At 45.7% G+C, this 60,948-nt stretch overlaps 3 protein-coding genes across 8 annotated transcripts; 1 reads left to right on the forward strand and 2 right to left on the reverse strand.

Annotated features, from left to right (window-relative positions):
- The first annotated feature begins 14,739 nt into the window (after nt 1-14,739).
- On the forward strand, nt 14,740-16,654 carry gemin6 (gem nuclear organelle associated protein 6). Its single transcript, XM_023953492.1, has 2 exons — nt 14,740-14,984; nt 16,192-16,654. Exons 1-2 carry the CDS (start codon nt 14,857-14,859, stop codon nt 16,568-16,570), a joined length of 507 nt encoding a protein of 168 aa, XP_023809260.1. The 5' UTR covers nt 14,740-14,856; the 3' UTR covers nt 16,571-16,654.
- Nucleotides 16,655-17,046: 392 nt separating this feature from the next.
- Nucleotides 17,047-45,150, reverse strand: sos1 (SOS Ras/Rac guanine nucleotide exchange factor 1). 6 transcript variants are annotated; one of them, XM_023953480.1, is made up of 23 exons: nt 44,609-45,150; nt 43,212-43,337; nt 42,775-42,906; nt 42,401-42,565; nt 40,117-40,302; nt 39,905-40,048; nt 39,723-39,833; nt 39,484-39,582; nt 38,041-38,168; nt 23,190-23,851; nt 22,920-23,001; nt 22,650-22,766; nt 22,001-22,104; nt 21,615-21,837; nt 21,425-21,544; nt 21,189-21,351; nt 19,823-19,940; nt 19,578-19,750; nt 19,382-19,498; nt 19,035-19,308; nt 18,595-18,639; nt 17,824-17,945; nt 17,047-17,747 (listed from the first exon to the last, which is right to left on the reverse strand). In XM_023953480.1, exons 1-23 carry the CDS (start codon nt 44,693-44,695, stop codon nt 17,331-17,333), a joined length of 3,915 nt encoding a protein of 1,304 aa, XP_023809248.1. In that variant the 5' UTR covers nt 44,696-45,150; the 3' UTR covers nt 17,047-17,330. The 6 variants fall into 6 exon arrangements, with proteins under 6 accessions (XP_023809248.1, XP_023809252.1, XP_023809246.1 ...); XM_023953484.1 differs by having other exon boundaries at nt 17,047-17,260; nt 40,117-40,326; XM_023953478.1 differs by having other exon boundaries at nt 40,117-40,326.
- A 336-nt stretch (nt 45,151-45,486) lies between these two features.
- On the reverse strand, nt 45,487-59,477 carry tmem178a (transmembrane protein 178A). Its single transcript, XM_023953490.1, has 4 exons — nt 58,913-59,477; nt 54,119-54,232; nt 50,898-51,035; nt 45,487-46,455 (listed from the first exon to the last, which is right to left on the reverse strand). The coding sequence occupies exons 1-4, from the start codon at nt 59,376-59,378 to the stop codon at nt 46,214-46,216; spliced, it is 960 nt and encodes a 319-aa protein (XP_023809258.1). The 5' UTR covers nt 59,379-59,477; the 3' UTR covers nt 45,487-46,213.
- Between the last annotated feature and the right edge of the window lie 1,471 nt (nt 59,478-60,948).

A 60,948-nucleotide genomic window follows, 5' to 3' on the forward strand; every position in this document is an offset into this window, starting at 1 on the left:
CAAAAAATGTAAGAAAATCATCAGAGCTGAGAGAAACAGGAACATGTGGTTCTACTGAGCTCTGACTGCGAGTTAATCTAGCAATAGTGCTAAAAAGAAATCTTGGGTTGTTTCCATTCTCTGATATTAAGGTTGAATAGTACTGGCTTCTAGCTCTACGCAGAGCTTTTTTATAATTTAATAGGCTATGTTTCCAGATATCCAGAGACTGCTCTGAACCGGAGCGGCGCCATTCTCTTTCCAACTTACGGGTTTCTTGTTTAAGAGAACGAGTTTCAGCGTTAAACCACGGTGCTACTCGGTTTTGTCTGACGAACTTAGGTTTCAAGGGGGCAACAACATGGAGTGTACTCCTGAGGGCTTGTAAGGCATCATCAACAAACTGGTCATTTATATTAGGACTGATACTATGGGAGCTGGACTCAGAGTATTTTCTCAGAATATCACTAAGTACTGGCTGAACTGTGTGTTTAAACTCAGACACAGAACGGTCAGTTAAGGTTCTTCTAAGTTGTTTCTTATTCACTGGGGCAGAAGGATGTTCCAGTGTAAGCTGGAAGGTAATCAGAAAGTGATCAGAAATGATGGGGTTAAGAGGAAGGACACTCAGCTGGCTGATCTCTATACCATGGGTTAGAACAAGATCCAGGGTGTGCTTATGACAGTGAGTGGGTTCATTCACACTTTGGGTGAAACCAACATCATCTAATAAAGCTGCAAAAGCCTTTCCTAGACAGTCACTGGGGTCATCAACATGAATATTAAAATCCCCTAATATTATAATTTGATCAGAATCTAAGACAATAGTCGATAGGAAGTCGGAAAACTCAGTTAAAAATTCTGAATATGGGCCGGGGGGGCGATAAATAATTATGAGTAAAACAGGTTTTTGAGTCTTCCTGTTTGGGTGATTTATAGATAGATAAAAACTTTATTAATCTCCCAAGGGAGAAATTCAGGTGTCCGGCAGCAAAACACACACAAACACACACAATAAATAACAATAAAATTGCAGTTTATATCAGGCAGATTTGTTAAACATCAGTACCAAACTGAAATGTACTGAACCGAGCCCTATGAAACCCTGAACCAAACCAAATTGAGATTTTAGCGTATCATTACACCCCCAGAAACTATATAAAAAATCACGTGAATTCATAGTTCCAATCGTATCCAGACAATATAAAGGCTGATGTTATTGAGGAGGCATGACTGCATGGCCTCTGACTCAAGCTGAGAAAACGGGAACATCCGCAGCTCTATGGTGAGTCCCTCACGAAAAGTCAGGTGAAAGCGGGACAGGAGTCTTCTTCCAGGTCGGATGACGTTGTTTTGGCTGCAATTGAAAGGCTGACTTTGGAAGTCTGCTGCGTGAAAACACTTTACTGGTGGCTTACATTTCCTGGCTGGTTGAGATGAACGATGCTGAGATAAAGATTTGCAAGACAAAGATTCATGGTTTGAAAGAAAAAGATGAGGAGAACATCAGAGAACACGTGGTTGGAATCTTGTCCAAAATCGCACCACAGTGGGCAGACGTGATGGACACGACGGTGGACACGGTTCATCGACTGGGGAGGAGGGAGGAAGGAAGACATCCCCAGGTGATCCTGCAGTTCATCACGAGACGCCATAGAGATGCTTTCTGGAAGATCACCAAGAACTGCAGACCTGCAAAGACCTGAGGATCCACTTCAAGGAGGACTTCAGTAAAGCAGACCAAGATGCTCGAGCGGCCGTCTGATGGAGATTGAGCGGTCCGAGCAGAAGGGAAGAACGTCTACTACAGGGACCATGTGGGATACATCAACGGGACTAGAGTCACTGTAGAGTGAAATATTTACATGGAGGTAAGTTACTTATGTCAATGAGAGTTCATAGGGTTTTATTGAAATAGGTTTTTTATTCTAGTTATTCTAAAGTTTGCTGGTATATTAACATTTGATTTAAGACACTTTGTTTACACATTATAGCAAATCTAAGTAGAGTATTTACCTTTACTTACAAAAAAGATATTTTTTCTAAGATGTGAGAAGTCTTCATTACTATGCTTCTATAATTCATCTCATTACAATTTATATTGTTTTCCAGATAAACATTTCAGTAAAATTTACCATTTAATGTTAGAATTCTCAGTTTTATATTAAGAAAATAGTTAGGAGCCCTGGTTAATCTTTCATTTAAAACACCAACTTCTTTCATCTGAAATTCTCTTTTTTGTTTTATGTCTTCCGGTTCTGTTGAACTTTTGTTTCACTAAAGACTAGAGGTATTAGAGACTGTTAAATGAAAATCACTTTTTTTTGTTTAGCAAAAGCCAAAAAGTTCAATGTTGTTGTTTTGGACTAATTAGTTTTCTTCTTCCGCCTGTTACCCCAAGTTGGGGCATAGGACACATACAACAGGTCTATAGGTAAGGGGGCGGATGCAATGTGGTTTGGATGGAAGTCAAAGTCCAAACCCTGGTCATGGAACTTGGCTTTTGGGACATGGAACGTCACTATAGAATCACTGGATCATTTGTTTTTAATGTATGTATGTTAATAGTTTTTGGAAAGGTTTTTTTATTGGTGCTGCTCAAAGTTCCTTAGTCTCATTAAATTACAGAAACACATTTGTTTCAAGATAATTTAGTTTCTGTTCCATCAGCTACCTTTTATTGGGCTAATTTCACTTCTAACATTGATTGGAAAAAAGTCTGGTCTTTACCACAAAAATACTTCTTAACAAATAAATTCAAAGAAATCTCTTTTAAACTACTACACAGATTTTATCCAGCAAAGCATTATTTAACTAAATTTAGGGCTGACATAAACACCAGTTGTACTTTTTGCCAGAAACAACCTGAAACCTGATCTCATTTATTCTGGTTTTGTGAATTTACATACAGATTTTGGAAAAACATTCACAAATTTATCACCGATTCTATTTTTGCTGACATACAACTTTATTATAAAAACGTACTTTTTGGTTTTCATAGCTTTGATGTCAGAGATCGTGATGCTTTCTTTTGTGTAAACATGGTATTATTTATGGCTAAATTTCATATAGACAAAAGAAAATTTTACAATAAAAAACCTGATTTCTTTGTGTTCAAACTGGAACTGCAGCAATATTTAAACTTAATTTCTGCTTCAAAAAATATAAAAGCTCAAAAAACAATTAGCATCTGTAATTCTTTTGGACTGCTGACATAGATTTACTCTCGCATTTTCTCTTTTCTCTTTTTATTTTTTTTGTTCCATTTTATTTTTTTTCCCTTTTGTGTTTATTATTAATAATTAGTATTTTTTAAAGAATGTAACACATTTGTTCTGTATTCAGAATTCTATTGTACATTAAATGTGCATAAATGTTGCATTTTCTTGTTTTGTATGTTGCAATTGTTCAATAAAAATATATATATATATAAAAATACATCAAAAAAAAAATATATATATATATATATTGCCATCCTAATTTTATTTTTATTTTTTTTCATCTTTATTATCTTTCTATTGTATACATGTGGATATGTATGCAATATTTTCAAATTCTAATTTAAAAAAATGTTTTAAAAAAAACTAAAAAACAACGGAGTTCTTTTTTTTTTTTTTTTTTTTTTTTTTTTTAACTTGTCCTGTCCAACAGCTAGGCAGACAGATGAGAGCTGAGGGCCTCTTGGGTTGGACATATTTTACTTTAACAAGAGGGGTTATTAATCTTCAGACAAACCAAAGGTATGTCTGAATAAACCCCTTTTGTAATTGAGGCCAAACTTTATTAATTTCAAACATGTCTGAAAATCTTTGGTGTTGGACCGGACGGAAAAGGAAAGAGGGGAAGAAGAGAGAGGGACGTTAGAGAGAGGGGGGGTAGGGGGTGATAATAGGAGGGGAAGGGGGATAAGACCATGAAGCAGCATAAAGCAACAAGTTTACTGGTTGTTAATCATTATGGTAAGGTTCAAATGTAAAATAAAAAACAAACAAAAAAAAAAAGGGCGGAGCCTGTCCACACACACACTCAAATGTTATAAACACACCTGTTAGTTGCAAAAATGTCCACCTGTCGACATGTACACAAAACAGATAGTGTTCACACGCATACTTATGCCTTAAAACCAACTAGTGTGAAATATTTCAGTCATTCAGTCTGTTGAGCTAACACCTGTGCTCAGGTGAGTGTTTATGTTCTTCTAAAATGGATGGTGGAACGTGAAAAGAAGGAGGGAGAGTGCCCAGCCATCCCCACCCCAAGACCCCCACCGCACCAGCAGCGGCAGCCGGATTCCCCCCAACGCCACACGGGAACCGGCAGGGAACAACCGCCGCCCGGGCGACCAAGCCCGCCACCCAGGCCAGGGCCAGCAGGGCCGCCGCAAGGCCCCCAGAGCCAGAGAGCAGGGAGGCACGGAGGGAAAGAGGGCGCCGCCCCAGCCCAACCAGGAGAGCAGCCCCCCCGCCGCGCCGGGAGAACCCAACGCAGGGCCCCACCGGAGAAGGACGCCCACAGCCCCAGACGAGCACCCCACCACCACCCAGGAGTTCCGGGCATCCCCCCGCCCCAACCCCAGGTACGGGCCAGGACCCCCCAAGGGAGACCCACTCCGCACTCCAGGCAGCCACCCGCCCGGCCCACGGTTGGTCCAGGGAGGAGCGAGGCAGGGGCCCGCCGCCCCCGCCCAGAAGGGGGGAACCCCGGGGAAAAAAGAGGGCCCACAAGGGGTGTTGTAAATATGGCCCGACCAGGCTCGGCCACAGTTGGAAATTTGGCGGGGCCCAGCACTCAGGAGCAAGGACCAGAACCCACCCCCCAGGGACACGAACACCCCCGGCTCAGATGTAATGTGAACCCCCCCCACCGCGCGGAGAGAGCACCGCCGGGCCCAGGAAGCCAGCACCCCGGGGACACAGCCGCCGTTGCAAAGGGGCCCGTACCCCCCACCAGGGAAGAGGCAGGGGACAGATGGTCCTAGGTCCCACCTTCCTTGCAAAATGTGTGTGCGTGTATGTGTGTTTGAGAGAGTGTGTGTGTGCATGTGTGTGTGTTTATGTTGGGATGTATATATTGAGGGGGGAGGGGTGTGTGTACTAAGGGGGGTGCGGTTAAAATTGGAGGGTAGGGCACTAAGGGGACGTCTCTTGATTACTCACAGTGACGTCCCCTCACCCTCCCCACCAAGGGGCCCTAAATGTCTAAGGTGCGGTTAAAATTGGCGGGTAGGGTGCTAGGAGGACATCCGCTGCTTGCTGGCAGTGATGTCCAAGCACCCCCCCTACCAAGGGCCCTACATGTCTAAGGTGCAAATAAAACCGAAAGAGGGGGGGCCCACTCAATACGGCAACCACAGGAGGGGGGTCACTGCCTAGTAAACCCCCCCCAAGGCTCATCGCAGGCTAAGCCCCCACCCCCTGACCCTATTATGAGGTTATATGAGGAAGGGGGTAAGTTGGGGACAGATGATAGACTGTCCCCCGGTGGTCAAACAGCCGTCCCCCGCCCCCCCCCCCCCCCCCCCCCCCAGCAAGGGGGCCAGGCCCACCCAGCCCCGGGGCCCCACCCCCGGAGGCGCAGACACCCCAGGCCCAGCACCACCACCCCAACACAGAGAGAGGGGAGCCAGAAAGCGCCGGCCCCCCCCGGAGCAAGCCCAGGCCCCCACCCCCAAACGCCGGCCCTAGAAGAGCTCTGGTCAGGCCTCGACGGGACCGAGGCAGCCAACCGGCCGGGGAAACCGCCGATGGCCTCAGCGGAGACCCCGACCCGTCAACCCCCCCTGCCCCGTACCAATAGTGCCCCCCCCCCTCCCCCAGAATGCCCCCCCACAGGACAGGGCCGACAAGACCCCCACCCCACCCCCAGACCCCGCAGCCGAAGCGGATGACACCCAGAGCGATCGGGGGCCCCAAGAGGGTTGTCCCGTCCCGCCCCAGAGCCAGGGAAGGGCCGATCCCAGCCCCAGGTGTAGACGGGAAGCCCATCCAGCGCCGCTGGGCCCCCCCCCCCGAGCCGCGCCCCCCGCCAACCCCCCCCCAGCACAGGCAAAGGGACCACCCCCCCAAGCCAAGCCAGACCACCACCCCACCCCCCCACCACGCACCCCCACACCCAAGCCCAGAGGACCACGCAGCGCCCCAGGCCGCCCCACCCAGGCGCCGGACCCGACCCCCCGACCAACGGAGCCCCCACCACCCCCGGCCAGGCACCGGAGGCCCCGACCCCCACCCCGGCACACGGCAGAAGGGCAAGGAGCAGCGACGACCATGCCCCCCCACCCCCTAAGTCACGGAGTTAGCTATGGGAGACCAGAGAGACCGAATTCTTTCAAAGTTACTTGAACTTTGGGCTGACATTTTTTCCAAGCTGATATGATCAAGCAGCAGATTTCTGTGTTGACTTATATTTATATTTTTTTTGCTTTTCCAATTTATTAAAATAGTTTTTTTAGCAATGCAAAGAGTTATGAAAATGATAGAGCCTAATCCTCCTTCTACATCGATGGCACTCATGTCACCAAGCACACAAAGTGACGGTGAAGCTGTGATTGAAACCTTAAGCCAGACTGATAGATCGGCACATACCTGCTGCCAGAGAGCCTGGACAGGCGTGCAGAACCATAGTGCGTGCATGTAATTGTCGGGTAGATTACTGTCACAGTGCTGACAAATGTCTGAGTTACTGAGACCCATCTTGAACATCCTCTGTCCAGTGTAGTAAATTCTGTGAAGAGTTTTGAAATGGATTAGCTGCAGATTTGGATTTTTTGTCATTTTAAAGATGTTTAGACAAAGTTCTGACCAAAAACTTTCATCTGTGCTGATGCTCAAATCCGCATCCCAATTTGTTGTCGGAAGTGAAATATTGTTATCTAAATTACATAAAAGTTTGTATATTTTGGAGAGAGTTTTATTCATTGAGAAATTGATCAGAGTGGTAACTACATCTGGTAGCTTTAAATCGTTGTCTCTGTATTTAAACTTTTTAGTAATAATTGATTTAAGTTGCTGATATTCCAAGAAGTTATATATTCCATGTTTGTCTTGAAGTTCCTGGGGAGTTATGAATCTTCTATCAATAATTATGTGCTCTAGTTGTTTTATGCCCCCTGCTTGCCAAGCTGGGAAGTGGATAATTTTTTTGTTTATGAGGATGTCTGGGTTGTTCCAGATGGGTGTCATTTTGCACGGTTGAATTGATGATTTTGATATTTTGAGAAATTCCCACCAGGCTGTTAAAGTGGCATTTATATTAATACTTTTGAAACAATCCTGTTTTTTCAACTATTTGACTAATAAATGGAAGATCTGACAGGTTGATCTTTCCACATAACGCCTGTTCCAAGTCTAACCATGAGTTGGTTTCTGGATTATTTTTTAACCATTTTAAGATGTATTGTAATCTATTTGCAAGAAAGTAATTGTGGAAGTTAGGTAATTCTAATCCTCCACAGCTTTTTGCAGATTTTAAAGTTTTTAGACTAATTCTTGCAGGTTTATTGTTCCATAGAAAGCTTGATATGGATGAGTCTAATGTTTTGAACCATTTTAATGGCGGTTGTGTGGGAATCATTGAGAAGAGATAATTAACTTTGGGTAAGATTTTCATTTTTACCGTGGCTACCTTGCCCATAAGGGACAGAGGCAGGTTGGTCCAGCGTGTTAGATCGTCCTGTATGTTTTTCAGTAATGGGGTATAGTTTAGCAGCACCAGTTCTGATATTTTGGGGGAAAAATAAATACCTAGATATTTTATATTGCCTGATTTAACTGGTATTGTGAGTCCTTGCTCCGCATTACTGTTCAGTGGTAATAAAACAGATTTATTCCAATTAATGGAATAGTCTGATATAGAAGAGAATTCATTAATGATTGTTGCCGTTTCATTTACAGAATGTATATTACTTAAAAACAGTAATATGTCATCTGCATAGAGGCTAATTTTATGATGGCTGTGTTTGGTTTTAATTCCTTTAATACTCTCATTCTGTCTTATTGCTGCAGCTAGAGGCTCGATAAATATTGCAAAAAGAGAGGGGGAGAGTGGGCAACCCTGTCTAGTTCCTCTTCCAAGAAAAAACCTGTTGGAAGTCTGTTTATTAGTTCTAACTGATGCATTGGGGTTGTGATATAATATTTTGATCCAATTGATGAATGATTCTCCAAACCCAAACTTATGGAGGGCAGCAATGAGGAACTTCCAATTTACTCTATCAAAGGCTTTTTCAGCATCCAATGATAGTATGGTCATTTCCTGGTTTTTGATGGTGGCATAGTCTATTATGTTAACGAGTCTGCGGACATTGTCATCCGAGTGTCTGCCTTTGATGAATCCAGTTTGATCAAAGTCAATTATGTGAGGAGTGACTTTTTCTATTCTCTGTGCTAGTGCTTTGCAGATAATTTTTACATCTGCATTAATTAAAGAAATGGGGCGATAGCTTGAAGGACTCGTGGGGTCTTTGTCTGGTTTTAGAAGAAGGATAATGTTGGCAGAGTTCATGTTAGGTGGTAGAGATTGGCTTTCATTGATAAATTTTACCGTTTTATAAAACGTTGGTGCCAGTTGTTCCCAGAATTCCTTATAAAACTCTGCAGGAAAGCCGTCAGGCCCTGGTGCTTTACCATTAGGCATAAGTAACAGAGCTTCATGAAGCTCAGACAACGAGAGCGGAGAGTCTAAATTTGTGATTTGATCTTCGTTTAACTTGGGCAGGTTTATATTGTTGAGAAATGAGTTGATGCTTTGTTCTGATGGATTGATCTGTGGAGTGTATAAGTTTTGATAAAAGTCTTTAAACGCATTATTAATTTTTACCGGGTCATGGGTGACATTCCCTGTTTGGTCCATAATCGAAGTGATTGTTGATTTTTCTTTATTAATTTTAAGCTGATTAGCTAGAAGTTTGCCAGATTTATTTGAGTTTTCATATCTTTCCAGTCGAAGCCTTTGTATCTGGAATTGTGTTTATTGATGATGTCATTTAACTGCAGCTTTAAATTTTTCAGGTCCCCCAGTATGTGTTCCTGTGCAGAAGCAGCATAAGCAGTCTCCAGGGTTTTTATTTTATTTTCTAATTCTAATAAATCTTCTTTCTCTTTGCGTTTTTTATGCGTTGAATAAGAGATGATTTTCCCTCTCATGACTGCTTTTGCTGCTTCCCAAAGAATACTTGGTGATATTTCAGAAGTATCGTTGAATTCTAAAAAACAACGGAGTTCTGTTACCAGAATCCATCGCGATCATCACCTGTCACAAAACCACGCCCCCTCATTAAGCAAAAATAAACACAAATAAATTACAAACTTAAAGGAAGACTGAGCTAAGATGGCGGTCCGTGCGGTCAACTTTTTGTGAGCTAAGACGGTCCGGTCCCAAAATATCCCTTTTGACCTCATTTTCAAACTGCTGAACTAGTTTTGCTTTTTTCTGTATTACTCTCAAGTCTTACCACTGTAAAGAGACAAGAACGAAGTGGGAAAAACAACAACAGCAATATTAAGAGCACCTAGAATGCCACGGGAAAAGCCTGCATCGGAGAAGCCAACTGCCACATCCAAAAAGCCAGAGATGACGACACATGACCACGAATACGCCATGGAAGTATCCTCGCTGTCTGCTAAAAGGAAAACCCCGGTTACACCCACCAAACCCTCCATTCCACCTAACAAGGTGGTCGTCTCTAACAAAAGTGATGCCGAGTTGTCAGCATTAACTGCCGCCATCGAAAAACTGACGGCGAGATTTGACGACTTTGACGGCAGACTTCGGGAAAACTCTGTGATTCTGGCTAATCTGACGAAGATCACTGAGGTAAACGCTGCTGATATAAAGGACTGAAATCCAAAGTGGAAAATCTGGAAAAAGAAGTTTCTGTGCTGAAAAAAGAAAATGATGACTTAAAGAGAGGGTGGTGGAGATGGAGCGATATTAACGGCGCTGGAACCTGAAACTACAAGGTTTGAAAGAAAAAAGCGAGGAAAACACAAGAAGTCCTGGAGATCCGGTCAAAGATGGCGCCACAGCACAGCTCGCTGTTGGAAATGGTTGTGGACACAGAACATCGGCTGGAGGAGAGAAACCGGGAGGCACCGGCAAAACCTCATCCAGTTCTCCATGAGGCACTACCGCCACATCTTCTGGACGGTTTCTAAGGATGCAAAGGTTTGTCAAGAGATGGGAATCTTCTTCAAGCAGGATTTCTGCAAATCCGACCGAGAATCAAGAGCTGCTGTCTGGCCCAAAATGGAGAAAGGAGAGCTGCGGGACAGAACGTCTGCTATCGGGGCCACATCGGGAACGCTAATGGAGTCCGTTTGTCTCCAGACTAGCTGGTTTTATTTATTCTTCTTTATACGTTTGGAGTTAATTATCATAAATGCTTTGTTGTTTAAAGCATAAACCTCATTTGCTCCGTTTTTTCCACACCTTAAGTTCACAGAGGAAAGTGAAACTCTGTTGTTGTTAACTTGAAAGTTATAAGTTTTAAAGTATTTTTTTCTAAAAGTTTGAGGTCTAGTTCTGTGTTACAATGTTGTTTGGGATCTGAATTCCAACCGCTCACTTTCACCTTCAGTAACTAGCTAAGTAAATAACTTTTTGTTCATTTTTGTGTTATTGTTTTTTTTTGTGTTTCATGTCTAATTTTAACTTTGTTTCCTTAAATGTTTACGAGACGATGTCAAAAGAAAATCTATGTTCCTATTCTGTAAAAATGTAAAGCCATCTGCATTCTACTGCAGGAAACTCATTCTGTTAAAGCAGACCAACAGTTCCGGTCTAAATAGAATCCTGTTCTGTCACGATACAAACAAATCTTCTGTTGCTTTGCTCTTTAAAACTGTCCATCAAAGTGGTTCCCCGTATCTCTGATGATGACGGCCACTGGCTCATCTGTGTTCTTAAAACTGATGATGGTTTTCTGATCCTTTGCAATGTCTATGGTTATAATATTCCTAGTCAAAACAAATGATTATGAACAAAAATCACAAAACATATCAAACGTCTCAATCATAAGTACTGTACAAATACTGTAGTAATTGGTGGTGATTATAACATGGTTCTAGATGAATGACTGGATAGAGGACCCTCAAAGTTCAATACCCATCATATTAATCCAACTTTACGGGACTTTTGTCTTGATCTTAATGTTTCTGACCCCTGGAGGATCAAAAATCCTCTCAGACAAACATTCTCTTGGTTCAAGCCTAATGGATCTTCAAAATCTCGTATTGACTTCTGGCTAGTCTCAAATAACCTTCTACAAAACAAAATAAACGTTAACATCTCAGCAGCTCCCCTGACTGATCACTGTTTGATTGAACTTAATGTCAGCTCTCAAATCCAAAAATCCTTTGGAAGAGGCTACTGGAAATTTAATTCTTCACTTCTCACTAATGAAACTTTCTGTAATGCTGTTATGGAATTATTAGAAACAATAAATAGGGATTCAACCCTAAAATCTTACACTGATAAGTGGGAATTCTTTAAATTCAAAGTACGTCAAACTGCCATTAAACATAGCAAATTAATTGCAAAACATTATAAGCAAAAAGAAACTGAAATTTTGACTGAGTTAAATCAAATTTGTTCCAAGCCTGTTTTCAGTGAGGATGATAAACAGCGCAGAAGTATTTTACAGTGTTCTCTTGACGATATTTATATTAAAAAAGCAAAAGGAGCTTTCATCAGATCCTGAGCAAAATGGGTGGAGCTTGGTGAAAAGAGTACTTCCTATTTCTGTAATGTAGAAAAGAAGAGGCAAGAGAAGAATGCTATAAAGAAACTTCATATTAATAATCAATTATGCTCTGATCCTCAAATGATCTCTAAAGAAATAAGCTCATTTTATAGTCATTTGTACTCGTCATCTTATTCTGAATCCCACAATAATACTTTTTTCCAGACAATTAAAGGTTTGATTCCTAAGATTGATGACAATTTTAGAAACTCTTGTGATTCAGAAATAACTTTGCAGGAATTAGAGAAGCTGTAAGCTGTCTGTCCAAGGATAAAGCTCCAGGATGTGACGGACTGACCAGTAACTTTTATAAATTCTTCTGGGAGCAAATCAAAGATTTAATTTTTGAAATGTTTAACGAAATAGTTCAAAATGGATCTCTAACATACAATGAAACAGGGTGTAATCACCCTTATTCCCAAGCCGGGTAAAGACCCAACATGTCTAGATCATTTATAACTCTTTTGAATACTGACTGTAAACTTCTAACGCATATATTTGCAAACAGACTCAAGTCAGACATAATCTCTGAAACGCAGTCTGGTTTTATTAAAGGTCGCTCACTTCATAATAACTTAGGCCTTGTTCTGGATATGATTGACTATGAACATCTCATAGAGACAGACGGTTTTATTCTATTCTTAGATTTTTACAAGGCCTTTGATATGATTGAGCATAATTTCATGTTTCAAACTCTGCAATTCTTTGGTTTTGGTAACAAATGTATTAACCCTTGTTCTATCCTAGGCACTTTAACATTGGGAGTTGGGTCATCTAGACCCACTAGACAGTGCTCTGAACCTTTTTTCTTCAATTATTTGTGATCCTCACTGGTGTCCATGGATTACATGAAATCTTTCCACCTTTATCCACCTTTGTCATGGTAGGGAGAACACGTCAATGGAAGGGTGGGGTCATCTAAGATAGCACAAGGGTTAATACAGTTAAAACCTTTCACTATGAAACCAGTAGTTGTGTTTGTTTACCTCAGGGGACGTCTCACAGATTTAACATCAACAAAGGTAGAAAACAAGGTCGTCCCATTTCACCTCTTCTATTCACTGCAGCAGCAGAAATGCTGTCTTTGCTCATCACAAATACTGACTTTGGTAAGCTGTCAGTTGAAAATGCTGAATTTTCAATAAGCCAACTAGCCGACCATACAACAATTTTCCTGAATAATCTTCATGACATCCCAAGATTCCTAAAACTATTGACATCTTTTCAAAAGCTTCAGGCCTCAAATTGAACCTAAACAAATGTGAGATCTGACCCATTAAACCATGTACATTATTGAATGCTTATAATATTCCTATTAAATCCACAGTTAAATACCTCGGAATGCATATAACTAAAAACAAAACAGATTTGGAAAAACTGAATGTTTGGGACAAACTAGAGAAATGTTCGACTCTGCTGAATAACTGGGCACAGAGAGATCTTTCTATTTTTGGTAGAATTCTCCTCACCAAAATTGAAAGCATATCCAGATTCATATATCCCACCTATTCTATAGGTGTCCCTAAACAAGCCATCAAATCTATTAATCAAGTCAATTTTAACTTCATATGGAAAAGGAAAACACACTATGTTAAACAAGGTACGCTGACTAAAAAATATGAAGATGGAGGTCTACAAGCCATAGACTTTAACAGCCTTAATGGCACCTTAAAAATAAACTGGTTAAAATCATTTATTAGGAATCAAAATAGTATTTGGTTCATTGTTCCTAATAAAATATTTTCCAATTTTTACTCAGTTGTGATTTTGACAATAAGAAACTTCCCATTCAACTCTCGTCTTTTCATCAGCAAGTTTTCATGTATTGGAAACTCATTTCTAAACATCATTCCAGTCCAGACAACACTCCCATATGGAACTGCAGATACATCACTATCAGAAACAAATCCATCTTTGTTCCAACATGGTTTGAAAATGGAATTTGGTCTTTAATGCATCTTCTTAATGACAATGCCACTCTCATGTCTGTTGACGATTTCACAGCTAAATATGGTTCACTAACGAATAGAAAAGATTTTGAAAAAATTATTAAGGCCATTCCTCAGAATGTTGTTGATCAGTTTCTGATCTGTTTCATGATGACATCTACAGACATCCTACTGTCCCCAAGCTTCTGATTAATGGACACAATATAGCAACGTCCAAACTCCCAAACCATCAAATCAGAGAATATTTGAATGAAACGTCATTTCCCTACATCTCAAATCCAAATTATATAACCCAATATTTTAATAATTCAAAAAAGAAACAAATACAAACTCAATACTTAAAACTCCCCATTCCTCCTAAAGCCAAGGAAGTCCACTTTAAAACTTTTTCAGGTATTTACCCGTCCAAGGAATTATTAAGAAAACGGTTTGGAATTCCTGAAAATTGTTGTTCTTTTTGTCATGTGGAGATTGAAACAACTGAGCATCTTTTCTTTGAATGTTTTTATTCTGATGTCTTTTGGAATAGTTTACATTATTGGCTTTTCCCCAAGATTCCACTTTTAGCAGACTTTTCTATTAAGGACATTATTTTTGGGTTTATTTTAGAAAACAAAAGCACAGAACTTATTCTGAATGTTGTAATTATTATGGGTAAATTCTATATACATAAATGTCGTTTCCTTAAAATCAAACCTTTTTTTTCTACGTTTCACAAAGAACTCTGCTCTTTTTTTTCATCTGTAAATTTCATGGAAAACAAACTTGCTATGAAACTTCAAAGTATTGTATGTAAATTGCAGCTTTTTGATAGCCCCCTAAACTAAGAATCATTACAGTGTCTATGTAAGCCCCCCCCTTTTTTTTTTTTTTTTTAATTTACTTTTAATTTATTTTTTATTTTATTTTAATGTCTTGTGTTTATTTTATTTTATTTTTCTGTATCATTAAAAAAAATATTGTTTTATTCTGCATTTGTTGTTTGTACATGTCCAGTGCTCACGCTAAACAGCGCCCCCTCTGGCCAAGGGCGGTACTGCTGCGTTTTCCTACTTCCTGGTTCCCGCCCCGCCTCCCTTCCCCCGCCAGAGTCGCCGCTTGGTTTGGTGTCGCTGCAGCTCAGCGTTCGCCTTTGTCTGTGCCGCCTCGTGACCGTCGTTCGGGAGGCGGAAGCGCGTGTTTGCAGCCATGCAGGGCGGGTGGCGCGCGTGTGGGCCGCGGCTGTGGCTCCGTCACGTGGACAAACGGGTGAAGGTGAAGACCAGACGACAGGAGCACCGCGGATGGCTGCTGAGCGTGGACCCCGTGTCCGCCAGGTGACACGCGCACTGTCCGAACTGGACCTCACGGGTCCTTTCTGACCTTTGTTTCCTCTTTCTGACGGCCGCGTGCACAAATGCGCCGACCGAACAGATTTATGGGAAAGTAGAACCAGAGCTGGATGCTTTTCTTCACACTGTCCGTTAGAGCCTTAGGTTCTACCCACGCAGAACCCATTATGTATTAAGTATTATGATGCTCATTCCTCAGGAAAGGAACCCCAAAGCGGTGAACAGCCTACTCCTCTGGTGTGATAGATCTACACCTTGGGTCTTGTCTGGTGTGATAGATCTACACCTTGGGTCTTGTCTGGTGTGATAGATCTACACCTTGGGTCTTGTCTGAGACATTCACTGAGCACACTGTCAGTTGGGGCCTTGAGCTTGATGTAATGGACTAAATGTGAGAACAAGGTTCTATTAGAACATATGTGTGTGTGTGTGTGTGTGTGTGTGTGTGTGTGTGTGTGTGTGTGTGTGTGTGTGTGTGTGTGGTAACTGGAGCACTCGGGGCAGTAACCCCCAAGCTGGAGGAGTGGCTACGATACCTGGAAAGACCTCAGACCTCATACAAAAGGATGTTCTCACAGCATTTTCTCTTTCTCGACTTTCTCTTCTTGAGTTCTTTTTCCTTTTTTTGTCTTCCTGCACTTTTAGAAATCTGGAAACAAATTTCTTTGCCTTTTCTTTTTTACAGCAGCTCCATTACTGCCTTTTTTGAATTTCCTAGTCTCTGCTGCCGACCAGCTGTTGATGGAAGAGTCCATTGCTGCAGAGGGACGGGGGACGATGACCAGTCTGTCATTTCAGGGATGTGGGCTTCTAAATAATGACGGCCATGGAAATTATTAAAGAAATATTTGAGGTCTTCTGCCCCCCCAGTAGTAGACACTCAGAAACCAGGAGAGGCGGAGCCTATATCCTCGTTGTCCCTGCGTTTGGCTGTAGTACTTCACCAATTGGTTTTCTAATTTAGGATCCGGGCCCAGCCCGCCCTCTGCTGTGGGGCCCGATTATTGATCTGATGGAACACCATCCATTACAGCTGGACTTCAATATGGAAGTCAGAGCTGCAGATGTTGGGTTTTGGGCGGCGGCCAGAGTTTCTGCAGGTTCCCTCTGAGGAACACAGCGGGTCTTAAAGACTGTGGGTTTGCAGAAACCGTCATTCGGTCACATCCAGAATCTGATCTTGTCCTTCCAGCCTGGTCCTGGTGAACCTGGTGGAGAGCAGAGCGTCGGTGTGCGTGGTCATGGGCCACGCCGTGGAGGAGGTGGAGCTTCTGCAGGATGGCGGCGGGGAGACGGGGGAGCACATCTGGTCCTTCCTTAACCCCACCCCCCCCTGCAGCCTGGACGCCAAGCAGACGAGGAGGAAGAGGGTGGCGGTGTGCAGCTGGCTGAGAAAGAACCGCATTCCCGTGGAGGAAGTGGAGGAGGAGGTGAGGGTGGCGGGGGTTCTGACCATCAAGGCGCCGTACCGATCAGAGGACTGCAGCAGCTCCAACCAGGTCATTCTGGACCGCGTCCAAAGGCTGCTCCGGGCCCACCAGGAGCATGCGGAGGCTCAGGACTCAGACTGAGCCGCTGTCAAAAGCCCCGCCCCATTGAGTATTGCTAAGTGATCATTTCAGAATAAAAGCCTTCTGCTACAGTGGATTAAAACATTTGATGCTTTTTATTATTTCACATTTATTTGTTCCTAAAACACCAGTTCCTCAAGCGTCTCCTGCTCCAAGCAGACCCCCCCCCCCACCACCACTTCAAGCATCTCCTGCTCCAAGCAGACCCCCCCCCCACCACCACTTCAAGCATCTCCTGCTCCAAGCAGACCCCCCCCCCCCCCTTCAGTTCCGGCTGTCCTCCACCCGGGCTGAGGAGGCGTAAACATGTCACCCCCCCCTTCTTGTATTTGCTGGGGGAGAAATTGGATTGACCCCAACTTAAGAGAAAACAATTGGCTGAAGTCTACAGTTTTGTGATTTGGGGGGGTGTCAGTCACCATGGAAACGGAGCGTACCGAGCTGCTCAGGGCAGATGAACAGAGAGGAGGGGGGGCTCGCTGTTGCAGCTTTTTATTCCCTTGTTTGTCAAAGGCAAACATCAAGTTCGTTCATCAACACCACAAAAACAAAGAGGTCCACTAGAACCATCACAGCACCTCTGCGGTTCTGGTCCGTCTCCACAGAAGTCCAATGGTCACATGGGCCCGGCTCACAAACGGAAATGAAAGCGACCAATCGGGCGATGCTTCTCTGAGGTTCTGAAAGGGCCTTCAGAATAAGGGCACATGAATTAAAATCCACATTGTCCAATTCAAGCTCCTCCCCTTAACAAAAACACTCATAATGCAGGGGGGGTGTCCAGCAGGGGGGTGTGGCCCTGAGACTCCCTCTTGTAAGTCTTTGGAGGCAGTTTGGGAACAGTGTGACGGGGTGGAACTGGGGGGCCATCTACAGACGGAGGGAGGGGAGGGGAGGAAAGTACTTTCCTTGAGATGGGGGTGATAGGTGTGGGGGGTGTAGAGGTGGAAATTGTTGAAGGGGGGGGAGTGGCTGGGAAGAAAGCCTGAGAAACCAAGTCAGAACGGGACCGACCCTGGGGAGGAGGGAGGAGGTGCAGAGGGGAGCTGAGTGGCTCCCGAGGTGGCAGCAAGGGGGGGCTGTCAGGAGGAGACGACGAGGAGTAACGGGGGGGGAGGAGCTTGTAGGTGGGTTGGCGTGGAGGAACAGCAGGGGGGCTCTCCAACTTTGAAACCCCCTGAGGGACAGAAAGGGGCGGAGCATTGACCACAACTCTTAAGGATGACATGGCTGATTGTCATGGGGGGGCCTACCTTGGAAGGGGATGACTCCGAAGGCGCCGACTCGGGTCGTCTGCGAGGAGGAACTGGGGGGGGCACCGGAGCATCCTCAGACCCCCGACTGAAACTGACTATGGAGGACACGGAAGAGGACCCTGAGACGAGCCGGAACACAGAACTGCTGTTAGAACGGGGGGGGCTCTGGGGGGGGTGATGCCACATGCACCTCACAATACTGGAAGCAATGCATTCTGGGAGCCAGCTGGTTGAACACCAAGTTTAACCTGCAGAAAATCTTGTTGGTCTGAAGTCCCAGAACTTTTCTGGAAGGTTCTGACCCGTAGAACCTTTCGTGTCCAGGTCTCATTCCAGTTTCCTTCAGTCACAACATCTATTTTAACCCCTAAGGATTAGTGGACCCTACTGTGGTTCTGGTTCTAATGAAGATCCGTTCAAAGCTGTGAAGAGCTGCTAACATTAAGTGTTTATCTTTTACAACCCCAAAACAACCCAGAATGCATTGCAGGGGGGATAAAATGTCAGCAGTGGAAATATGAATGAACGTCTTCAACCACAGCTGGAGAGGCAAGCTGACAGATCAGCTGTTTGTGGTCCGACACACTGACAGGACGATGGTTTCCATGGAGATGGACAGGTACTACAGATGACGCACACCTGAGACATGCACCTGTCTGCTAACATGAGGTGTGCATCAGCGAGCCTCCTAAAAGCTTGCCCAGCTGCTGAGCACACCTGAGGCGCTCTGACAGGTGGAAGGATGACAGTCAAGTGGGTCATACTAACGTGGGCCACGAGGCAGAGAGATGACAGCGAAGATGCTGTCGCAGGCTGAGAAGTGAAAAGGAAAGACAGGTGAGGAGGAGGAGTCAGACTCAAGGCTCATGTCTGTGCCAGTCAAACTGCAGGTGTTACAGGTAAACTCTGATGTCCTCAAGCGCCCAGTGGGCGGGAGCTAACATTAGCAAAGGCTTTAGAGACTTTGTGGGAGGAGTTAGCACGTCAAATTGCTAATTCTATCAAATAAACTCACCAGTGACCTAACCATAAACCCCCCCACCAATGTTAGAATTTTGATTTAAAATGTGGTCATGTGACCTGACCATGTAAGCAGGGATTATGGGTGGAGTTGGGCGCTGTGACGTGGGAAGGTCAGCCTCGCTGATTGAGTGGTTAGTTTATTTTTGGCGAGAAGTCTCAATAGGATGTTGGTGGGCGTGTCTTACTGGAATGGAAGGGGCTGCTGGGCCCTTGCGGCGAGTCAAAGACGCTGCCCACATCTGTGGAGCTGGAAGCAGCTGATGCTGGAGGCGGAGTCAAGGGGGTCCGGGGGGAGTTTGGCGCAGAGACTGCCCCACCCTCCGCTTCACTATCAGGTATGCGGCTATAGCTAATCTTCCTGGGCTCATTCTGCAAAGGTGTTGGGTGTCTCATGGTGCCGGGCCTTGTTGAGGTTGGGCGGATCCCTGGACTCTTCAGAGGACAGGTGTATCTCTTGGCCTAGACCAGGATTGAGATAGGTTCAGATTCAGCCGAATCCTTCTCCAGATCACGTTACCATGGTTACACTTACAAATCGGGGCAGGGATCGAGTGTTTCGAGGTTCAATCTCTAAAGACTTATTGAACAGATAATCAGCAAAGTCCTTCTCTGACAGGTCCCCCATCGGGTTCAGGTTCTCCAAGAATTTCTGCACCACAAACAAAACAGACAATCAGCTTAGAAAAGGTGGTTTCCACAGGTAGGAAGTAACACATGCACACACTGACCCTGATTTCGCTCTCCACCCTCAGGCAGTATGGCTGGTTCTGGTACTGTTGGATCTCTCCTGTGATCTCGGCCACCTTCCGCCTCTTGCTGAAATTGATCAGGTCTTTTCCATGTCTGCGCAGGAAGTCGGGGTTTCCTTCTTCTGTTTTCAGGATGTTTGTTAGGTAGATACCTGTGACACAGACATGTCCCAGCGTAAGCTGCCGTCTGGCTTCAAGAGGTCCACAGACCAGTCAGGCTGTACCAAAGAAGGGGACGCAGGGAGGGTTAATTGAGCGCAGTTTCATCAGGTACTTCTTGTAGTGGTCCTCACTCAGCTCGTGGGCTTCCTCCAGGATCCTCCTCTGACGACTGGGAATTTGCTGTAAACAAAAGCACCATCAGTTCAGAATTTTTTCTACAACACTTGAGCTTCAGCACCGTGGTGTCTCCTGGGGAGAGGAAGTTCTCCCAACTGAGCTGGATGAAAGTACAAGACCAGCCCACCAAAATGAGGAAGGTCCAATGCGCAAGGAGAACAAAAGAACCTTTGGAGCATTCAGTAAGATAGCCTAGTAGGAAAAAAACAGCTACAGGGTTCATGTGAACCAGTAGACTAACTGTTTTTGTCATTTGCCTTTAGGTGACAAATAAAATGTAACCCATCAACCTGTCATCACCTATCAAGACTTTAGGAGAGGTGACAGAAGAGTTTCTGAGGGTTTAGGAAGATCTTTGAGAGTGAGAGGATCAGGAATGGAGGAGAAGAAGGAAGATGTTCAGAGTTAAGGAAACTACAGAGGAACACATGGGATGGATCAGAAATGAATCCATCAGAGGAACACATCATGGATGTTCTGGAGATCAATGCAGGGAAGCAGATGGAGAAACAGTGATGATGGTGGTGAAAGGATGCTGAGGTTGGAGCTACCAGGAAAGCAGAGGTTCGTGGATGAAAGACATGAGGAGAAGGTTCCATGGAAGAAGATGATTCGCTGTGGTAAAACCTAAAAGGAGCAACTGAAAGATGACAAATATATATTTTTAAATCATGTATTTGATGACTACAAATCATTTTGCAGAATTTTTCCTTTTAAAAGAGAGTTTGTCTTCCTTAATCTACACCTGCTTGGTTCTGGTTGCAGGAGTCCACCCGGCTTGCAAAGCGCTAAGTCAGGTGACAGGTGTGTGGTTGTTCAACTGTGACCACAGGTTGGTTCTAAGAGACCGTTTGGAAAGAGCAAAATGTGTAAATGTGTAAATGAGTAATGTTTGGACTGTTGGAGAACCTGCAGAAAGGTGTGAGACGCCCAGAGAGAACAACACCACCCTATTGTGAGCCGATGGTCTAAACACCACCCTAACTATCATAATAGACATCCGTGTTGACAGCGTGACACAGCTTGACCTGCATTTATCTGGTGTTTTAAGTTGTACATGAAAACGAGGGTTGTATTGTACCCCTAACCCATCACAGAGGCTCAGGGACCTTGCCTAAAGGCACTAAAAACTCCTCAACTTTCAACTGCAATAAAAAGCAATGGCTTCTGCTTTATCTAAACTTGTTACTCTTACCAACCAGAACCAAAGACCGGTCCTGATGCAGAGGAGCCTTTTCTACGCTTGCCTACCTCAAAGGTGTGGTCCAGTCTGTACACAGGGGAGGAGTTCATGGCACTGACGACTTCCAGAACACCATTGAAGTTGTTGAGCTCCTGAAAAACCTGCAGGATCTCGATGATCCGAGAGACGACAGCGACCCGCTCCTCCAGATTCTCTGCCTCCACGATACATCTGTGGAGAGCAACGGCCTCAGCGCAACAAAGCAAACAGGTCACAGCTCGTGGCGGCCGCTTGGACATCTTACTTTTCCAGCCACAGGGTGAGGTTTGTGGTGTGACGGATCATCCTCAGCAGGTTGGGAGAGTGAATCTCTTTGTCCTCCTTGGTCCACACACTGCCGACCAGCTCTGAAGGCTGCACAGCCCTGCGCGGGGGATCAGAGTTGTGTCGGACGCCGCCCGATCAGCTGTGGATGTGTGTGGGCCTGGCCTTACCTGTAGAAGTCAGACTCCAACAGTGTAAGTTGGCGAGCGATCTCGATGGGATGCAGAGTCATGAGGTCAAAGTGCTCTGAGTTTCCCGGCTTACAGATGTGCCATTCAATAGGAGGAGGAGAGTTCTGGAAGGTGATGCTATGGCTCGGCAGGCTAACCTGAACCTGCTTCTTCCTCTGAATGATCTTTGTGATGGATTCCACCCACTTTCTCATTGCTTTACCTGTAACACATGACGCGGTTAACCTACCTGAGCCTCCGAGACTTTAGACTCAACTGAGACCTTCAGCCCATCTGCTGTGAGCCACAAACATCAGCCGGACCTCTGCGGTCTGGACTGGACCTCAACCTGACAGCTCAAGCAGGTGATTGAAGCAGGTGCTCACCTCTAACAGAAGCTATAAAGTCCTCCAACTGACCCAGCAGATGAATGTCTCTCTCAAAGTCGTAGAAGTGATGCTCCACCCAGTGTCGACAAACATTCAGCACTCTGCAGGGGGAGGAGTCACACATCAAACACAAGTCTGTAGGATTTCTTTAAAATGTTCTGAAGCAGCAGAAGAAGAGGAGATGTGTGCAGAAGACCCATCCTCCAGGTTCAGCTGGAGGTCGGCTGGTTGGATGAGGGCAGAAGACGGATGTCAAGGTGGCTTTTGCTCCATGGCAGCGACCCAATGAGGCCGCTTTTGACAGACATTTAAAAAGTCCTTCCAAGTCCCGCTCGGGAACCTTTTGACTAAATATGAACTGTTGACCCGGTCTACCTGCTTATTACTGCAGGCTCTGAATAGAAAGTTTCTATTAAATCACTAAACTCCGCCCCCTGCTCGTTGTTGAAGGTCCTGGCCAGCTCCTCCCACAGCAGCAAACACCTAGCTGGTGGGTCATCTGTCCTTCATTGCAGACCACAGTTCACCTTCCTACTTAGACTGCTGGTTTCCATGACCGGTTGTCTGAACAACGTCTGGATCCAGTGAGTCTGGTACGTCTATCCCGTATCCCACAGACGGGTCCTTCGATTCTGTCTCAGTGTACCTGAGTTGGACCGGCTGAACAAACTCTTTCCGGAAGCGTTTGAGTTCGGCGCTGAGCAGCTGATCCCCTCCTTCTGTCGGATCTGCCTCAGCCGGCCTTGGCTCTGGGATCTCAAACCTGAAACAGACCAGAACCTCAGCCAGGTTTCTTGTACAGGTTCTGTTGAGGTTTTAGCTGTGAACAGACTCATTTCAGTTTTCACTCTGAATAATGCAAAAACAAGAGTACAGGTGTGCTGCCCAGTTCCAATGACTTGACAGGTGAGCTCACCTTTCAATGAGCAGGTCTAGAAGCTCTTGAGGCTTACAGAACGATCTGTAAGTGGTCAGAAAGGTCCGTACAAAGTTTGGATCTGAAAAAACAGGAAACCTGTGAGCTGAGCCCTAATAAAGGGTTGGGGTTAGATTCCCCAGGTTTCACCTGCCTGACTTCACAACTCTACCTGAACACTTATATCACCTCACGCCATATCTGCCTGACTCCGGTCTGACCTGTCAGACCTCGTCTCACCTGTGTGATCTGCATGACTTCACAGCTCACCTGCGTACATGTGGAAAGTCAGCCTTTCGATCAATTTCAGGACCGTTCCCGCCTTGATGATGGGAATTCCAGACCTTGACTGGACATTTTCCTCAAACACCACGTTTTCCTCGGAGTCTGGCTCAGCAAAGCGGTACTCCTCGGCTCCCGGCAGCCTCATTTGCTCCTGCTTCTCCTCCTGCATCATGGCCGTGTCCAGCATGCGCTCCAGGGTGCTGCGGTACTGCAGCGAGACCAGCGCTGCCATCCAGCTGTTCTTTTCTTCTGCGGACTTGGCTGCAAACACCACGCTGTTCCCGTCTTTCAGGATAATCTCGAAGGCATGCCTGTACTCTCCCTCCTTGTCGTCCTTGTCGTTGATTTGGATTTTCCGCATGAAGAACTTTTCTTTGAGACGGTACTCTGCGGCCGAGCTGGTGCCAGGCAGCCGCGGTGGGCCGTGGTTGGACTTGCAGCAGACCATGAGGCCATCGAACAAAAAAATGTGGCGCTCGTGTTTTGCGCCCACCCGCGTCAGCGTGCCCTCCATAATGAACTCGTTGCAGCTCTGTCCGATGTCCTTCCCCTCCCAGCCATCGATGTTCTTCTGAATCTCGTTCATCTTCTTGATGGCCAGGTGCTTCCCCTTCATCTGGTGGCTGTAGAGGCGACACGCCGACTCACTGCAAGCAGCAAAGAAGAGGTAGGAGTCAGTCGCACCTGCAGACCTTTGATAGCTCAGAGCTTGAATCTCATCCTTGAACAGCTCCTGTTTGTCCCTGTGTGGCCATCATTTCATTTTAAAGCAGATCTTTGAGCAGCGTAGCAGATAACTGACAGCTCTGAATGTTTTTTTAACGTGTTCAGCAAACAGATCAGAGCTGAAGGCCTCTAGTGATGGACAGATGGTGCTAAAACAATAGGGGGTCAGGAATCTTCTGACACCGGGTGTATATTTTCTGCATCCACTTTGTACAACATAAAAACAGAGATTCTGATCCAAAATCTACTCAGAGCAGTTAAGCTTTCAGATGTTTTCGTAGACATTTGACACTTTTCTGTTCTTTAGAATAACTGACTTTTTATCCAACCTGTTATTTGTGTGCAGACGTTTTTACAGGTGGGACATAAGGCCAATGATCGGTAGGTCGTTGTGTGGTAAATGCAAATGTCCAATCTAGTACTTGTGTTATGACTGTCAGATGACTTATCTAGTACTCCTCTAGTACTTATCTAGTACTTCTCAGAAAAGTCTTCTAACAGTCATTTCAACCACAGAACATGTTCACTACTACATCATCAGTGTACTGTGGGAAAGTATATTTCTTTTCACTTGTAGTTGTATTTTTCTTATTTAGTCTTTAACAACTTAACCATTTGTAAATATCAGGCCATTGGTAAATGTCGGAGCTGTAATAACGTGAGTGACAGAGTAACGTAATACCCTTATACCCCAGAGGGTGGCATCAGGAGGCAGAAATCAAGCAGTATCAGTGATTAGATCAGAATCAGTGCTGCACAGGGCAGAAGGAAAAGAGCCAACACAAAAGCCAGCTGTTCCTGTGACGTCATTTCCGGATGAGCGTTATCTAGTGCTGATCGTGTTTGACTGTTGCTTTCTTGTTTGGCATTAGCCTGACTACTATTGCTTACTTTAATTGTTATTTGGTTTAATATTAAAATCTAGTACCGTTTAGCAGCGAATACACTAATGTTAACCGCTTGCTGTCCACTTTTTCTCAGTTTGCTAATGAAACTGCTTCTCTTTAGCTAAACACCGCTAGCCTGCCTCCTTTAGTGTAGATTGTGGTACATGTGTTGAGTGTATTCTTGTGTTAGACTTGGAGGCCAAGCTGGATCAGTTAGGAGTGCGGCTCCGCACAGTGGAAGCTTAGCCGGCTAGCCAGGGCTAGAGTTAAGAACGGGCCTAAAAAATCCAGCCCGACCCGACACAGGCCCACGGGCATTAAAGCAAACCCCGGCCGAACCCGACCAATTAACTTGATTTGCAGGCCCGAGCCCGAAGCAAACCGAAATTTCAATTTATCCCATAGTATTTTTGGCAGGAAAAAAAAACCCAGATTTCCTAAAGGTAAAAAAATCGACATAAACAAAGTGGTCACTGCAGCCGCGTGCGTAGTCAAGCTCGCTGTTGTGGCATAGAGTTCCGCCGGAAGCGCTGCGCATAGGATCCTCCCTACATGATAAATGCATTTGCACAACGAAATAACGCTGGAAGACAGAATAAGAGGCCAGACAAAGAGAGTGAAAGAGACATCTTGATGCGCACTCGCTTCATTACGCGGAGAAATAAACAAAATAAACAAAATAGATACGGGCTTGCGGAGGGAAGATTACATTCACGACACGTTAGGCCTGCACAATATACCCCAAATGTATCGTTATCGCAATATCCAGCTCTGCAATATGCATATCGCAAAAAGTAGCGAAAATCGCAATAAATCGTACACCTTAAATGTGTTAATACAACCTTATGGCAGCTTGAAGCATTTAACAAATGAAATAAATCCCTTTATGCATTTGACCAATCAGATGGAGCCCTTCACGTTGTTGACCAATCAGATGGAGGCCTATTATGTTAGATGTTTGTCTCCTATGTCGACAAAGGTCATTTAGAGTATAATTTTTAAACTGTTACAATGAAATGGTAATGATGTTTTTGGTTATTTTGTTATTTGTTTATATACCGCAAATTATACCATTATCGCAATATTAATCTCTAATATCGCATATCGCGAGTTTTCCTCATATCGTGCAGTTCTACGACACGTGCGCAGAGCTGCGGGTGGCCAGCTCCCCCTTTTTCTGCCAGTTGCTGGACCACAGTGTATGTCAATCAACGGTGGGCTGGTGACTGGGGGGCGGGGTCTACCTGTGTGTGTGTGTGTGTGTGTGTGTGTGTGTGTGTGCGTGTTCGGTGAACGTTCTCCCTCTGAGTAAGAAGAAGCTGGCTGTGCCTTTCGGTTCGTGCAGTGACCGTTCTGACATACAGGATTAATAAAGAGCTGTTTGACAACCGCCCGCCTAAGGAGCTTCTTTGCAGCCATTACAATATATTTATTAAAAAGTCAGCGTGAGAGAAGCCCGGCCCGAACCGACCCAAACGTAATGATTGTCATTTAGTGCCCGACCCGACCTTTATGACTCGGGCTTAAGATCTTACATCTAGCCAGGGCTAACTTAGTTAGCACCCCAGCGCTTTCCCAGCAGCCGGGAGACACACAGGGGTTTGCACCGGTTGGGAGGAAACATAGTGCTAAACGCTAAAACTTACAACACCCGAGACTCCACATTAGTAATAGGTTCTCCCCCCTCAGTGACACACCCGCTGAACCCCCAACTCTGGTTTTCGGCTCTTCTGAAGTTAGAAACGTGGAGCTCCCAGCGGCTACAGTCAGGTGTTATCCGGGGGCCAGAGTTGGTGACATCGAGGGGAACCGTAGGATGTTAGCTCAGAGTAAGTCCAGGTTCCGTCGAGTCGTGATTCACGCAGGCGGTAATGATGCCCGACGGAGACAATCAGAGGTGGTTAAGTTAAACGTAGCTTCGGTGTGTAAACTGGCTAAGACGATGTCCGACACTGTAATTTTCTCTGGTCCCCTGCCGAACTTAGTCAGTGATGAAATGTACAGCCGCTTTTCATCATTTAACCGCTGGCTTTCTAGATGGTGCCCAGAAAACGGCGTTGGTTTTGTGGATAACTGGAGCGCGTTTTGGGGGAAGCCCGGTCTCATGCGGAGAGACGGCGTCCATCCCACCCGGGACGGTGCCGCTCTTCTTTCTAGAAACATTTCTGCTAGCCTTAGTCTGTTAACCTGACAATCCAGAGACGAGACCCGGGCGCAGAGCAGCAGGGGAAAACGCTCCTCTGAGCCTCCCTTAGGGTTAGTGCCGGTGCAAAACCCATGCAGGGAAAGTCAAGCAGGTCCTAGCTTTAGCTTATGTGCTGAAAGACAAAAGAAAGGAGCGCATCATAGAAACCTCAAAGTGACAGACAGCAGTTCTCACAAGCAGAATTAAGATGTAATTAATTGCGGTTTATTAAACATTCCATCCATTTCCTCCAAGTCCCTCTTAGTCAACGAGTTAATCATTGATAACAACCTCAGTCTTTTAGCCTTAACAGAAACTTGGCTCCATCAGGATGACTATGTTAGATTGAATGAAGCAACCCCCCCCACTTATGCTAACTATCAGAAATCCAGGATTTCAGGTAAAGGAGGGGGTTTGGCAGTAATATCACAGTCTAGCTTACTTCTCAGCCCTAAAGTTAAAAATGCTTATAATTCATTTGAAAGCATCATATTGTCTTTAAGTCACCCAAACAGGAAAACTCCAAAACCTGTTTTACTCATAATTATTTATCGCCCCCCCGTCCCATATTCAGAATTTTTAACTGAGTTTTCCGACTTCCTATCGACTATTGTCTTAGATTCTGATCAAACTATAATATTAGGGGATTTTAATATTCATGTTGATGACCCCAGTGACTGTCTAGGAAAGGCTTTTGCAGCTTTATTAGATGATGTTGGTTTCACCCAAAGTGTGAATGAACCCACTCACTGTCATAAGCACACCCTGGATCTTGTTCTAACCCATGGTATAGAGATCAGCCAGCTGAGTGTCCTTCCTCTTAACCCAGAGGTGGGCACTGAGGGCCGCAGTCCTGCATGTTTTCCAGCATACCCTGCTCTGGCATGTTCTGATTGGCTGGACACACCTGAACCAGGTAGTCAGCCATGAGTAGGGGAAGAGTATCTGGAAATCATGCAGACACACCGGCCCTCGAGGCCTGGAATTGCCCACCCCTGTCTTAACCCCATCATTTCCGATCACTTTATGATTACCTTCCAGTTTACACTGGAACATCCTTCTGTCCCAGTGAATAAGAAACAGCTTAGAAGAACCTTAACTGACCGTTCTGTGTCTGAGTTTAAACACACAGTTCAGCCAGTACTTAGTGATATTCTGAGAAAATACTCTGAGTCCAGCTCCCATAGTATCAGTCCTAGTATAAATGACCACTTTGTTAATGATGCCTTACAAGCCCTCAGGAGTGCACTCCATGTTGTTGCCCCCTTGAAACCTAAGTTCGTCAGACAAAACCGAGTAGCACCGTGGTTTAACGCTGAAACTCGTTCTCTTAAACAAGAAACCCGTAAGTTGGAAAGAGAATGGCGCCGCTCCGGTTCAGAGCAGTCTCTGAATACCTGGAAACATAGCCTATTAAATTATTAAAAAAGCTCTGCGTAGAGCTAGAAGCCAGTACTATTCAACCTTAATATCAGAGAATGGAAACAACCCAAGATTTCTTTTTAGCACTATTGCTAGATTAACTCGCAGTCAGAGCTCAGTAGAACCACATGTTCCTGTTTCTCTCAGCTCTGATGATTTTCTTACATTTTTTGATAGTAAAATCTCAAATATTAGACATAAGTTAAATCAAGTTATTCCTACTATCAGCCCAGAACAGGCTGAAGCGGTAGAAATGGAGGCATCCATAGAAACCTTTGTAACATTAGACTGCTTCACTGCTGTGGATCAAGTGGAAATAACATCAATTATTACGTCCTCCAAATCCTCAACGTGTCTGTTAGACCCAATTCCCACTAGACTTTTTAAAGAAACTTTTCCCCTAATTAATGATCCCATATTAACAATGATAAATACCTCTCTGGAAACGGGTTACGTGCCACAGTCTTTTAAATATGCAGTTGTTAAACCTCTTCTGAAAAAGCCCAGTTTGGATCCTAGCATCTTGGCCAACTATAGACCGATATCAAACCTGCCCTTTATTTCTAAAATCCTAGAAAGAGTTGTAGTTAAGCAGCTTTACTGCCACCTACAGGACAACAGCCACTTTGAACACTTTCAGTCGGGGTTTAGACCTCACCACAGTACGGAAACTGCACTAGTTAGAGTCTCTAATGACTTGTTATTGGCCTCAGAAAAGGGACTACTTTCTATTCTGGTCCTGTTGGACCTCAGTGCAGCCTTTGACACTATCAACCACAGTATTTTACTTCATAGATTAGAGCAGGACATAGGGATCAGAGGATCTGCTCTCCAGTGGTTTGAATCCTATCTGTCCGATAGGTATCAGTTCGTTAATGTAAATGGCCATTCCTCTCAGTGCACTCAAGTCAACTATGGAGTCCCACAGGGCTCAGTCTTGGGACCGATCCTGTTTACGCTTTATATGCTACCCCTAGGAAACATAATCAGGAAACACAGCATTAATTTTCATTGTTATGCCGACGATACGCAGTTGTATTTATCCATGAAACCTGACCAGAATGACCAGATAGAGAAACTGAACGCCTGCATCAGTGAGATCAAGACCTGGATGACAATTAATTACCTCCTCTTGAACCCAGAAAAAACTGAGGTCATTATACTAGATCCTAAAAACCTCAGAGATACTCTGTCTGCTCAGATAGTCTCCCTGGATGGTGTAAGTATAGCCCCCAATTCCACAGTTAGAAACCTTGGGGTTTTATTTGACCAGGATTTATCATTTAAGGCTCACATATCTCAGGCGTGTAGAACTGCCTTTTTTCACCTGCGGAATATTGCTAAGATCAGAAATCTACTTTCTAAGAGTGATGCTGAAAAACTCATCCATGCATTTGTTACGTCTAGACTGGATTACTGTAACTCCTTGTTAGCAGCGTGTCCTAAGAGTTCCTTAAGAAGTCTCCAGCTTGTTCAGAACGCAGCAGCTAGATTGTTAGCAGGAACTAGCAGAAGAGATCACATCACTCCTGTGTTGGTTTCACTTCACTGGATCCCAGTTGATTCCAGAATCAAGTTCAAGATCCTCCTGTTAACCTATAAGGCCTTACATGGAATGGCCCCGTCCTATATTAAGGACCTCATAGTCCCTTACCATCCAATCAGAACACTTCACTCACTAAATGCAGGACTGCTTGTGGTTCCTAGAATTAGTAAAAGTACGGTTGGAGGTAGAGCGTTTAGCCACCAAGCCCCTGTCTTATGGAATAAACTCCCAGCTCATGGAAGAGAGGCCGACTCAGTTTCTACATTCAAAGTTAGACTGAAAACATTCCTCTTTGGACAGGCTTATTGTCAGACTAGTTAGTATTCAGAGATTATTTAACTTAATGTTAATGTGTTGAAATTAAACCTAATAACATAACTATTTGTTGTTAGTAGCTGCTAGAAGTTGAAGCTGGGGTAACTATGGTGCTCTGGGGTTCTGTCCTCTTTTCTCTTCTACTTCTACCCTTCCTCTCCTCTATTCTTGATCATTATTCATCATTTAGTTCTCCATGCCTCTGTTTGGTGCAGTGATTCATGTATTGTCCCTCTTTCCCTCTCCCCTCCTGGGGAGTGGGAGTGCTTCCAGACTCCAGTTGGCTCATCCGTGCTCCTGTACCTGACCGAGTACCTCGTCTCTGCTCCTGCTCCTACACCTGGCTGTGGTTCCTGTCTCCGGTTCGACTCGCGCCTTTGACTGTCCCGATAACCACGGCTGGATGAAGCTCGTCTGCTGGACTTTATACATGTAGTTGTAGATTTAGATAAGTTAATTCTTCTCTAAGAGTTCTGGTAAATCGCCTGTCTGTCCTGGGGGAGGATCCCTCCTTCATGTGGACACCCCTGAGGTTTCTTCATTTTTTCTGGAATCCATTTTTTTTAGGAGTTTTTCCTCACATAGAAGGGGGGGTCTAAGGTCAGGGATGCCAGTATAGCTTAGTCAGTTTGTAAGTTCAATTTAGTATTTTCCTATTGAATTCTATGTATTCATGATCCTTTTGATTTTATGTTTACCTTTTTCAATTACCGATACGAAGCCCATCGAGACGACTGTTGTGATGAATTGATTTCAAAGGAGGCCCCGGGCAAAACCCTAACCCCCAGGAACGTCCCAGTAATAGATGGGGATCTCAATGCAAAACAACTAGAACTGTTTTCATTTTAATTGCCTCAGTGGAGATGAGACCAAACCAAAGCAGCTGTGCTTGGAGTTTGGGGAGAATCTTTTGAACAGAAATCCCATTTCTATGACAAGGAGCTGAGAATTCCATTCAAACCAATGGCTCACTCCCTTTAAACAAATGTTGGAGAGCATTGAACCTCAGTCTTAAAAGAATCCAAACCCCCTTGGCTACAATTTCTGCTGTTTCTGGGTTCAAGAATCTTCTCAAAGTCACAAGTTAACCCATAAGAACCCATGGTGACATCAGTGTGAGAGAAAAACATCAGAAAAGTGTCCTGTGGTCCCCCATCATTTACAATTTAAGGAAAAATGGCTCTGGTTCTTTCGGTTTACAGTCCCACTCCCATTATCTTCTGATCTGTTTTCAAAGTAGTCACTGTGGTCTTTGGATCCTAATGATGCAGTTTTTAGCCAAAATCTAGAAACCTGTGTGGTTTTGTAGGACGTAGTTCCTGCAGAGCGGCAAGAGTTCATTAGAAATTCTCTTAGGTTGTGGGCGGGACCGTTGGCATGGATCAACCCCACACCCCATCCCCTCACCTCTCTCTCTCTCCCACTAGCTCACAGCCACTCACACCCTCAATCTTACATTAGCAGTGCAACAAAAATTGCAGCAATATCAGAGCTGGAGACACGCCGAGCTGCAGGTGTTGGCTGGTTGCTTCAAAATTCTTTCAAAAACATCAAAGGCCAGCCCTCATCCACAGCGCTCCAGGCCTTATGAGTGGTGATGAAAAAAGCTCTCAGACAGACTAGAAAAACTCAATTGAGGTCAAGGCAGCAAAAACAGTCATCCTCTCAGGACACAAGGTCATTTTTCCATCACGTCCACTTCTAGAATGGGTTGGTGCAGAAACTCAGCTCACTGGGAGTTAATACCCCCCCCCCCCCTGCAACAGGATGTTGTCCCCCCTCCTGGTCTTTCTTGGTGGAATTCAATCTGTTCATTTACATTTGCACATGTGAATAAACAAACCTTAGAAAAAGGAAATGACGTAAAGACCAGGTCAGGTGCTTCCTGTTCATATTTGTCTTATTCTCCGGATTACAAAGGAGTTAGCACCAGAGAGTCATGTGACCTGGCTCTACCCCCACATCAACAATGGCTGCTGGGAGTTATTGTAGATTTTGGAGGGATGAATGATAGAATAATACCTTGGAGGTAAAAAGCACCATTTACTGCAGAGAGGTACACACCAACACACCACTCACTCCAATGATCTGGTGGAAGACAGTTATACTTAGACCAAATAGGTTTTTTCTGGTTCTGTATCGTAAGCTTTATTCAGACCAGACACATTTGGTTCTTAATGTGAACCAGAAATCGTTTCCCTGATAACCAGGAACAAAATTACAGTCTGAAAACAGCCAAGCGGACCCTGGTCCGGGGCCAGAACCGCTCTCTGACCCATCTTTGGAGATGGTCTTGGTTTGTTTCCAATTGGACTGATCTTCGGTTCGCTCTGAGATTCCTCAGTCTGTATACAATCCGTCCATGGAGCGGAACAACTGGACCAAACGACCACCGTCACTGACTTAAACAGAGCAGGAATGAAGGAGCCGCAAATGTAAAGCAACGATTGTCGTGTTATCAAACAGAAAGAACTGTTTATTTGTTAGAACGTTTATTTAACCCAGCTAAAAACGCTTCTTACACGCTTTTCTGTTACGCGGCACGCGCCCAGTAGGCGCTGTGACATCATCCTAACAGCTTCCTTGTAGTTCTTTAACAGAATTCTAATAACACCACAACCATGAGACACAGCAACTCATTAAAACAATTTTAACATGATCCATATCACTTCTCTCTGTTTTCCTGACAATCTATATGTCTTCATCCACGGCTAACCTTCATAGCCGTCGTCTCTTCAGTAACCGCCCTGCAGCCCGACTAAAGTAAAAAAGGACTGGACCTGACATTGATACAGACGTTCAGAATCGGTCCACGACATTTAAAGTTTTAATGAATCAGTGAAAAGAACAAGGACTGCAAAGCACGGGACTTTCATTATTCTTTCTCTCATTGAAAGAGAAAGCCAATGGCTGAAGAGATCTTTAGTCACATGATTTCTACATTTACAAGCTTTGGTTCGAAACAAAAAAGTCAGCATGACAGCAGTCTGAATACAGACCGAACACAAGGTTCAGGTCTGGATCCGGACCAAATGATTTCTCTAGACTGAATAGATCCTAAGTGACATGCTGTTGGCGATCCTTCATAGGCTCAGACTGCTGGGGGGTGGGGGGTGAGGAGGTCTTTTGTGTTTTCTCTGAGCTGTGTCATCCCCAACTATTCACTAACGTGTATTTATTTGACAGATTTCGCCAGTAATTGAAGAACTTTTCTGCGTTTTGATTTTAATAGTGTCAAAATTTGGGATTTGAACAATCACTGAACTGGATGTTTGTGTAGCACCTTAGAAGACCCTGGCAGGAACAGCACTTTATAAAAAAAAATTCTAATTGTTTCTAGACGTTTTTCCCGTCTTTCGCTCTATGTCCAATCTTTTTTACCACAATTTACCCTTCGCTACACAAACAGGAGATCATCTGACCAACCAAAAGCTGGCTGGGCTTTCAGACAGAAGGTGAGCTGCAGAGGGTCCTGTACTCAGACTAGATCTGATCTTTGACCAATGAGTGGCATCATATAAAACATGAAAGATGGCCACAGAACCATCAAATCCACTTGGCCATGGTCTACAGCAGCAAACACTCATGGTAACAGATTAACATAATACTTACAGCAACCTTTAAACCAGTTTCCCTAATAGACTGTGAACCCGAGCCCACGTCCTGTTGATCCTGGAAAACCACAGCCGCCCGTTTATGTACATCCTTTCTTTACGACTCGGTCCGTTGTTGGGTTAAGATCAGTCAGTTCAGATCCAAACGGTCATGTGAGTGACGCAGAAAGACCTTCGAATGGTCAGGTGCCCGGCACTCATTAAGAACATAGCTGTGTGGTTCTGGCTGGGTCTCTTGGATTTTTTTCTTTTTTGGTTCCTTTGGTTTCCACCAGTTCTTCTGGTTCTTCTACTTTTCTTTGGTTTTCCTATTTCTTCTGCATAAATGTAATCCACATCCAGAAGCAGAACTTTCTCCACCAGCCACCCTAATCCTGCTGTGTTCTCAGTTACAACAGCAAAATAAGGGGCGGGGTTACAGCAGCATTTATCACCACCCCACCCCCCAAACCAACGCACACACAAGATCTGAGACACCTACGTCCTCATGTCCTCCTCATCTTCCTCTTCTCAGCCTTCAGCAGCTCTCCTCTCTGAGGTCCTCTACGAGAGAACAATGAGCACCACCAAACTCCGCCCAAACGCAAACACTCCCCCGGTTATTTTGGTCCGAGGGGAAACAGAGGATGGGAGGAGCCCTACTCAGGCTGTGTGTGTCTATGTGTGCGTGTGTGTGAGTCTGTCTGTCAGTGTGTATGTGTGTGTATTATGTGTCTGTGTCTATGTGTGTCTATCTGGCTGGGGAGAAAGAGAATCGATCCGCCAACCCTACGGTTGTTGGACGACCTGCTCTACCGCCTGAGCTAAACTGCTGTCTATGTGTGTGTGTCTATAAGTTTGTCTGTGGGTGTGTCTATGTGTGTGTCTATGTGTGAGTGTGTCCATGTGTTTATATGTGTGTGTCTATGTGTATGTATCTATGTGTGTGTGTGTCTGTGTCAGAATTTTGACTTCCAGTTGGAGTGAACGCTAGCGCGTTTTGGCTGCTGCTGCTCCCTGGACTCTATTTATGCCACTTTAAGGCTCTACATGGGCATGTGGACTATGTCTTTTGCTGTTAATGTGCATTTTCCTCACTTATCACCTTCTCGCAATTTTCTGCAGTTTGGATCAGTGTACGTTAACGTTTGAGCTCTGATCACCATTCACGCAGTGTGTGAGCTAGCTTACCTGCTGCTTACTCCCAAGGCTGCTACAATGTGGATCAACTGTGTTTGGATTCTAGTCGCCTGGATCATCCTGTCATTTCTCAAGCATCCACTGACAGCCCTGCTCCAGTACTCTGTTGCTGACTTTGCCAATCTTCGCTCTTCTCCACTTGATTCACCTCCACCACTAGCGCTGCTCCAGCACCCAGACATCCTATACCAGCCCTTTCAGAGATACATTCACCGCGGCTCGCGTCAGATCATCCATGATGAGAACTCCAACTCCAACTCCATCAAGTCATTTTGGTCCGCCAGTCGCCGTCCGCCGAGAATCTTTGGTCGTCGCGCTAATCACAACTTTCTGGCCCGTCTACCACGGCCACCTAACGATGCGGCTGCCAAACTCTCAGCCAACTTTTGACTTCTGAATATCCGCTCTCTCACGAGAAAGGGTCATCTCATCCAAGATCTCCTCCTCGACCACAAGTTGGATTTTATGTGCCTAACAGAGACATGGCAGCAGCCAAATTACTTCACTTCACTGAATGATGCCACCCCTGCGAGGTGCCCCCCCTCCGGCCGTGGAGGGGGGGCTCGCCATGATCTATCGCGAGAGTTGGAGGACAACGCCTGTGACTGTCCCTGCTGTGTATGTCAACTCTCTGGCCCTGTTCCAACTATTGTTGCTGCATTTTACAGACCCCCAAAATCAGTCAAAAATTTTATTACTGACTTTTCTGATCTTTTAACTCACCTTTCTACTCTTTCACCCAGAATAATAATTTTAGGGGATTTTAATATTCACATGGACAATGACACCAACTCCTCACCAAAGACTGTTTCCTGTCTGGACAGCTTCGGTCTCAATCAATATTTTAACTTTCCCACCCATATTTAAGGTCATGTATTGGACCTTGTTTGCTGCTCGGGTGTTACACCTGTGGACTGTAAACCAGACCCCCTCCCGTATTCTGATCATATGCTGTCATCTTTTCATGTCAACCTCTCTGTTTCTAAATGTCCGCAAAATTACGGACATTAACCTGGAAAATTTCTCCTCACTCATCCATAGCCTGCCCAGTCCTGAAAGTGCTTCCCGTCCTGAGGAACTGATCTCCCACTACAATTATAACCTCCATAATTTTCTAGACATTCTCGCCCCAGTCAAAACAAGGTCCATCTCATTCAACGTCTCTGCACCCTAGTTTACTCCTGACCTCAGACAAGTCGAAGCTAAAGGTCGTCAACTAGAACGACTCTACAAGAAAACTGGGCTCACTATTCACAAGGACATGTATTGTAACCATTTCATCCAAACCTATGTATCCCTTTCTAACTCTACCTATCTAAACTCCGTAACTTCTCCATTTCCTATGAGAACTGCTCCATCCTTCCCTCCCCACAAGTTAAGAGTCTGGGTGTCATCCTTGACAGCAGTCTCTCCTTTACTGCCCACATAAATAGCATCAGCCGTACAGCCTATTTCCACCTCCGAAACATCCGCCGTCTCCGCCCCTCTCTCAGTCCTCACTCCACGGCCATTCTAGTCCACAGTCTCATCACCTTCCGTCTGGACGACTGCAACTCCCTTTTATCTGGACTCCCTCACAAAACTATTCACAAACTACAACTGCTCCAAAACTCTGCTGCCCGGATCAGAACACAAACCCCCTCCACCATGCATATCGCACCCGTCCCACAGAAGCTTCACTGGCTACCAGTGCTTATCCGGATTAATTATAAAATCCTTATTTTGACCTTCAAAGCCCCCCATAATCTCGCCCCCCCCATATCTGTCTGACCTTATCCATGTTGCCATTCCCACCCGCTCCCTTAGGTCCGCCTCCTCACCCACCGCTCGGCTTGTCACCATGGGGGCAGAGCATTCAGCCTCTCTGCCCCCCAGCTCCGGAACTCACTTTCCTCAGGTCTGCGAAACATGAACTCATTCCCGCAGTTCGCTAAAAATCTAAAAACCCACCTCTTCAGACAAGCATAGCCCCCCTAATTCATTTATGATTCTATTGTTTTGTTTGTTTTTAACAAATGTGTCTTTCTTTTAATTGTATTCTATTGTTTTCTATGTGTAAGGCGACCTTGGGTGTCAAGAAATTTACATATACATCATCATCATCCTCTTTCAGAGTTTCCCATCAGGGGTTGCCACAGCGAATCATCCTGTTACATGTGTCTATGTGTGTATATGTGTGTCTGTGTTTCTATGTGTGTGTCTGTGTGTTTGTCTATGCATGTGTCTATTTGTGTCTATGTATATGTGTGTCTATGTGTGTGTGTCTATGCATGTGTGTGTGTGTGTCTGTGTGTATATTTGTGTATGTCTATGTGTGTCTATTTGTGTCTATGTATATGTGTGTCTATGTGTGTGTGTGTGTGTTTGTCTATGCATGTGTCTATTTGTGTCTATGTATATGTGTGTCTATGTGTGTGTGTGTGTGTCTATGCATGTGTGTCTGTGTGTATATTTGTGTATGTCTATGTGTGTCTATTTGTGTCTATGTATATGTGTGTCTATGTGTCTATGCATGTGTCTATGTGTGTGTGTGTGTATATGCGTGTGTATATGTGTGTGTCTTTGTGTGTATATGTGTGTGTCTGTGTGTATATTTGTGTGTGTCTATGTATGTGTGGGGAAAAAAACTGTTTTTAGAGTTGTGTTTCCACATGTTGAATTTCCCTCTGTGGCGGTTTTTCATGCTGCTCGCTTGTGGGCGGTCCCACCAGTGTGACCTTCGTCAGGAGTTCAGGTCACCTTGTAATGTCGGGGTCACATCACCTGTCTACTAGTGGACAGGTGATGTGGAAAAGGCCGTCATCACAGATGTCTGAATAAGAAACTACAATGTCTTTGTGTTACACCTTATAGGTGTCTGTATGACAACAACTATTCTCAAAAGAAAAATATTGGTAAAAGTCACAAGAGGATGATTTTCAAATGGTTCCCTTCAGCTGTGCAGGTAGGTGTTTGGGCGTACCTGAGTCTTCTCTTAGCCAGGTTCCTGGAGCAGATCCTCTCCATGCTGCTTTGCAGGTTAAGTAGAGCTGTGATGGCCTGTTTGAGGCACTCCTTATCCTCCTCATCCTCACTCTTCTCCTCCAGTTGCTATAGAAACACATAGGGGGAGGGGCCATGAGAATAACCTGTGCAGGTATTCTCCAGTCTTCACAACAAGCAGTTTTTGAAGTTCTGATTGACAGAATCAACCACAATAAAACAAAAACAAACAACTAGAACTTGAAGCTAAACAGTTCCAGGCCAACAAAAGAGGCACCTGTGTTTCAGATCAGAACCAAACCCCGGACCTCGGACCTGTTCAAAAATAATCTGCAGAACATGACTGGAGGCATTTCGAGGATTAAACTTGAGCTGGGACAAAAGAGATTACAGCCGTTCAGCAGAGAGCCGTGGCTAAGAACGGCCCTCAAACACCAGCAGCAGAACCCTGGAGCTCCTTTATTCTACTGCTCGTTTTCAGTCTGCAGTAGAACCGGGAAACCCGGAGAGGTTCTCCACAGCAGAATCACACATTTGATGGTAAAGAACTGCACAGACAAGTCATCTCACACACAGTCTGCACACACACACACACACACACACACACAAACACACAGTCATGGACAGTTGGAACTGCTTGTTTTAAAAAGAAGAAAAGCTAAAAGGGTTTCTATATCAGTAGTTAATAAAGCTGGTTTTTGGTTTTTACATACATTTACTTATGCCATGGTCCGGGTGAATCCTCGATTCTGATTGGCTGCTGGGTGTGCATTAAAACCTGATAACCGCACGGTGAAAAAAGAAGTTCCGGTCACCTAGCTTAAATGTTTTGTATCACTGCGCCGGAGTGATACAGGACTATGGTACAAGCGGGTTAATGGCCTTTGAAGTGTGCGTTATTACTTTTTAACGCCTTATGCGGAAGCAACCGTGGTTCAGGCTCAGAACTGGTGTAAAACTGGATCAGAATCGATGTGAAACAAAATTAGAACTGGTGTAAAACAGGAGCAGAACCGATGATAAACAGGAGCAGAACTGGTGTAAAACATAATAATAACCTATGTAAAACTGGATCAGAACCGATGTAAAAACAGGATTATAACTAGTGTAAAACAGGAGCAGAACCAATGTAAAAGGAGTGGAACGGATGTATACAGGATTAGAACTGGTGTAAAACTGAGTGGAACAGGTTCATAGCCATCTTACATGTTTTCCTGCTGTAAATATTGTTTCTCCTGCAGAGCGAGGGACATCTCATCAAAATCCCTTACAGTCTTTTACGCTGGTCTTACATACAACTGGTTTGGTTCTTTCTTTCTCATAAACTCATTGTGGTTTGAAGATCCACAGAACAGACTTCTAAGCGAGTCTCTACATGAGTGACGAGTGTCATGTAAGGAACCGGAGAGGATCCATGTCTCACCTTGAGGATATCGAATAGATGCAGACAATGATAGACTGGAGTGAGGAGCAGCCGGGGAAGAACGTACTGAACCGCCTCCTTAAAACCCTCACAGATGGACTGTAAAACAGACAAAAGCTTCATCAGGAGGTGGAACCCTGGGACTGACTGCCAGGCAACTAGGTTTATTCTTTCAAGTTTTAGATCAACTCGAATCAAAGTATTTCGTACATTGTCATTGAGGTCGGGGGCGGGATTACCTGCAGGTGGAAGGAGGCCCCGGGCTTGGACACCTGACTTAAGAAGTGTTCTTGGAAGCCAGAACGCAGAACATCTTGGGAGTAGGTTTCGTACGGGTCAAAGGCCAGCTCCTGTCAACAACAGTCATGTAATTAACTTCTCTGTCCAGACATTCAACCAATCAACAAACAGGAATCCAAACCTCAGCCAGATCCTCAAAACAGCTCCCCACCAAAGGATGAGGGCTCCCTTCATCTGTCATCTCCACGGCGTCTTCAATCAGGCCCAGCAGCTTCATTGTCACCTCATGGATGTCCAAGATCCGACTAAATATACTATCCACCTCCTGCAGAACCAAACCCACTGCTGTGACTCCACGGTCCTGATGGGCCGGTGCCTTCAGAATATACCTACATGCTGGGAGAAGAGCATGGGGCAGGAGCTCAGAGGTTCCCTGAAGACTTTAATTATCAGGTTAAGCTGTCTCAGGTACTGTCGACCATCCGCCATGAAGCTCCGCACCAGCTCCAGGTAACTCTGATCCTCATTGGCTGAGGGCTCCTCGTCAATCAGAGGGAAGCCAGTGGGGTCTTCGTCATCCTGGTGGAACATGTCCATCAACACCTGTGTGCACACACACACACACACACACATACCCATACATACCAACACACACAACACACATACACACACAACACACATACCCATACATACCAACATACAAACGCACACAACACACACACACACACACCTACCAACATACACACACAACAACATACACACACACCACACAACACACATACACACACCAACACACCACACACACACACAACACACATACCCATACATACCAACATACAAACGCACACAACACACAAACACACAAACACACACCAACACACACATACCAACATACACACGCACACAACACACATACACACACAACACACATACACACACAACACACATACCCATACATACCAACATACAAACGCACACAACACACAAACACACACACACACACACACATACCAACATACACACGCACACAACACACATACACACACCAACACACACACACAACACACATACCCATACATATCAACATACAAACGCACAAAACACACCAACACACACACACACACACATACCAACATACACACGCACACAACACACATACACACACCAACACACACACACAACACACATACCCATACATACCAACATACAAACGCACACAACACACAAACACACACCAACACACCCATACCAACATACACACGCACACAACACACATACACACACAACACACATACACACACAACACACATACCCATACATACCAACATACAAACGCACACAACACACAAACACACACACACACACATACCAACATACACACGCACACAACACACATACACACACCAACACACACACACAACACACATACCCATACATACCAACATACAAACGCACACAACACACAAACACACACACACATACCAACATACACACGCACACAACACACATACACACACCAACACACACACACAACACACATACCCATACATATCAATATACAAACGCACAAAACACACCAACACACACACACACATACCAACATACACACGCACACAACACACATACACACACCAACACACACACACAACACACATACCCATACATACCAACATACAAACGCACACAACACACAAACACACACCAACACACACATACCAACATACACACGCACACAACACACATACACACACAACACACATACACACACAACACACATACCCATACATACCAACATACAAACGCACACAACACACAAACACACACACACACACACACACATACCAATATACACACGCACACAACACACAAACACACACACACACACACACATACCAACATACACACGCACACAACACACATACACACACCAACACACACACACAACACACATACACCACAACAACCAACAACATACAAACCACACAACACACAAACACAAACACACACCAACACACACATACCAACATACACACGCACACAACACACATACACACACAACACACATACACACACAACACACATACCCATACATACCAACATACAAACGCACACAACACACAAACACACACACCAACACACACATACCAACATACACACGCACACAACACACATACATACACACATCAACACATCCATCCATACCAACATACACACGCACAAAACACACATGCACACACCAACACACACACACAACATACATACCAACATACACACGCACACAACACACATACACACATCAACACATCCATCCATACCAACATACACATGCACAAAACACACATGCACACACCAACACACACACACAACATACATACCAACATACACACGCACACAACACACATCAACACATCCATCCATACCAACATACACACGCACAAAACACACATGCACACACCAACACACACACACAACATACATACCCATACATACCAACATACACACGCACAAAACACACAAACACACACACGCATACCAACATACACGCACACAGACACACATAAAACACACATACAATCACACACATACCAACACACACAAACACACATTTTCAGGAGTCTCAAAGTATTCTCAGCGTTCGTCAGGTGTTTCTAGAACGGCGTGGGGGGTTAGAATGTACCTTGTCCGCACACATGGCCACAGTGATGTCCTGCTTGGTGATGTCATAGTGGCGGATATTTCTTACATAGTTTCCTGCAAGTTTTAGGATGTCAGCAGAGATGTACTCCAACACAGCTACCATGTACACGGACACCTGGTGCTCAATCTTATAGCCCAGAACCTCCTGAACACAATGCATGATGGGAGACAGAGAGATGCAAAAGTCCTGAGATCTTTTCAGTGCTCCAAACCGCGGCCCGCTTCCCCAAACTTTCTACTCTGTGGAAGCCAACAGCAAAGCTTCTTCCTGAAGACGATTCTGTCTGAGAGTCAGAGTTACTGATAAACATGGACAAGAGCGGAGGATGGAGAAAACACTGACAGGACGGTTACCTTCAGCAGGGGATGGATCTTATCAACCGGCAGAGACAGAGGGTTCCTTCTCTTCCTTTTCTCGATGGCCGCCTGAGCATCTGCAATCGCCCACTTGTCGATAGGATAAGGAAAACTCTTCTGGACCCTCTCCTAAGACAACCGACAGAAGGTGTGAGGACCAAGTGACCTGACCTGCAGGCTTGACCTCACTTAGGTGACTAAAGGTAAGAGGGTTTGTTTCCAGGTTTCAGCATCCCTAAGCCTGTAGGTCTGAATCATTGGTGGAGATTTCAAGGGCTTGTTGGTGGAACATGCATGTGGCCACGGCAAACGTGTGCACGTGTGGATGGGTGCAGGTGTGCACGTGTGTTTGTGTGCACATGTATTTCTGTGCATGTGTGTATCTGTGTATGTGTGCATGCGTGTATCTGTGCATGTGTGCACGTGTGCGTCACCTCCACGTCCTGCACTGTGCGAGGCTGGGCCTGACACAACATGCTGAGCAGCAGCAGGATCAGCTCTTCGATGTACTGCAGCGCCTCCTGCTGGGACTTCAGGTTGGGGTGTACCTGGTTCAGTACCTGCAGCGTGCAGCCACACACACAACGTTTGATCAATAATTAAACAAAACGAAATGACAGAGCAGGTTTGATCAGAACAAGCAGAAACACAGGCCTCATGGATATGTGCTGCCCCCCAGTGGAGGAGGACAGAAAGACACCTTTCTCTCTGAGTTTCTGTTGGTTTTAGCTTCTTCTGTGTTTCTTTTTTTTAATTTATGTTCACCAACAGGCCGAAACCCACTTATGGGCGACGGTCAGACTCTACACCGGGTTCAGGTCTGCATGCTGGTCCCACAGGAACCAGGTAAAGACCAGACCTGCTGCTCCTTTCATGCAGCTAAGAAGACCTTCTCTGGAAATGTTCCCGTCCAGAACCACAGCTGATGATCACAAACAGTTATTTTAGTCCAGTTTTAAAGTCGTTTAATCATAATTTAACCTTTTGGGTTTTAAATCCCATTAAATTAATACATGCAGGAGTCCAAACATCTGTCCTGACCCAATAGAACATCATCTGAACCCAGGAGACCTCAGTCCATCCAACCTCCCACATTTCCACCTGATGCACCGCTGGCAGTAGAACCAGAACCAACACAGAAACCATGAGCGTTACAAACCAGGTCCACATGGTGGTAGACCGTGTTGTGGGTCAGAAACCTGTCATCATTCTTTGAGTTCCTGTTGTAGTTTCTGCCTACCAGCTGGACTCTGCCATCATTAAATGGATCTCTCAGGACGCGGGCCTGATGACAGCGGTCAGAGGTTCTGATGGTGAGCAGAACTTATGAAACATGGATCCAGAGGGTCAGAGGTCAGCCACCTGGAGCGCTTCTACCCGGTCCAACCCACAACTTTGGAGGTCCAACAAAGAACTCTGGGACAGTGAGGAACAGATTTGCAGAGTGTTGATCTTCTAAATCACAAGAGAACCACATCAGTCCAGGTCGGATCGGGACTGAAGTGGTCCAGGTCGGATCGGGACTGAAGTGGTCCAGGTCGGATCGGGACTGAAGTGGTCCAGGTCGGATCGGGACTGAAGTGGTCCAGGTCGGATCGGGACTGAAGTGGTCCAGGTCCGATCGGGACTGAAGTGGTTCAGGTCGGATCGGGACTGAAGTGGTCCAGGTGAGCTGGAAGAGTCCAGAACCTGTAGCCTCCGGGGAGCAGGCAGACCCCGCTGCCCCCATCTGACGTCAGCCGTCCTGTCACGGAACGGCCCGGCTTACCTGCAGGGCCACACCTGGCTGCAGCAGCCGCCTACGTGCGTGCGTGCGTGCGTGCGCACCTACCTTCTCCAGGGAGGGCACCAGCAGGCCTCTCCACCGCGGAGCGTTGTCCTCGCTGCAGAAATCGAACTGCAGCTGGCCCGTCTGCATGCTCACACGCACGCGGCTCCGTTTGGCGTGAATTCTGTGCGCGGCTTTGCGGGTCCAGCTGCGCGGCTGAAGCCGGGGGCCTCACGACGTCCGGGATCCGCCGGGACCGCCGCCACCATCCTCGGCTAACCGTTAGCTCCGCGGCTAGGAGCTAGCTGGACCGGGCGGAGGGCATGGCTTGCTGCGCGCTCCCGGGCTGCGCGCTCCCAGCACAGGCTCGCCGGCGGCGGGAGGGAGGGGGTCTCTGCGTCGGTTACTGGGCGCGGAGGGGGGGGTCAGCGGAGCAAACGGCGCGCCGCGGCTGTCATGTCACCGTTGCGGCTGGGGGGGGGGGCTCCAGTGCGGCGCCTGCGGGTGGGGGCCGCGTGACACCCGGTCTGTCTCAACCAGGATCCGAACCGGAAGGTCGGACGGTCACCTGCTGACGGCTGCAGCGCTCCGGAGGACCGAACCGAACATGGCGAGATAGTGAGCATGCGCAGTGGGTAGTTGCTGACGTTCAGGGGCGGGGCTGCTGTAGAGCGGAGAATCAAACTGATCTGATGGGAATCGGACCACCGGAACATAGGAGCACGTGCAGGTCAGAACTCAAATAATAAACTCTGTCCTGATGTACGTTTTTGAAGGTTAGAAACAGAACCGGAACCAGGACTGACCTTGATCTGGGTCGGGGGGGTCGTAACAACCCCCCTCCGCCCCCATTAGCTTCAAAGTTCCAGAGTGGAGTCTGATTTGAAGATTCAACACTCAGAACCAGAACCAACTGAGGGACTCCGTACCAATGAGAAGAAACCACTCTGAGATCAGGTGGGCTTCAAGTATTTTATTTACAAATGGGGGGGGGTCAAGTGGTGTGTGGGTGGGGGTCAGGTTAAGTGGTATGGGGGGCCCTGTTCGGACCTTCTTACCTGCACTAAGGAGGTGTCTTGATCACCTTTACAAAAATCTGGTGCTGTTGAGTGAAAAAGGTTTGGACACATCTAAGTTCTGCTGACTTTTCAATGGACCGGACATGGGGATCACGACCCCCCCCCCCCCCCCATGTGTCTCCCACCTGTCTGTGGCCTGATGGGGGGGCTGAAATGGATCTGGGCTCATCTGGAGCCAAAAACTGCGCCTCCATGCAGTCAGAGAGGAGGCTCCATCATCGGACCTGAACCCGCCCCTCAAGATTCAAACTCACCAGATCTTCACCTGTGATCACACCTGTGTAAAAACCGCAGGGGGGGGGGGTCAGCCAAAATACATAATTTCACAATGAGAAACGGTCACTGGCTAACAGACACTGTAAGACCCGTCCAAGCCGGGTCGGACGGCGGTTCCTCTGACACTACAAACACTGTTCCTATCGAAGACACCCAGAAGGGGGCGCCATGCTCCACAGAAGCTTTGCAGCAGAGGTATGAGTCCTCTTGAGGTTCTCCCTCAGCAAGAGTCCAGAAGCCAGTGTAAATAAAACCTCTGCAGCCCAGTCTGGACCACGTCTCGGAGTCCGGTGTCCTGCTGATCACCAACAGCTCACACAGAAGATTCCCGTGCAGTTTTGGACCTCAGAGCTCGGGCCCGGTTCAGGAAGGGGAAGGTGGTAGCAAGGCAGCCGGCAGCCACGGTCAGACCCAGACTTGTCCAGGCGAAGTAGATGGACCAACCGTACCCATGATCCACATCTCCAGGCAGACCGTAGATGAAGGGGGGGTTTCTGGAGAGGTCATAGGTCACGCTGGCCGCATAGGTACATAAGGAGATGGTGCAGAAAATGCCTGAAGACAGACGAGAGAGAAGATCAGAGCAAGGACAAAAAACCAGACGAAAGTCTGGACACTTAAAAAGTTACTCCGGAGAAACGTACTTTTTCAAAAGGCCTTGTCCTGCTTTTCTGAAGCTGTTCAGAGTAAACTAGATCCATATCATCATATATTACCTTTGGCACAATAAAGAACTATATTTTATGAAATGTTAGTTATTTTCCAATCCAGAAGAAAGACAACTCAATCTCTGAGGCTCCGCCTTTCACTCCTTGTGGGTGCCGCCCATTTCGTGACATCATCTTAGAGTCGGCCTCAATCTAGCCACAGGGGTTGCAAGCCAGTTGCCTCTGTGCCGGTCCCAAGCCCGGATAAATAGAGAGGGTTGCGTCAGGAAGGGCATCCGGCGTAAAAATTGCCAAAATAACCATGCGAATCATCCACAACACTTTAGACATACCGGATCGGTCGAGGCCCGGGTTAACAACGACCGCCACCGATGCTGTTAACCTACAGGGTGTCGGTGGAAATTTGACTACTGTTGGTCGAAGAAAGAGGGGAGGCAGAAGGGTCCGTGGCCAGAGAGAGAAGGGAAAAGGAAGGAACATAGGTTTGAGAATAGGGACTCTTAACGTTGGCACAATGACAGGGAAAGGCAGAGAGCTGGCAGACATGATGGAGAGAAGGAAGGTAGATGTACTGTGTGTGCAGGAGACAAGGTGGAAGGGCAGCAAGGCACGTAGTATTGGAGGAGGATACAAACTGTTCTATCATGGTGTTGATAGGAAGAGAAACGGGGTAGGAGTGATTCTGAAGGGGGAGTTTGTAAACAGTGTTCTAGAGGTGAAAAGAGTCTCAGACAGGATGATGAGCTTAAAGTTAGAAATCGAAGGGGTGATGGTGAATGTAGTCAGTGGGTATGCGCCACAGGTTGGCTGTGAGTTAGAAGTGAAGGAGAGATTCTGGAGTGAGTTGGATGAGGTCATAGAGAGTATCCCCAGAGGAGAGAGAGTTGTTATTGGAGCAGACTTTAATGGGCATGTTGGTGAGGGCAACAGAGGTGATGAGGAGGTGATGGGCAGGTTTGGTGTGAAGGAAAGGAATCTGGAGGGACAGATGGTGGTGGACTTTGCGAAGAGGATGGAAATGGCTGTAGTCAACACTTACTTCCAGAAGAGAGAGGAACATAGAGTGACATACAGAAGTGGAGGTAGGAGTACTCAGGTGGACTACATCCTATGTAGACGAGGTCATTTGAGAGAGGTTATTGACTGCAAAGTGGTGGTAGGAGAGAGTGTAGCCAGACAGCACCGCATGGTGGTGTGTAAGATGACCCTGGAGGTCAGGAAGAAGAAGAGAGGGAAAACAGAAAAGAAGACCAAGTGGTGGAAGCTACAGAATGAAGAAACTTGTGAGGAATTTAGGCAGAAGTTGAGACAGGGTCTGGGTGGTCAGGATGAGCTTCCAGATGACTGGGAAACTACAGCAGAGATTATCAGGGAAACAGGTAGGAAGGTGCTAGGTGTGTCATCTGGAAAGAGGAAAGACGGTAAAGAGACTTGGTGGTGGAATGAGGAAGTACAGGAATGCGTCCAGAGGAAGAGGTTGGCTAAAAAGAAGTGGGATGTAGAAAGGACTGAGGAAGGTAGACAGGAGTACAAGGAAGCGCAGCGTAGAGTGAAGAGAGAGGTGGCAAAGGCCAAACAGAAAGCTTACGATGAGCTATATGACAGGTTAGACACAAAGGAAGGAGAGAAGGACTTGTACAGGCTAGCCAGACAGAGAGACAGAGATGGGAAGGACGTGCAACAGATAAGGGTGATTAAGGACAGAGATGGAAAGGTGCTAACAACCCAGGAGAGTGTACAGAAAAGATGGAAGGAGTATTTTGAGGAGCTGATGAACGTGGAAAATGACAGGGAAAGAAGGGAGGAAGATGTGGCTGTTGTGGAGCAGGAAGTAGCAGAGATTGGAAAGGATGAGGTTAGGAAGGCTCTGAAAAGGATGAAGAGCGGAAAGGCCGTTGGTCCTGATGACGTTCCTGTGGAGGTATGGAAGTGCTTAGGAGAGGCAGCAGTGGAATTTCTAACAAGGTTGTTCAATAGGATTCTAGAGAGTGAGAAGATGCCTGAGGAATGGAGGAGAAGCGTTCTGGTTCCGATCTTTAAGAACAAGGGTGACACGCAGAACTGCAGCAACTATAGAGGAATAAAGTTGATGAGCCACACAATGAAGCTGTGGGAAAGAGTAGTGGAAGCCAGGCTTAGGAAGAAGGTGGAGATCTGTGAGCAGCAGTATGGTTTCATGCCCCGTAAGAGCACCACTGATGCCATTTTTGCTTTGAGAATGTTGATGGAAAAGTACAGAGAAGGTCAGAAGGAGCTGCATTGTGTGTTCGTAGATTTAGAGAAGGCGTATGACAGGGTGCCGAGGGAGGAGCTGTGGTACTGTATGAGGTCGTCTGGAGTGGCAGAGAAGTATGTCAGAGTAGTTCAGGACATGTATGAGAGAAGTATGACGGTGGTGAGATGTGCTGTAGGTCAGACAGAGGAGTTCAAGGTGGAGGTGGGACTACACCAAGGATCAGCTTTGAGTCCTTTTTTGTTTGCTATGCTGATGGACAGGCTGACAGATGAGGTAAGACAGGAATCTCCCTGGACAATGATGTTTGCGGATGACATTGTAATTTGCAGTGAGAGTAGAGAGCAGGTGGAGGAACAGCTAGAGAGGTGGAGGTTTGCTCTGGAAAGAAGAGGCATGAAGGTCAGTCGTAGTAAGACAGAATACATGTGTCTGAACGAGAGGGATCAAGGTAGAAGCGTTAGGTTACAGGGGGCTGAGGTGAAGAAGGTGCAGGAGTTTAAGTACTTGGGGTCAACAGTTCAGTGTGATGGGGAGTGTGGAAAAGAGGTGAAGAGGCGAGTGCAGGCAGGTTGGAGCGGTTGGAGGAAAGTGTCAGGAGTGTTGTGTGACAGAAGAGTGCCAGCAAGACTCAAAGGAAAGGTGTACAAGACAGTGGTGAGACCAGCTCTGCTCTATGGGTTAGAGACGGTAGCAGTGAGACAGAGACAAGAGGCTGAGATGGAGGTAGCGGAGATGAAGATGTTGAGGTTCTCCTTAGGAGTGACCAGGTTAGACAGGATAAGGAACGAGTACATCAGAGGGACGGCTCATGTTGCCTGTGTTAGCGACAAAGTCAGAGAAGCCAGACTGAGATGGTTTGGACATGTTCAGAGGAGGGATAGTGGATATATTGGTAGAAGGATGTTGGAGATGGAGCTGCCTGGCAGGAGGGCAAGAGGACGGCCAAAGAGGAGATACATGGATGTCTTAACAGAGGACATGAAGTTGGCTAATGTTAGGGTAGAAGATGTCCATGATAGAGTGAGGTGGAAAAGGATGATTCGCTGTGGCGACCCCTGATGGGAAAAGCCGAAAGAGAAAGAAGAAGATCTTAGAGTCGGCCTCAGCAGCGTGTCTGAGTTTCTCCCACCAAAACAAACATCTGAACTTTCACAAAGATGGATGTGGAAATGACAGCTTTTAGCAGGTCACTGCTCCATGGAGAAAGTGGGTGTGTCTGTTAGCCTGGGGGCGGGGCTGGCAGCCCAGACTCTTCCTGGAAGGGGCTGTTCCCCACATTGTGACATCACGATGAGAGAACCCACTCATTTTCATGGATTGGGAGGGGCGCATAAATGGATCAAAATAGCGCTTTGGGGTTGTTTTTGTGAGGAACGAACATTATAAAACACTTAAAAGCTCAAAAAGTTAATTTTGCATGATATAGGCTGGGTGGCTCGGTTGGTAAGGTGACAAGCTACCATGCAGGAATCCAGGGTTCGATTCCCGGAGGGGAATAAGCAATGGTACTGGGGGGCAATTACCATATCAATGGCGAGCAGTTAACATCACCCAGTGGGGGTCCTTAGGCAAGGCCCTTAACACTACCGCCTCCCGAGCGCGGTTCAGCTGCAGCTCACCGCTCCCCCAGGGGATGGGTCAAATGCGGAGAAGAATTTCCCCATTGAGGGATAAATACAGTATAAATTTATTTATTTATAGACCCCCCTCACCGTTTGAGACCTGGCATCCACATACAAAGACATCCCATTGTGGGTTTTATTTTCACTATACTTAATTCTGATTACCGGGGCTCTTTGGCTACGAAAATTAAAAACAAAAAATCATATAAAACAAGAACTCAGATCTCAAGAGGTTAGTAACCTGTCCTGGTGCGTCCACCTGCAGCCACACGCTAAACATCGACACCATATCCTCTAGAACCAGCTGTAAAATATGATGATAACAGCCTTTTGACAGACCCAACTCCAGATGGCAGCAGGAACACCTGCAGCAGGTGTTGCAGATTCTACTGCAGACGGAAAGTCATTCATCTCTAGGTTTTTGCACATGTTCCACATAAAGGTGGTCCAGATGAGGTTCTGGTGGGTTACCTGCCATCAGGAACAGCAGCCCAGAGATGTGCTGAGTCAGACTTTCCTCCCAGAAGAAACCCACTGATACCACGATGCTCCCGAACAGCAGAACAGCAGCCGCCATGCCCAAAAAACCAGCAGTGATGCGACGCATGTCTTAAAAATAAAAGCATAGATAAGAAAACGACACGTTTAGAATGGCAAATCTTTAAAACATCACATGTTCAATTCGTCAGAAACGACATGGAGGACAGAAAATGAACACTCGCCAGTGGGGAATGTTTTATCCTCAGTAAAATCCCAAACACTCTGTAGGTTGTGGGTTGAAAGGGAGAAACATGTATTAAACAAACTAAACTTTTAATAATTACATTATTTTAAAATAAATGTGAATAAAAGAAAAAGTAAATTATTCCAGAATAAATCAATTTAAACCATAAATAACTGGTAATATGAACAAGCATAGACTAAATATGAACATATTCTATCTATTCTTTTCAGAAAAAGTTTATCAAACCATTCCATTTTCTTTCCTCTTGTGTCATTTTATGACAGCTGGATGTATGGCATCAATTTTCAGCAACAAGTGTCGCACTTTGCCGTCAGTCTCGTATTTTGCCGTCAGTGTCGCACTTTGCCGTCAGTGTCACATTTTGCCGTCAGTCTCGCACTTTGCCGTCAGTGTTGCACTTTGCCGTCAGTGTCGCATTTTGCCGTCAGTGTCGCACTTTGCCGTCAGTGTCGCACTTTGCCGTCAGTGTTGCACTTTGCCGTCAGTGTCGCACTTAGCCGTCAGTGTCGCACTTTGCCGTCAGTGTCGCACTTTGCCGTCAGTGTCGCATTTTGCCGTCAGTGTCGCATTTTGCCGTCAGTGTCGTATTTTGCCGTCAGTGTTGTATTTTGCCGTCAGTGTCGTATTTTGCCGTCAGTGTCGTATTTTGCCGTCAGTGTTGTATTTTGCCGTCAGTGTCGTATTTTGCCGTCAGTGTCGTATTTTGCCGTCAGTGTCGTATTTTGCCGTCAGTGTTGTATTTTGCCGTCAGTGTCGCATTTTGCCATCAGTGTCGCATTTTGCCGTCAGTGTCGTATTTTGCCGTCAGTGTCGCACTTTGCCGTCAGTGTCGTATTTTGCCGTCAGTGTCGCATTTTGCCGTCAGTGTCGTATTTTGCCGTCAGTGTCGCACTTTGCCGTCAGTGTTGTATTTTGCCGTCAGTGTCGTATTTTGCCGTCAGTGTCGCACTTTGCCGTCAGTGTTGTATTTTGCCGTCAGTGTCGCATTTTGCCGTCAGTGTCGTATTTTGCCGTCAGTGTTGTATTTTGCCGTCAGTGTCGCATTTTGCCATCAGTGTCGCATTTTGCCGTCAGTGTCGTATTTTGCCGTCAGTGTCGCACTTTGCCGTCAGTGTCGTATTTTGCCGTCAGTGTCGCATTTTGCCGTCAGTGTCGTATTTTGCCGTCAGTGTCGCACTTTGCCGTCAGTGTTGTATTTTGCCGTCAGTGTCGTATTTTGCCGTCAGTGTCGCACTTTGCCGTCAGTGTTGTATTTTGCCGTCAGTGTCGCATTTTGCCGTCAGTGTCGCATTTTGCCGTTAGTGTCGTATTTTGCCGTCAGTGTTGTATTTTGCCGTCAGTGTCGTATTTTGCCGTCAGTGTTGTATTTTGCCGTCAGTGTTGTATTTTGCCGTCAGTGTCGCATTTTGCCGTCAGTGTCGCATTTTGCCGTTAGTGTCGTATTTTGCCGTCAGTGTTGTATTTTGCCGTCAGTGTCGTATTTTGCCGTCAGTGTTGTATTTTGCCGTCAGTGTTGTATTTTGCCGTCAGTGTCGCACTTTGCCGTCAGTGTCGCACTTTGCCAGTGTGCCACAACACTGCAGCTCCATCTGACAGGTGTAGCTTCCACTTTGGCAGCAAATGGGGTCCAAATCAACAGAACATTCTTTTTTTCTGACAAAGTCAGTTTTCCAGCAAAGTATGTATTTGATATTTCGTCTCCTAACAGCGTCTCAGATGAAATTCTTTAGTTACAGCTACATTAGCTCCACAAATGAGATTGCTGGCATCGTCAGCAAACATTTGTTCTGCCTCCAATGTTCAACAGCTGTTTTGTCTTCGGCACAGTGAGGGCCAGAAGAACTTGCAGCATCATAAGCCAGACTTCACTGACGCAGGAAGTGTTCGGCAAGGCAGCTGCATTATGGGATAGGAAGTCTAGTTCATATGTTACCAGTGCTACTTATCGCCGGGCCATTAATAACAATAACATACAATGATCTTGCAGGCCGCATATATTTACACGCTGAGCCGGATGTGGCCCACGGGCCATGCGGTCTAAGTGAATGAAATGATTTTTGTTTTTTTGTTTCAAATAAATGTATTAGAAAATGTTTTCACACACAATAAATGAATAGAATTTTTAATAAATGATTTCTTAAAGCAAAATGCAACAGAAAAAAGTTACAACTTTAATGAAAAGAAATCCATGGGTTTAAAGAATTAATTTAGTTGTTTTAATCAAAGATCTCACTGATGTTTAAGAAGAGCCGGCTCCAATGTGCGTCTGTGCTTTCAGATTAGGATGTTTGGCTTTAGATGGTTTTATTTTTGCACAGACTTGTTCATCAGTAAACAGTTTCTGGCATCTTCTGACTAAACAACTGTTTGCAGACCCGTCTGCTCTCCACATGTTCTGGGTCTTTTTTCTGTAATTAGGTTCTGCTAATGCAGACACGTGGCTAGCACCACCTGAGTCACAGGTGAGTCATTAACCGAAGAGGAAACACCTGATTCATCACCTCTAAGGCAGACTGAAGTGAGTTTTGTTTTGTCTGTTTTACAGTTTGTGTTTTTATAGTTTCTTAAACTGTAAAAATGTTTTTTGTATTTTTGTTGCTTCGTTTTCTTCCACAGCTTCATCCTGTTTGCCAGTAATGAGTGGGATGAACAGCGAAACAGACATAGCGTTACCATAGCAACCATCTCCTGCTCAACCCCCGCCATCTCTCAGTACTGTTAAATAAAACTGTTTCCACGGAAACCAGGGCAGTGAGCCTGCTGAAGTGTGGTCTATTAAAGAAGCAGATCAACAGGACTTCTGCAGGAGGAGGAAGGATGACATCACAGCTCTGGGGTCACCTTCATGTCTGTGTGTTCATATCTGTGCACGTGTGTGTCTGCATGGATGTGTGTGTGTGTGTGTGTGCATGTTTGTGTAAACACAGATGTGTGTGGGACCACTCACGCAGCAAACGCCATTCGTCTTGTTGAATCGTCTTGGTCAAGTTCAAAGGGATGTTCCTCAACCTGATTGGCTGAGGGAAGTGATACTTTACAGCGGTGCAGCGTTCAGCGATTCCTGCGGAAACAGAGATGACGTTCATAAACACCTGAGACAACGCCGTCACTACGTCTACTGTAACCAAGGAATGTGGGAACACCTGTAAAAGAACAGCACCTGGATTAACAGCAGCTCTACTGTACTGACCTGAAATAACCAGGTTAACCTGGACTAATGATTTAATCTGAACTAATGAGGTTAATATGAACTAATGACGTTAACCTGGACTAATAAGGTTAACCTGGACTAATGAGGTTAACTTGGACTAATGACGTTAACCTGGACTAATAAGGTTAACCTGGACTAATGAGGTTAACTTGGACTAATAAGGTTAACCTGGACTAATGAGGTTAACTTGGACTAATGACGTTAACCTGGACTAATAAGGTTAACTTGAATTTATTAGGTAAGCCTGGAGCACCCAGGTTAACATGGACTAATGAGGTTAACCTGGACTAATAAGGTTAACTTGAATTTATTAGGTAAGCCTGGAGCACCCAGGTTAACATGGACTAATGAGGTTAACCTGGACTAATAAGGTTAACCTGGACTGATGGTAACCTGGACTAATGAGGTTAACCTTAACTAATAAGGTTAACCTACAGCAACAAGGTTAAGCTGGAGCAACTAGGTTAACCTGGACTAATGGTAACCTGGAATAATGAGGTTGCCCTGAAACTAATTAGGTTAACCTGGACTAATAAAGTTAAGATCAACTAATTAGGTTAGCCTGGAGCACCCAGGTTAACCTGGACTAATGATTTAATCTGTTTAAATATGTCCGGGCCAGTCAGAATGTCAAAACAAGTCAGGTCAAATAGTCAGAACGGGTCAGAACAGGGCTAATATGTCAGAACGGGTCAGAACAGGTCTAATATGTCAGAACGGGTCAGAACAGCTCTAATATGTCAGAACAGGGGTAATATGTCAGAACGGGTCAGAACAGTTCTAATATGTCAGAACGGGTCAGAACAGGGCTAATATGTCAGAACGGGTCAGAACAGGGGTAATATGTCAGAACGGGTCAGAACAGGTCTAATATGTCAGAACAGGTCAGAACAGTTCTAATATGTCAGAACGGGTCAGAACAGGTCTAATATGTCAGAACGGGTCAGAACAGGGCTAATATGTCAGAACGGGTCAGAACAGGTCTTATATGTCAGAACGGGTCAGAACAGGGCTAATATGTCAGAACGGGTCAGAACAGGTCTAATATGTCAGAACGGGTCAGAACAGTTCTAATATGTCAGAACGGGTCAAAACAGGTCTAATATGTCAGAACAGGTCTAATATGTCAGAACGGGTCAGAACAGTTCTAATATGTCAGAACGGGTCAGAACAGGTCTAATATGTCAGAACGGGTCAGAACAGGTCTAATATGTCAGAACGGGTCAGAACAGGTCTAATATGTCAGAACAGGTCAGAACAGGGGTAATATGTCAGAACGGGTCAGAACAGTTCTAATATGTCAGAACGGGTCAGAACAGGTCTAATATGTCAGAACGGGTCAGAACAGTTCTAATATGTCAGAACAGGTCTAATATGTCAGAACGGGTCAGAACAGTTCTAATATGTCAGAACGGGTCAAAACAGGTCTAATATGTCAGAACGGGTCAGAACAGGTCTAATATGTCAGAACGGGTCAGAACAGTTCTAATATGTCAGAACGGGTCAGAACAGGTCTAATATGTCAGAACGGGTCAGAACAGGTCTAATATGTCAGAACGGGTCAGAACAGGGGTAATATGTCAGAACGGGTCAGAACAGTTCTAATATGTCAGAACGGGTCAGAACAGGTCTAATATGTCAGAACGGGTCAGAACAGTTCTAATATGTCAGAACAGGTCTAATATGTCAGAACGGGTCAGAACAGGTCTAATATGTCAGAACGGGTCAGAACAGGGGTAATATGTCAGAACGGGTCAGAACAGGGGTAATATGTCAGAACGGGTCAGAACAGTTCTAATATGTCAGAACGGGTCAGAACAGGTCTAATATGTCAGAACGGGTCAGAACAGTTCTAATATGTCAGAACAGGTCTAATATGTCAGAACGGGTCAGAACAGTTCTAATATGTCAGAACGGGTCAAAACAGGGCTAATATGTCAGAACGGGTCAGGACAGGTCTAATATGTCAGAACGGGTCAGAACAGTTCTAATATGTCAGAACGGTTCAGAACAGTTCTAATATGTCAGAACGGGTCAGAACAGGTATAATATGTCAGAACGGGTCAGAACAGGTCTAATATGTCAGAACGGGTCAGAACAGGTCTAATATGTCAGAACGGATCAGAACAGCTCTAATATGTCAGAACAGGGCTAATATGTCAGAAGAGGTCCGAACAGGTCTAAATTGACAGAACGGGTCAGAACAGTTCTAATATGTCAGAACGGGTCAGAACAGGTCTAATATGTCAGAACGGGTCAGAACAGTTCTAATATGTCAGAACGGGTCAGAACAGGTCTAATATGTCAGAACGGGTCAGAACAGGTTTAATATGTCAGAACGGGTCAGAACAGGTCTAATATGTCAGAACGGGTCAGAACAGTTCTAATATGTCAGAACGGGTCAGAACAGGGCTAATATGTCAGAACGGGTCAGAACAGTTCTAATATGTCAGAACGGGTCAAAACAGGTCTAATATGTCAGAACAGGTCTAATATGTCAGAAAGGGTCAGAACAGTTCTAATATGTCAGAACGGGTCAGAACAGCTCTAATATGTCAAAACAGGTCTAATATGTCAGAAAGGGTCAGAACAGCTCTAATATGTCAGAACGGGTCAGAACAGTTCTAATATGTCAGAACGCGTCAGAACAGGTCTAATATGTCAGAACAGGGCTAATATGTCAGAACGGGTCAGAGCAGGGGTAATATTTCAGAACGGGTCAGAACAGGTCTAATATGTCAGAACGGGTCAGAACAGTTCTAATATGTCAGAACGGGTCAGAACAGGTCTAATATGTCAGAACGGTTCAGAACAGTTCTAATATGTCAGAACGGGTCAAAACAGGGCTTATATGTCAGAACGGGTCAAAACAGGGCTAATATGTTAGAACGGGTCAGAACAGTTCTAATATGTCAGAACGGGTCAGAACAGTTCTAATATGTCAGAACGGGTCAAAACAGGTCTAATATGTTAGAACGGGTCAGAACAGTTCTACTATGTCAGAACGGGTCAAAACAGGTTTAATATGTCAGAACGGTTCAGAACAGTTCTAATATGTCAGAACGGGTCAGAACAGGGCTTATATGTCAGAACGGGTCAAAACAGGGCTAATATGTTAGAACGGGTCAGAACAGTTCTAATATGTCAGAACGGGTCAAAACAGGTTTAATATGTCAGAACGGGTCAGAACAGGGGTAATATGTCAGAACGGGTCCGAACAGGTCTAATATGACAGAACGGGTCAGAACAGTTCTAATATGTCAGAACGGGTCAGAACAGTTCTAATATGTCAGAACGGGTCAAAACAGGTCTAATATGTTAGAACGGGTCAGAACAGTTCTACTATGTCAGAACGGGTCAAAACAGGTTTAATATGTCAGAACGGGTCAGAACAGGGGTAATATGTCAGAACGGGTCAGAACAGTTCTAATATGTCAGAACGGGTCAGAACAGGTCTAATATGTCAGAACGGGTCAGAACAGGTCTAATATGTCAGAACAGGTCTAATATGTCAGAACGGATCAGAACAGCTCTAATATGTCAGAACAGGGCTAATATGTCAGAACGGGTCAGAGCAGGGGTAATACGTCAGAACGGGTCAGAACAGTTCTAATATGTCAGAACGGGTCAGAACAGGTCTAATATGTCAGAACGGGTCAGAACAGTTCTAATATGTCAGAACGGGTCAGAACAGCTCTAATATGTCAGAACGGGTCAGAACAGTTCTAATATGTCAGAACGGGTCAGAACAGGGCTAATATGTCAGAACGGGTCAGGACAGGTCTAATATGTCAGAACGGGTCAGAACAGTTCTAATATGTCAGCACGGGTCAGAACAGGTCTAATATGTCAGAACGGGTCAGAACAGGTCTAATATGTCAGAACGGGTCAGAACAGTTCTAATATGTCAGAACGGGTCAAAACAGGTCTAATATGTCAGAACGGGTCAGAACAGTTCTAATATGTCAGAACGGGTCAAAACAGGTCTAATATGTTAGAACGGGTCAGAACAGTTCTAATATGTCAGAACGGGTCAAAACAGGTCTAATATGTCAGAACGGGTCAGAACAGGGGTAATATGTCAGAACGGGTCCGAACAGGTCTAATATGTCAGAACGGGTCAGAACAGGGCTAATATGTCAGAACGGGTCAGAACAGTTCTAATATGTCAGAACAGGTCTAATATGTCAGAACGGGTCAGAACAGTTCTAATATGTCAGAACGGGTCAGAACAGGGCTAATATCTCCAAGCAGTAGCACTCAGTGATTTTATCAGTTTGGGGCTGCTTAATGATTCCAAATCTGCAGTCCGCCGTCTCTGGTTCAGACCCATAAGGATCCTGGACCCCATTACCCACAATTCTCAGTGCTCCAGGTTCAGGTGTCTTGCATCTATGACGTCAGACATTCACTCACTGTGCCATTAGAGCGCGCTCTCCTCTGTGAACAGCAGACGTTTCTGGTGATACTGAACGCGCGTGCGTGCAGGAGTGTTTGCTTGTATGTAAAGTATCACATGCACGCGCTGACCCCGTGCGATGAGCTTGTCGATGTCCTGATCCTCAAAGTAGCACTTCTGCCACAGCCCCGCGTGCGTGGAGAACAGCGGCCTCCCGCACTCAGTCTCGAGGATGCCCATCCCGAGGATCGCGCGCCAGTTCTCCAGCAGCTCCTCCTCGCGGCTACCCACGTGCACGGGCTTCATGAGCGCCACGTCTCGGTGGCGCGCGCCTCCGTCCAGCAGCGGGAGATGGTAGATCGGCATGTCCCGGTTCTTCTGGTCCGTGGAGTCCGCCCCGTGCCGGTCGCAGTTCTCCTTGTGCGCGCGTGTGTCGGTGTGGTACCAGTGGTCCGTGCAGATGGCGGTAACCAGCAGCAAGAGCGCGAGCGCGCTGAGCGTGAGGCTGGCCGCGGAAACTTTCACGGTGACCGGTCGCGCGCTCTGCATGACTGCGAGGACCGAACCGGTTCCGGTACACGGAGGTTCTGCTGCCATCCTCCGGCGCGTGAGCTGCGGCGCCTTTGTCAGTGAGAGCGCGTTGTCATGCCGACTGACTGTGCTGCGTCAACGTGCACGCGGGTGGCACCGGAGGCGTGGGGTCTAGCCTTCAAAATAAAAGCCCAGTCACAGATGACAGTTATTTTGCTGCAGTGACGTCACGGCGGAGGATGACGGCAGTGTTTCTGGTTTTCCAGACACATGAAGTCGGTCCGTTTAAATCGGATCAGGTCAAAGGCCTGAACACTAATCCTGGATTGGGTCTGGAGAGCGGTACCAGAACCCCAGCCTCTTCCTGATGCTGCAGGTTGTTGGAGAAGATTCACGCGGTTCCCATTGGCCCAGTAGACGGGTTCTCCAGAAAGAGCGGCTGGACCACAGTCTCATGTCATTCTAGCAAACACCATCATGTGTTGACCTGCAGTCACCACCTTCCAGGGGAGGAGGGAAGAACAAAGAATTTAAAGCTGAACTTCAGAACCAAAACCAGTTAACTTCCATGGGAGTGAAAGCTTTGATAAGAGTTTGTTATGATCTGTGGTGCAAACAAAAAAATCCCTCGTTTAAAAGCAATGAAATGAAAAAAACTGGGATGACTGTGCAGACGAGCAAAGAATTATTATAAGATTTGTCAGCAGCCAGTGGTGTTGGACCCAAGAACCAGGAGATCCGGTATGTGGCAGAAACTTAGAAATGACATAATAAACTCACAAACTACAGGAGCAACAGAAGGACGACGAAGCAGATGAAGAACTGAAAAGCAGATGCTCAAATACACCGACACATCACTTCATGAAGTAAGCGGCTGACGGGACGTCAGGGTTAGCAGAAGAAGGTTATTTACGGGAGGAAATGCTTCCTCTTCCCATTGTTTGGTGAAGAAGCAGATCTTCACAGCTTGGATCAGTTTGGACAAGCTGGTCCTGTGTCATACTTCTTGGAGATACTTGTTGACAGTGTCTGGTTACCATGGAAACGGCAGAACTGCCCCAGACGGACATGTGCTTTGAGATGGTTGGAAATCTTTAGGTCAGTAAGGCAGTAGAAGCTATCACTCTTATTTTGAAATGCCAAAGGAAGTCCTGTCACACATCATAACAGGTGACTCTGGGCTTGGGGGTGTGGCCTCTGAGCTGCTGCTGATGATGTCAGGTGAGCAGAAGTGCTGACTGCAGTTGAAAGTGGAAAGCAGAGATGTTCTGCTGGTTCTTGGCTCCCAGGGACTTTAAACTAGAACATCAGACGTTCTTCGTTTCCACATTTGCACAGACAAAACAACATGAACAAGTTCTGAATTCAGAGGCAGAACTTCTGGTGAAGAGGTCCAGCAACAGGAAGCAGATCTAGCTGGATCTCCTTCATAAAGGTTCTTGTCTACTCTCAGCTGCAGATCAAAGAAATGTTCAAAAATGGGATTCTTCCAGGATCTCCATGACGATAGGAAGGAAAACCCTAACACAACATTGTGTTGTTTGAGTAACCTTCACACACTTCCAAAAATCAGGTCTTTGAATTGAAAAGTTTCTGCTTGAACGTCTGCTGTTCTTCAGCTCTAAACCTCACGCAG

This window comes from Oryzias latipes, chromosome 1 (assembly GCF_002234675.1).
Source record: "Oryzias latipes chromosome 1, ASM223467v1".
Lineage (NCBI taxonomy): Eukaryota > Metazoa > Chordata > Actinopteri > Beloniformes > Adrianichthyidae > Oryzias > Oryzias latipes.

What these genes read in the sequence shown, in the direction of transcription:
- sos1 (XM_023953478.1), bottom strand. Translation starts at nt 44,695, where the DNA reads ATGCAGACGGGCCAGCTGCAGTTCGATTTCTGCAGCGAGGACAACGCT. An exon ending in CTTTATAGCTTCTGTTAGAG is followed by an intron (nt 21,838 to 22,000) that starts GTGAGCACCTGC and finishes CATGTGTTACAG; the next exon opens with GTAAAGCAATGAGAAAGTGG. An exon ending in TCCCTGCGTCCCCTTCTTTG is followed by an intron (nt 19,751 to 19,822) that starts GTACAGCCTGAC and finishes TCTGTGTCACAG; the next exon opens with GTATCTACCTAACAAACATC.
- tmem178a (XM_023953490.1), bottom strand. Translation starts at nt 59,378, where the DNA reads ATGGCAGCAGAACCTCCGTGTACCGGAACCGGTTCGGTCCTCGCAGTC. An exon ending in AGACGAATGGCGTTTGCTGC is followed by an intron (nt 51,036 to 54,118) that starts GTGAGTGGTCCC and finishes TTTATTTTTAAG; the next exon opens with ACATGCGTCGCATCACTGCT. An exon ending in GCTGCTGTTCCTGATGGCAG is followed by an intron (nt 46,456 to 50,897) that starts GTAACCCACCAG and finishes GTCTGTCTTCAG; the next exon opens with GCATTTTCTGCACCATCTCC.
- gemin6 (XM_023953492.1), top strand. Translation starts at nt 14,857, where the DNA reads ATGCAGGGCGGGTGGCGCGCGTGTGGGCCGCGGCTGTGGCTCCGTCAC. An exon ending in GTGGACCCCGTGTCCGCCAG is followed by an intron (nt 14,985 to 16,191) that starts GTGACACGCGCA and finishes TTGTCCTTCCAG; the next exon opens with CCTGGTCCTGGTGAACCTGG.